General features: G+C 41.7%; 1 protein-coding gene and 13 non-coding genes across 14 annotated transcripts; 3 read left to right on the forward strand and 11 right to left on the reverse strand.

The window, feature by feature from the left end:
* Window positions 1-12,145: 12,145 nt before the first annotated feature.
* On the reverse strand, window positions 12,146-12,227 carry trnal-uag (transfer RNA leucine (anticodon UAG)). The gene has a single exon. It is a non-coding gene; the product is annotated as a tRNA-Leu (tRNA).
* A 6,588-nt stretch (window positions 12,228-18,815) lies between these two features.
* LOC138242685 (histone H4-like) lies at window positions 18,816-19,127 on the forward strand. The gene has a single exon (XM_069198241.1). The coding sequence runs from the start codon at window positions 18,816-18,818 to the stop codon at window positions 19,125-19,127; it is 312 nt and encodes a 103-aa protein (XP_069054342.1).
* Window positions 19,128-19,406: 279 nt separating this feature from the next.
* Window positions 19,407-19,462, reverse strand: LOC138243810 (U7 small nuclear RNA). Its single transcript, XR_011192428.1, has one exon. It is a non-coding gene; the product is annotated as a U7 small nuclear RNA (small nuclear RNA).
* A 6,519-nt stretch (window positions 19,463-25,981) lies between these two features.
* On the forward strand, window positions 25,982-26,053 carry trnad-guc (transfer RNA aspartic acid (anticodon GUC)). The gene has a single exon. It is a non-coding gene; the product is annotated as a tRNA-Asp (tRNA).
* A 621-nt stretch (window positions 26,054-26,674) lies between these two features.
* trnav-cac (transfer RNA valine (anticodon CAC)) lies at window positions 26,675-26,747 on the reverse strand. The gene has a single exon. It is a non-coding gene; the product is annotated as a tRNA-Val (tRNA).
* A 694-nt stretch (window positions 26,748-27,441) lies between these two features.
* On the forward strand, window positions 27,442-27,513 carry trnah-gug (transfer RNA histidin (anticodon GUG)). Its single transcript has one exon. It is a non-coding gene; the product is annotated as a tRNA-His (tRNA).
* A 574-nt stretch (window positions 27,514-28,087) lies between these two features.
* trnav-aac (transfer RNA valine (anticodon AAC)) lies at window positions 28,088-28,160 on the reverse strand. The gene has a single exon. It is a non-coding gene; the product is annotated as a tRNA-Val (tRNA).
* A 109-nt stretch (window positions 28,161-28,269) lies between these two features.
* trnaf-gaa (transfer RNA phenylalanine (anticodon GAA)) lies at window positions 28,270-28,342 on the reverse strand. Its single transcript has one exon. It is a non-coding gene; the product is annotated as a tRNA-Phe (tRNA).
* An 18,409-nt stretch (window positions 28,343-46,751) lies between these two features.
* On the reverse strand, window positions 46,752-46,825 carry trnat-agu (transfer RNA threonine (anticodon AGU)). Its single transcript has one exon. It is a non-coding gene; the product is annotated as a tRNA-Thr (tRNA).
* A 1,533-nt stretch (window positions 46,826-48,358) lies between these two features.
* trnar-ccu (transfer RNA arginine (anticodon CCU)) lies at window positions 48,359-48,430 on the reverse strand. Its single transcript has one exon. It is a non-coding gene; the product is annotated as a tRNA-Arg (tRNA).
* Window positions 48,431-52,120: 3,690 nt separating this feature from the next.
* On the reverse strand, window positions 52,121-52,192 carry trnaw-cca (transfer RNA tryptophan (anticodon CCA)). The gene has a single exon. It is a non-coding gene; the product is annotated as a tRNA-Trp (tRNA).
* Window positions 52,193-53,633: 1,441 nt separating this feature from the next.
* trnan-guu (transfer RNA asparagine (anticodon GUU)) lies at window positions 53,634-53,707 on the reverse strand. The gene has a single exon. It is a non-coding gene; the product is annotated as a tRNA-Asn (tRNA).
* A 1,643-nt stretch (window positions 53,708-55,350) lies between these two features.
* Window positions 55,351-55,422, reverse strand: trnaw-cca (transfer RNA tryptophan (anticodon CCA)). The gene has a single exon. It is a non-coding gene; the product is annotated as a tRNA-Trp (tRNA).
* Window positions 55,423-56,863: 1,441 nt separating this feature from the next.
* Window positions 56,864-56,937, reverse strand: trnan-guu (transfer RNA asparagine (anticodon GUU)). The gene has a single exon. It is a non-coding gene; the product is annotated as a tRNA-Asn (tRNA).
* Window positions 56,938-72,089: the final 15,152 nt, after the last annotated feature.

Below are 72,089 nucleotides of genomic sequence, written 5' to 3' on the forward strand. Positions count from 1 at the left end.
TTCATTGCTGAAGCAGGACGGAGGCTAACGGACATGTCAGAACAGTGAGGTTCAACGATCTCTCCAAAATATTGTGGTTGTAGTGGAAGAAATATGGTTTAAATTGTACCTTGGTATTTCAAACTCTCTCTAGAATGTTATCCATTTCTATTTTATTTTGACAGGAACTGTTAAAAGGCTAATGACACTAGATGAAAAGAGAAGAAAGAAAACACAACGTTTCACCCGTGGAGCCTTCTTCAGGTGTGAGGGTTCCACGGCTGAAATGTTGTGTTTTCTTTCTTTTCTTTTAAGCATGGAATAGACCTATTACTTGTTCCTTTGCAGCCTACACATGCTGACACAGCTCCCCACCTGAACTGCTAATGATACTAGATGCCCGGTAGTTTGTGGTACTTTGTTATTGTCTTATATTTGCTCAAACTGCATATGTGTGATTGCATATTTTTGGGTATTTTTATATGTCAATATTTAATTCACTGACATTCCTGTATGCTTGGAAGGAATGCAGATTGGATTTGACACAGGACGTCTGCTCATATATGTTGATCTTTGTTGGGCTGGAAAAACAATGATAAAAAGTGAATGAAAAAAGATCTCTCCAACATTTCCCTTCTCTTGGCCATGGTTACACTGCCCTTTCTTTCCATCTTTTGTCCTTCTACAAAGATTCCTGGGCTCTTTATCCATCATAATATCAGAAGCCAAAAATAACCATCTAATGTGTAAACAGCATTTGTAATGTTGGTAGCTGGAAGAGGTTAAGTATGTTTGCAAGACCTAGTTGATTACACCACAGACTTACTTTGTTGCTGTCCGTTTTTTTTTTCTATTTTAAAGACTGTGCTGGACTGTACCACTATCATAGAAGATTTTTTTCAGGACACATCACAGTTCCATAGTAGAATTTATCAATAGTAGAATTCCATAGGACATTATTTATCAACATCTAACATTACCCAGTGTGAGACTCTGCCAGTAAACCTCAGAGCATTGAGTTCTCCACTGGTGAAGATGGCTTTCTGAAGTCATGAAATCCACTGCTGGGATGCCTGAGAGACAGTGATTGAATCCTGTCTGGAATTAGGCTCTCTGTTAGTGTTGATCTGTGGGAATTATGTGGTAAAAAGGGAAAACTCCTTTACTTTAGTCACTTTGAAAGTTCAAATGTACAGATCTTCAGAAACCCCAGTCTGAAGGATGAAGCAGGTTCTGCTCAAGGAGTTGCCTACGTTTTGCTCCATTCACTCCAAGCAGATAGTCCAACATTTGCCTTCTCTTGGCCATGATTACACTGCTCTTTCTTTCCGTCTTTTGTCCTTCTACAAAGATTCCAGGACTCTTAATCCACCATAATATCAGAAGCCAAAATTAACCTTCTAACATGTACAAATCATTTGCAATGAAAAGAGGTGGAAGGGTTTAAGAATGTTTGTAAGACCTGGTTGATTACCACACATAGACATACTTTGTTGTCAGTTTTTTTTCTCTTCGAAAGGCTATAGGAGGGGCGTGATGGACTGTACCACTATCATAGAAGATGTTTTTCTTCTAAGGACACTTCTGTAGCGGCAAGGCTTATTTAAAATACAGGAATTAAGTTTGCTGCTCCCTTGCCAGTCCCTCTCTCCCTCATCTCAGTGCAGCTGGATACAGAGAGGCCATTCCATCTGGTTCACATTTAAGGTGTTTTTCTAGCTGATAGAGTTTCCTGATAAGGAACACCTCCCAAGGCTGAGATTCACCAGCCACCCTAATAAATGGTCATCTCTGGCGCCTTACTGTCTGGGAGATTCCATGGGAGAGTCTCATCCCAAGGTTTACAAGGTCAGAGGTCATTGTTACTCATCCTCCACCTCAATCAGCCAATCAGGAACTGGTAGGACAGGGTAACCCCACGTGTGTCTCGAATGCCCGCGGAACTTTAAGCCACTGTACTACCGTAGTTCCTCCAGATAAAACAGGCAGCACAATGCCCAGAAGGTGTCCCTCCAGGATGTTCTCAGACTCAGCTCGGACAATCACGTGACGGCCAGTGCGTCCGAGTGCCAGGACTTAACTTTGTTCTAAGAGTCGAGAACGGAGGTTGCCCGTGCATAACAAAAAGATCTGCCCAAGGTTAGCCCAGCTGACAGCCTCGTGAACCACCGGTACTCCACCGCCAAAGCTCGCCTGATCAGCGAGTGAACTACGGTTGGAACTGTCGACAGCTGAATCTCAGGATTTAGGACTAGCGCTACATCGGGAACGAACTGGTCTTCTTCCCATCTAAAGAGTGTGACTTGCTTGGACCTGCAGTCACTTTCCATGTGCACAAGCTCTGCTAGTTTCAGCCAACACTAACTAGCCAGTCTTCAAAGAGCATTAGCAGCGCATCGCAGCAGGAATCTCTCCCTCCTCTCCTTCTCGCCAGCCGCACCGGCCACTGCCTGGCACCAAGCCAGAGAGTGCCGATTGCACACAGCAACAGCCTGCCACTGCTTCTTTGTGTCCGCGGGAGATCTGAATCCACACAGATCGGATGAGTATTCAACATTCTGCATTACAGCTCGAGAATTCCATTGTTACCTCAACCACAATTGATATCAATCTAATACCTATGAGTGATGTACTTGCTTTTGAGTATCTAGTGTAGAAGTTGTAATCCCAGTTCATTTACGAAACAGTCTAAATTAATGGTATACTGAATGTATGTCCCTCTTGGTTTGGAACTCTTCGTGATTTAATATATACCTTTTGTATTCTGCTAACCCACACTCTTAAGATCTGTTATGTTTATATGCACATTTTATGTATTAATAAGTGTATTAGTATCTGTGTGTGTGCGTTAATGAGTTAACCCGCAAGGTCGGTTTTCTAATAGCCATCAAAGAATCATTTTGTGACTTACTGCTACAATTAATAATTGTCCCAGTAAATACACAAAACCCCTACACACGCATGGAAACCAATATTTACCTGCTAATCCAGAATGCAGCAGAGAACAGTTGGACAGAAGGTTAGTATCTGTCGATACTGCATCACAAAAGTCAGTCTCTTCCCCCTCATTATGCAGGCTGACTTGTTCACGATGAACTGTCCTCCAGTGACAGTCAGCTGCAATCACTGACTCAGACATGGTGTTGATACACTGACGGCACTTTGGCTGATTTGGTTAACATGCTTTCCTCTTAAACAGGAGATGCTTAAATCCCAGCAGTGCTTTTCTTCCTGTCTTGTCTTACAAAATGTATCACTATGGATGATTACGTACAGCTTGATTTTGTTTAACGCAAGTTTTCATTTTCTTTCTGGAACAACGTGCTTTTCATGAAATTCATACAGCTTGTGAAAGATGAAATACAAATCTTGCCTTGTATATCACAGGCTGGTAAGAAAAAAGCATTATTTTCTTTTTTTTAAGCTTGCAAATGGAGAAAAGGGACACACGTGAGTCTCTGTTAATTAAAAGGTTAGTGGTTTGAGCCCACCCAGAAATGCACTTCTCATTATTGCAATGTAAACCTCATCTCTACTTATTTGGATTTCTTAGCAAAACCTTAACCCACTTGATATTTGCAAGAAATGTGAATGTTTTTGTTAAACAATTAAGTATGTAAGTCAATATCACTGGGAATGGCCAATAATGACCAACATTCAAGGACATCATATTCAGCCAAGGACTTTGATCTTCGAACGGCTAGCAGAAGAATTCATTTATGCTCTCGATGCATCCTTAGTTAGAATATTTAAAATTACGACACAGATTTGTTGGAGAACTTGACAAGCAAAAAAGACAGTTGGACAGCATGATTTTGCTAGGACTGTACATTTGTATTTTAATACTTTTGTATATTTATCTTAATTGTAATATACATGTAACCATAAATGCTGTTCTATGTAAATACATTTTGTTGTATTTTATCATATTTTAGCTGAGGGCACAAGGGGGTCTATTATACCTTCCGAAACTTCCAAGACAACTATAACAGAGGCTCATATTTTAATATAATTTGCTTTAAAAGAAAATCACAATTTGTACGATATCAACCCTCAATATCGACATTCAAATGAAGGATTTAAAGAAGCAACAGCGATAGGAGAGTACATTGATTTTGGACCAATGTTTGAATCTGAACAATCCTTCCTCCTGGAAAGAAGAAAAAACAGGTATGTTTTGAGTCTCATGATGATGCTCTTCTGGATTAAAAAAAAAACAGTGCAAATTTGTTTCGGATGTATTTTGGATAAAATTATAACTGTCATCGAAGAGAAATTTGATCAGTTGAATGCAGTCGAAACTTTTGACATTTTATATGATGACAGGACGTACATTTAGGACTCAGTACCGATAACGCTGCTGATATTGATGGAGTAGAAATTAAGTGTATTGGCAATTTTATCTGAGGCAAGAAGTACTAGAACACCTCCTATAAAAATGTTAGGATTCAGAGCAAGAAATATTTTTCCACCTCACCCAATGATATTGCATTAAGAGGCTGAATCTGGCCTCTTATTCGCCAGCTTCTTCTTCTGCCCTAAATGCTGCTGCTGTGATGTTATGCCGCCTTTCACCTGTAGGTGGCTCTTTACAGTAATTTTTAAAAGTACTAATCAGGATGGATTACTGTATTTATCCTCAGTAAATGGGAATATGTAAGTAGTGACTATCCAAATAACATTTTTGTGTGAAACACATTTCAGAAAATTGTAAACCAATTTTCAAAACTCACAATAACACAAAAACAATAAGTAAATAAGACAAAGGCAAAACATAAGTTCACAGGCATTTTCTGCATATTTACCACGACCTTACCTTCTGATCATCAAAAGTCTTAAAATCTTGCATTTTACAAGAACTTTTTAATATAAATGGGACATTTAGAACATGGCATATGAGAATATATGGTTAACCGAGGATGAGCAATGGGTGATGGCACTTTCTCCTTCTTGCTATAAACCTACCCCCGGTTATAAAAACATCTAAAAATTCTGACACTGAGGTGTGAGAGACAATGGAACAGACTATCAAAATCCTGAACTTTAGGAAATTTTACTGTGCCATTTTTTTAAATATGACCCTGTGAACATGGCATGTCCCTCCTTCCTCATTACCAAAACATCTCAATGTTCCAACACTATGTACATTGGTAATTACAACACTTCACTGTTGCATTTCTGAGTTGTGACATTGTGAACATGGCATGTTAAAGTATATAGAAAATCTAGATCAGAACAGGCTAAATGGAATTCATAGTGATGTATCATTTTCTTACTTTCTAAATGAAAAAATAAATTCAGTGATTATGACACTTCAGTATGACATAAAATATGCTTCAATGACAGAATAAATACTCATGGAAAAAATACCCACAGTGGACATTCATAGTTGTGATTATAGGAATGTTAAATATCAGGTGAGTAGCTGCGTCAGCATGCGTAGGCTGCAAAGGAACAAGTAAAGGGTTATTCGATGCTGAAAAGAGAAGAAAGGAAACACAACGTGTTGGCCGTGGAGCCTTCTTCAGGTGTTAGAAAGACAGGGCAGTATGCAAAGATAATTTTCTTTTTATCTTTGCTTACTGCAGTTTATCTTTGATGACAACATCAAAGACATTAAGGAATTCTTACGACTAACAGCTCCACATCAACTTCCTTTTATAACTAACCTCATCAGATCTCTCAACTGCACTCTTCTAGTTTCTCACTTCAGAGAAGGATAAAAAACTCAATCATCCTCTACAGAGAAAAACCATCAACACCCCTACCACCTCCACCAATCCTAACTTTGTTGTTACTATACCCTCTGACCTTTCCCTTTCACCCCTTTGCATCCTCAGCTAACATATTTTAATATTACAACACAATTACAATAGATTGTACAGTATTTACAGTTTAAAATTAAGGTAAATATGTCCAAATATCAACATCCAACTGCACAGTGCTAACAAAACAATGCTTGTCAAGTTCTCAAACAAATCTGCATTGTATTTTTAAAATATTCCAGCAGAGGATGTGACGGGAGTATAAATGACGATTCAACGATCATTTTTCTTGGGTGAATATGGTTTTCTGGGGAGTTGCGATGTTGGGCATTATTGGACATTTTTGACAAGTGTTGAACAGTCACATTTCCTACAAATATTAAATTGGCTATGGTTTAGCTGAGAAATCCAATCGACCTACAGTATGTAAAACAATGTTTACATCGCAGAAGAAAGCCGTCCCTGGGGGGACTTGAACCACCAACCTTTCAGTTAATAGCCAAACGCGATAACCGATTGTTCCACAGAGTCTTTCCTCAGCTCAAAAAAAAAAATCTCTTACCGTTTATTTTGCCAGCCGGTAATATTTCTTCTGCACTGATAACCAAGAACTGAATTTCATGTTTCGCAAGCTGTGTGAATTTCATCAAAAACAAGTTTTCCAGAAGGGAAAAGAACACATGCATTTAACGAAATCAAGCCCTTTGGGAGTGCCCAAAATGGTACGTTCTGTACTACAAGATAAGAAGAAATACACGGCTGGGATTTGAACCGCGGTTCTTTTGTTTAATAAAGAGGCACTTTAACCAAGTGAGCTACGGTGACAGGACCACCATCACCTTTTACAGCCACTTGGACACACCGCTCTGAGACATCTGTGTTCAGAAAGCGCTGAACCTGCTCTCAGAGCAAATTGCCTCTTTTACATACAGTAGCAGCCCCGACACTGAGAAACGAAGAGAACTGGCTTTTATCTGGCATTTTTCATGTCCAATGCGTCTGACATCTCCCAAGGGCGACAGAGTTCTTTTGCAACACTATTTCTTCTTCTTTTTTATTTCTGTACGCTTTGATAAAAAAAACGAGAAATCGTGCAAGGGAAAAAATGTATTTGTTTCATAGAGAAAACGTACACCAGGAAATGTTGTGTTGAGAAGAGGTGATTTAACATGATACGTAACCTAATTTATCGGAGTAAATGCTCACCCAGCAAGGTCTGGAGAAGTTGGAGAGTCTGGTGGATGTGTTAATTATACGGTGTTGTGGAAGAAAACAGTCTTTCTTTGAATTCTCAATCAATCGGAATTCCAGTGCGAAACAAACCCTTTGTCTGATTTAAAGAAATAATATTTTAAAAATCATAAAAAATCGGAAAACACATGTTTCTCACTTTGAAATTTTAGACGGGGCGGTATATTACTAGTAGCGACGCTGAGCACACTATGGGGGAATTCCGGTTATGTGAAATACCAGCAGTTTAATAAATAACGCATCTGATTTTGAATCATAAGATTGTAGGTTCGACTTCTACCTGGCTCGTGTAAATTTTATTCAAGCTCCTCAGTAATAGATGTCTATTATGTAATGAACCGCACCTAAAAGCAAACATTGGGTCTGTTTCCTTTGTTTTCCAGCATGAAATAGCAAATCGTTACAAAAAGTACCTGCTAATGTCCAATAGCGGGTTTTTTTTTTCAAATTACATTTTCAGGCTTCAGACACTTTTTAATAAAACAAAAGTGTCCGGAAACTCCCTAACTTTCAGGTTTGCTTGAACCTGTATTAAAAGAAGTTATTTGAAACTTCCGGGATTCCATTCTCTGATGTAGCTGTCTCTAAAGACGGATGTGATGTTTCGCAGATGTGAACTGTGCCTTCTCTCTTGTGTTCAAGGGTATTCGCTGTGTGAGATCCTAACTGTATGTCCAGTAGGGCTCTATTTTGTTTAGATTATCTATGTGGTGTACAGATAGAACTCAACTACATGGTGTGAATTCCGTGTTTAGGACGAGCAGAACCTGAAAAACGAAAAGCAGACCTCAATGTGATTTGAACATGCAGCCTTCTGATCTGGAGTCAGATATGCTACCTTTGCGCCACGGCTATCAGCACCTTTGAATTTCCCAAAGGAGACAAATCGACTTCACACAAAAAAATCTCCTGTGAAGAGCGCCGCTCTTCCGAAGAGAGTCTCTTCATCCCAGACCACATTTTATTCTTCCTGCGCAGCTCTTGTGCAGGTGTTGTTCTCAATTACAGATCCAGGAACACTGATTTTTTTCCCCTATTTTTTTAACTTAAGTACCCCATGGTTCAACGGTAGCACGTCTGACTCTAAATCCCCAAGTTCATTTTCAAAGTATATCGGAGTCAACTGATACTGATCAGGTTCTGCTGCTACTGAACCCGCAGTCTTCACCTTAAAGTTCAATTCCCCAAGCCTTTTGACCTTATATGTCCATCCCTTCTCGTCAAAACTCGTATTTTCACAGAGTACCCTTCAGAAATCGCAGTTTAGAATGAAAAAACTCCAGTAGATCTCGGCCGCTGTTGGTGATTTTCCTTTAAAAATAAATGAATCTCTGGAAATTTTACGGAGTGTATCACTTTCACTGAGACCGAGAAGTGTTAAGCTGTACATGAGTCTTTGTGGTTCGGTTGTTAACCAAAAAGGTGGTGGTTTGAGCCCTCCCAGGGACACTATGAGCCTTTTAATGTACACACCCGTCTCACTTTATCTCCACGGCCGGTCTTGTACCGCAATCAAATACAGAGCCCGTAGGAGGCAGTAAGCTCGCATATATAGCTCACTGTGTATATAATGAAGAAGTAGAGGTTAGTTTCTCATCTGCGCGTTACAGAGCCTTACGCAACTCGTACTGTACCAATAGCTAGGGTTTGATCCCTGCACGGGCTATTAGTTGAAAAGTCATTGTAAATGACGTGTAAGAGATTTATAGATACTGTAGATCAGTGTCGAATACGCAGCCTACGTACTACGATACAGTGCATGCTAATACTTCAGTGGACACAAGAGATACTCTGTAATTCTATACCACTCTATAGGAATGCGTGCTATGGATGCAAGTGACCAATTGTATTTAAAAAAAGCTATTGTATCTCCAGCAAATAGGGAGAAAGGAGAATGTGCGTGATTTTGGAACAATGCCAACATTGTAAACACAGGAATGCATAGAAATACGTGCTACGAACGCAGGCAATCTTGTGAGCACACGAAAGCGTGATAACAGAAAAATATTTAAGAACTGTTCGAATTTGAGAAAAATACACCAAGCGTCTCTGTGTTTCGCTCCCATGCGCATGAAATAAAAACTTTAAATAAATACGGAAATAAAAACAGAAACGCGGGAAAATGCAAGCTTGCGGATTGCTAAAGCAGGTAAGCTACACTATTTTTGAAGAACCTTATTTACCGTTGGCAAAAGAGCTGACACGTATTATGTGTGGAGAAAAAGCTGCTAAACAGCTCGACCTGCTGCCCCCCTCCCCCTGAAAGACACAGTCATTCAAAGAATTATTGAAATGAAGGATTATATCAAAAGTACACTGATAGAGCGCGTTAAGATGAGCAGATGTTTTTCACTGCAATTAGATGAGTCTGTAGTCGATTTGGCCAATTTGCTCGTTTACGTTAGATACGAGTTTGAGGGTATGTCCCATGAAGACTTTCTGTTCTGTAAACCGCTACCAACAGGAACTACAGGAGAGCACATATTTCAGCTTCTGAATGAATTTTTCGAAGAGAATGGCCTCGACTTGATAAAATGCGTCTGAGTTTGTACAGACAGTGCTAGAGCAATGACAAGCCGACATAACGGTGCAGTTGCACGAATTAGAGAGGTTGCTCCAGAAATTAATGTACGCATTACAACATCCACCGCAAGACCTTTGCCGTCAAGAAAATGCCTGACGATTTAATATCTGTTAGACTCTGTTGTGAATTGTATCAAGGCTCTAAAAATTAATTCACATCTCCTTTGCTCAACTAAATAGGCTCACCCCTCTCACTGAAATGGTGCTTTTTTATTAGTTGTTGTTAATGTTTTTTTTCTGTAAAATACTTTGAGAAGCCACCTTTAAAGGCGCTATATCAAATAAAGTTCATTATTATAATATTTATTTCTGGGGTTCCTATGAGATGATGACTTGTAGGTGGTACTTGGATGCTTTGGTTGGATTAGGGGTGGTACTTGGTCCAAAAAGTTTGAGAACCACTGCTGTAGATACTTTATTGATCCCATGAGGGAAATTAATAAAGCTTATCCAGCTAGCTTTTATGTTTCACACTAAATTGCGATCTTGAAACCAAAATAATTTGAAATATGGAACACAACCGTTGTTCTCCAAGAAGGAAAGCTGTTTAACACTGACGTCACTCCTTTTTATTTAACCCAGATTGTGAAGACAACTCCACCCTATCAAAGGTAATTGTTGCACAAAAGTTGGAAAGCACACTCTGAATCCATCTGTACTGTATATTTGATTTCCGCGATCCGTTCAAGGCTGCTTGGTGCTTCACAAGCAAGTCATTTCAGGGAAGAAACTCAGTTTAGAGAACTACTGGTGCATTTTCACTCATTGAATTTGATCTTTGTACTCTCTTTTCATTCTCAGCTATAATATTTCAAAATTACAGTTCGGATTTGTTGGAAAACTTCACAGGCATTATTAAGTTAGGACTGTACAATTGTATTTTAATATCTTGGTATATTTACCTTCATTTTAATATGGATGTAACCATAAATGTTGTACTTTTGTCGTACATTTTAACTGAGGACGCACGACGACTATTATACCTTGTGATACATGCAAGACATCTGTAAACGAAGATGTAATTACAGTCAAATTGGCAATTAACAGAAAACCACAATTATATAATATTATTTCTCTATGTCGATGATCAGTTGAAGGATTTGAAGAAACTATATATTATTCCTCGATATCGATGATCAGTTGAAGGATTTGAAGAAACAGCAGCGATAGCAGGTGATTTTGGTTTTGAACCCATCTTTACACCTCAATAATCCATTTGTCCTCGAAAAAAGAAAAGACAGGCATGTTTTGAGTCTCATAATGATCATCTTCTCGATCCAAAGAAACATATAAATTTGATTCCTTCCGTAGTATTTGGGATTTTCTTACGAAGATCTCACGAAGTATTGCCAGGATCTATATTTAGCGTTCGGTAGTGATAACACTGCTGATATTGATTGAGTAGAAATCTATGATGTATTGACAGCTTTATCTGAAGCAAGAAGTCCTAGAACGCTGCCTATGAAGTGTTAGGATTCATACAAAGATATACGTTTTGTTTTCAACCCAAAATGCTGCTATTGCATTACACACTATATGAACATTACCAGTTTTGGTAGCTTCTCTGCATGATTTTTCAAAACTGAAACTAATTACAAAATTATTTAAGATCAACCATGACAAAAAATTATAAATCAGGACTAATATTAATATCAACTGATGTTACTACAGAAAAAAAGATTTAACTGAAATATTAATAAGACTATTTGTGATTATGTCACTTCTGTGCTTCAGCAAGGTCAATATAAGACTCTGAAAGTAGTAAAGCAAAACTGAACTCAAAATCATATTAGGAATTCTGAGCGATATCTCCATACAGGTAATCCAACAGAACGTTGAAATATTTGAATATCATCTCTCTGTATATTGCGGTGCTTTTAACCTAGAGTAAAACTATTGGATTGAAGGAATGCTAACCGCTGGGTTAAAATGTATAGTTGTTATTTGGAGAAATCTGTAAACTTGTGATCTTATATGTTTTAAAAGACAGCACAGGAAAAAACAGTGCTGAGACGGAGCACTGATGACCTATCTGAGCTAATCGATAAAACCCATCCAGTGGATACTCTAGCAGAACGTCAAAGAATATTCACCTTTGTATCCAAAGAAACCACAGGAACAACATCAGGTAGCACAATCAATTCCCCTTTTAAATCTTTCCTGTAAGGTATGCTATGTGAATTCATGAAGTTAATCCTCTGATCTCTTTTGAGCACGAACAAAGTATTTTTGATGGAGCGCTCTGTTCAAAGATAAGCTATTACCCCTGCCAACGATTCGGCGTGAAGAATTAAAAGTTTCACAGACAAAAGCAGCTCACCACCACAGCCAATATTGAATGTACTGTACTTGCCGGTACACTATCATGTGCACTGCCTCAAAAGTGATCTTGGCAGATGTTGTTCCCTACATAAAGCTGAACATGCCAAAGAGAATTTTTGTTGAGAAAACAAAATATTTTTTCTGCCTTGATGTTAAGCCTGTCTTTTAGAAAGTCTAAACACCTCCTGCAGCCTAACAAAAAGCACTTTTACTGATCGTTTTGCAGGTCTTAAAACACTAACATTTGGCAGTGGTGGGATTCGAACCCACGCCCCCAGAGAGACTGGAGCCTAAATCCAGCGCCTTAGACCGCTCGGCCACACTACCTTCCTCCATGTCTGTCTTCCTCACATTCCTGGCTTGGACTGGGGGGCTTCAGCTCTTGTCGTCCGATCTAATGATATCATGACATGTGGAAGTGACTGCAACTTCATCTTCCGAGATGCTTTCAATAGCACAAACGCTACTTTCACCGGCACAAACATAGCAATAACGAAAGAGGTGGGTTTCATCCTTTGTGCTGTTTGTAGGGGCGCAACTCTACGTCGATCTACTGACTTGAAGAGCAAAAATCAAAATCCTCTGCTATTACTGTTGCTTTTTTCATAGTTTCTTTAAATCCTTCATTTGAACATAGATTTTGAAGGATATTGATGATAATACCACTTAAATTGTGGTTTTCTTGTGATCGCCAATTTTTTTCAAATACCAGCCTTTTTTACAGTTCCTTGCGTGTTTCACAAGGTATAATAGCCCCCCTCGCATCCTCAGCTAACATATTTTAAAATTACAATAGATTAAGCATGCATGTTTACATTTATATTAAAATTTAAGTAAATATACCAGAATACATACAGTGCTAACCCAATAATTCTTGTCAGGTTCTCCAACAAATCTGCGTTGTTATTTTAACATGTTTCAGCTGAGGGTGCAACAGGAGTATAAATGAATTTTCCCGCCAGCCGTTCAAAGACCAAATTCCATGAGTGAACATTATTTTCTCAGAAGTTGCCGGTATTGGACTTTGCCGGTGGTAATGAATTATATCCACAACTGTTGTAGTAGTTCCTTCTTGAAATTCGACACGTGCAAAGCACTCGTAATATCATAGGTGTTAAAGTTCGCTGAGTCTATTCGAGTCATGGTGTGTATCCCTGCCTATCATTGGGAGACGGTTAGCTTTTTTACACTCAGATTCCAATCTTCAATGCTTTGTGTGAGAGCTTACATAACTTTCATTTTCTCACATTTTCTGACGACTGTTCCAAAGGGGCACCCTGTCAATTCCGAATACTTTTCAAAAATCTGCCTGCATGTTTGATTATTGTCATTTCATTTCGAAAAAGTTCAATATTGATCATAACTAAAGAAAATAATGATCACGAACAAAAAAGGGATAAAGATGCGAGTCGATCTTGAATCACAGCTGGGTGACACGGTCTTCTGTTCTGATATGGTTGTACGAGAAACAGGAGGAATCGCCAATCTCCTATAGAACATGAGTTGAATCAGGAGTGAGACATTTCGTATACTCGTGCATATGTCAACGCCTGACCTACATCGTAAAACTAACATTAAGTTGTCAGAGACATTCATTTATATACAAACAAGAGACAGACCAAGTAATAATTCTACATTAGTTCAGGTGGGTAAACCTGAACTAACTAATAAACCTATTAATAATTCTACATTAACGTGTCCTACACTGATCAGACTAATTGACATGGTCTGATTCAGAGCCTGTGCAGTTCGTGCTAATTACAACAAGGACAGTTCTGAACCCTCATCACCGAACTGAGCACAAGTTCAGCTGTTCTCCAGTTTTGTTACGCATGGTTTTTCATTGCAATTGAGTTCAGAGCTGGAGCTGAACTCCAGACAGTACAGTGTTTTGGGTAAGTTGTCGAAATTCGCATGAGACTGCAGACAACTTACCTAAAGTGTGTTCTATAGCTTTCAGGTGGAGTTCATTTATATAAAAGAATGTAAGTGGTATAAACGAAACAAGCCAGACGGCAGTCCAACCTACAGTATAATTTTCTGATGGAAGTCCTGACGCGTTATTCATTACGCCACTGACCCTGCTATTGTAGTGCTAAAATAAAACACGTTTTCTACATTTATATCTGTTTAAAAATCACTATCTAAAAAAGACAAAGGGTTTGTGTGTCGCGCTAAAATTCCGCTTCATTTCGAATGCAAATAAAAACCATTTTGTTCCAAGAAATCATAAATTTGACACATCCTTCATACTACTAATAAGTATACGAATAAATACTCGGAAGAAACCGCTCAGGTATTAGAGAGATTTAAAATCGGATCGGAGGATTTAGAGTCCAGACTGCAAACCAACAGCTGACACAGGTCTTTTATAGAACCGTTTTGATTTCCTCTACTTTGTCCCCGTGACGTCATTGTCCTGCTCACAGCCGAGCCCGACACACATCTGGTTTCTGTCGCTGGGCGCATACCCTGCGGTACATGCGGGTCCTAATACCCCAGTACAATGACGGGGACACTAAACTGTAAACAGGTGCCGTCCTTCGGCTGAGACGTAAAACCGAGGTCCTGTGATCATTCAGGAGAATGGTGGTGGTGGAGGGGAGTCCCCATTACCTGTAAAGCGCATTGAGTGGAGTATCCAGAACAGCGCTATATAAGTGTAAGCAATAATGATGATGATTATTATTATTATTATAATGTAAAATGCAATAAAAAAAATCAAACTTTGATTCAAAATAGATTAATGTAAAAACTGATAAAGCTAATGCTTTTTTCAGGGCTATATCTACGTTTTTTTTTAAAAGCGAAGTCTGTCGCGATTGTGAGAGTTAGAGAATGTGTTCCGGCGGGTGCCTTCATATCATGAGCGTCAGTCTCGCCCGTAGCTGCGAGAAGGTTAAAAGCGCACAAGTGATCTGTAGACGATGTTCGGGGAAGAAATAATTCTGTTTTCAGCACAGGGAGTGAGAATGAGCTCAGCCCGGATCCCAGCAGAATCCATCCTGGTTTGGTTACTGTTAGACTGTGCGTCTGAGGCTCTTTGGATCGCAACGTAAAAAAAAACAATTGCTCACATCGTGTGACTTCCACGACAGGAAGGAAAGATATCACTTTAAAAAATCAGAACTGAAGATTTGGATCCTGGGCCTCAACTTAAAAATAAACAGAGTTTAACGACAGGAAATTCCCAGTGGGCATTGATTCGTCGAATATACGTATATTTACGGCGAAATTACGTCTATACGTATATATACGTCGCCTAGACGTATAATCAACGTTGAATTGCAACCGTAAAATCGACGACATGAATAAACGCATATATAACGTCGAAAACACATCTAACACAGTGCCTGAGGCTTTTTATTGTAAATTACGAAGTAAATTATTTTGGCAGTAATTAATTTACACGTGTATAATACATATAGTAAATATAATAAATTAATTACTGCCAAAATAATTTACTTCATGCACTGTGCAGAGTGCCATATACTCCTAGTTGCGGCACACACGATACATACAGTAAAAAGCCTCAGGCACTGTGTTAGATGTGTTTTCGACGTTATATATGCGTTTATTCATGTCGTCGATTTTACGGTTGCAATTCGACGTTGATTATACGTCGAGGCGATGTATATATACGTATAGACGTAATTTCGCCGTAAATATACGTATATTCGACGAATCAATGCCCACAGCTTGGCATACAAGGGTTTTGCTGAGGGGGTCTTGCCACCTGCCTGAAAAAAAAACAGTAAAATGTTTGAGTGCCTATAGAGTTTCTATTTTTATTTTCTTGACAAAAGTTGATACCATTTCCTGGACACCCCGTCCCCCATCAGTGCGCGGTGCCCGGGGAAAAATCTGTAGGGGGGCGTCTGAAATTCTGAGGGGGGAGTGATATTTCGGTTGAAACGGAGCTGTACGGTGCAGCTACCCAAATGAAATCTCGCAGCTATGCCATTGATTAGTGCTTCATGATAGAAGATAACGACTAGCAATCTGGTATTTGCGATGAAGTTCAGTTTCACATTTTTCGTCACTCTCACGGTTTGTATTGCCTGGAGCGAAAAGTACCATAAGCGTTCATTTTTGCAGCTACATGGACGTTCTGAATCGTTAATAAAAAAATGTTGTAAAACCAACAGAAAGCACAGACTGCTATAACTAGTCCTAGTTATATAACGATTTTAAGTATAATGATAAACTACTGCAAGGAATCGGTCTACCTGAGCAAACAGGATCGTAATGTTGACACTCAATAACGACACTGATATGTGCAGTTCCTGGACGGATAGCCCTCCTGCCCATCAAACAGACTGAATGACTGTTCGTGTCATTTAGTGTTGTCTGACCGTTGACAAAGTACAGCTATTTTTAGGGCACAAATTAAGTTAGGTAAATCTTTTTGCCCAAAACTGAAGGGGCGACATTCCCCCCTCCCCCCGTGTTGCCAGGCCTGTCCCCATCCTATTCCATAATGTCATTATATATAATACCATACAACAGTGACCGATCCTTACTAACTGCATGCGTTAAAATTGCACATCAGCTCATAGCAGGGGGCACATAGCCGCGATGTATTATCAATGTTAAATTTCAACCATAATATCGACAACATTGATAAACGCATACGAAAATATCGAACCCAGCATATTTTCCGGTTATATACCACAATGCATTGCTAGTATTCGTTGGTCACCATTTTGGACACGTTTTTCAAATGTAGAAGTATATTTGCAAATATCTCAGCAATCCTCTTTTGACGAGTAAGTATGAACAATAATAATACTATCTGAATACATACAGATCTTTCTTAATATTATTTTGATTAAAATAGTACGTGAATAAGCAAAAAAATGGCACATAAAATAGTGTGAATGGGGAAGATGACACAAAATCGTTTTGCCGTTTCTCTTATTCTTATTCTATGTTGTACTTTCAAACTTTGGGTAATTAGGACAGACTTTATTGCTCAACTGCTATGATGCAAGCCAAATTTTATACATTTATTTCAGCTTTGAGCTTAGTAAACCGTTCATTTTTTAGATTATACTAAAGAAGATATTAATCATCATTTATTTGGGAAGTAATATTATATAATTTTCTCCTAGCTGCGGTGCTGAAGTCCCACCCTACATCAACAGAAAAAGAAATAAAGGAGCACGCAATGTGTTACTTGAAGAATGCATATGCAAGGCAGGGGGCCAGGAGATCTGGACTCTGAAAATAATAGGTTTTTGGTTCTAACTGTTAGGACAATTAGACAGGGTTTGCAAATAGTGGACAAAAATCGTCTTAACTTCCATTGTAATATTTTTTTTCTTGGAAATATAGAAGTTGTACATTTTAAAATGTATATTTGAATCAAAATGTGGTTTTGAGTTAGTGTGTTAATGTAATTAGTTTTGTGTTTGTCATTACTATACTGTATATTGCCATGTTACCAGAATTTGTAGCTGAAGTTTAAGACTAGTTGTGTTTTTTATGATTATTGCCCATATGTTGATTGTTGATTGATTGTATACAATGTATAATTTGAAATACGTATGTTTCAGGTGTGAATGTGTATTTTCAGAATAAATTTCTAAACCTAATCATTGGCTTGGTTTACTTGTTTCTACACCTATAAAATCTATCTTTGATGTATAATAGACCTCTAATGTTATCCGTATAATAGACCTCTAACCATATACGTATAATAGACGTCTAAAGTTATCCGTATAATAGACCTCTAACCATATACGTATAATAGACGTCTAAAGTTATACGTATAATAGACCTCTAACCATATACGTATAATAGACGTCTAAAGTTATACGTATAATAGACCTCTAACCATATACGTATAATAGTCCTCTAAAGTTATCCGTATAATAGACCTCTAAAATTATCCGTATAATAGACCTCTAAAGTTATCCGGAACTCCAACCATATATGTATAATAGTCCTCTAAATTTATCCGTATAATAGAACTCCAACCATTTATGTATAATGAACGTCTAAACATAGACGTTTAATCGACGTATAACTTTAGACGTATATTAGAATTTCATTCTAGACGAATTGTAGACCACATTTAGACGTCTAAGTTATACGTTTAATAGACGTATATTATACGTCTTTTGCCCACTGGGTTGATTCCAGTTGTCAGATCACGTATACGCATACCTTAGCTTTGTGCAACAACCTGAAACTTTCAGGTACCATAAATAATATAATTGCTAAACATATGCCATTCTAATTTGCAAGCGACCAGAATATAGAATACGAATTTTTGTATAAAAATGCATTAAGTCCTGTTCTACACCTGCATGCTTTGGAAGCGCTGGCCTAGCTGTATCAAAATATCAGATTGTGTTTCTGCAACATTTCGTGCATAGTACGCCATTTTATCTAAAACAGTCACAACGAGTCTCGAGAGGAGGATCACCATGAGACACAAAACAAACAGTTTCTTTCTGTCTTTATTAGAAAGTAGCGTTTGTGCTACATTAATAATATTTTCAAATAAATAAAGAAGTTGTAAATTTTAAAAATTTATATTTGAATCGAAATGTGGTTTTGAGTTAAATATTAGCGTGTTCATGTAATTAGTTTGTGTTTGTCATTAATATATATATATATTGCCATGTTACTAGAATTTGTAACTGAAGTTTACTAGTTGTGTTTTTTATAATGATTAGACATTTGAATACAATATTGTATATAATGTATAATTTGAACTACATATTGTTAAGGTGTGAATAATTGTATATTTTAATAATACATTTCTAAAACAAATCATTGGCTTTATTTACTAGTTTCCACACCTATAAAAATCTTTCTTTGATGTATAATAGAAATCAAAGAAAGATGTCTATTATACATCAAAGATGAGCAGTGTGTGTCGTGTTCACAGCTGATAACTAGAAGATGTCTGGAAGAGGCAAAGGCGGAAAGGGACTCGGGAAAGGAGGCGCTAAGCGTCACCATAAGGTTCTCCGTGACAACATCCAGGGAATCACCAAACCCGCCATCCGCCGCCTGGCTCGCCGTGGGGGAGTGAAGCGGATCTCCGGGCTGATCTACGAGGAGACCCACGGGGTGCTGAAGGTGTTCCTGGAGAACGTCATCCGCGACGCCGTCACCTACACCGAGCATGCCAAGAGGAAGACCGTCAGCGCCATGGACGTGGTGTACGTGCTGAAGCGCCAGGGCCGCACCCTGTACGGCTTCGGAGGCTAAACAGGAGCGGAGCTTCACTACCGGACCCCGACGTATAAACCCAAGTGACCCAGTGACATTTGTCACTGCTGAGGTTGCTTTATGGGTCTATTTTCTATACTGTGCTGATCAATTGGAAATCAAATTGCAAAAAAGACCCGTTCCCACACCTAAGGTCAAATATTAGGAATCAAAACTGCTCAAGATTTCCAAGTGCAAGATCTTTTTATTCATAAAAGACCCTATTTATGTAGTATGAGAAATATTAATATTAATACAGAATCTTTTTTCACCAAATAAATGGGCTTCCTGACTTCAGAAAGCCTTCTAGACAAATACTAAAAGAGCAAAAATTCAATTTGGTAAATTAAATGAAAACAAATACCCTACCAAACAGGCAGTACAGGCCATTCAGGATGATAATACAAAACCATTTATAATTCAACAAATAAAACCTGTCAACTGGTAATCACCACTTATCATAACAAATAAGTAGCAATACACAGTAGGGGACTCTTGGGTGCAAGTTAAATCCATGCAAGAAGGGGGTTTAGTGTTATATTTCCAAATCAGATATGCAAATGAGAGATCTGGCCCAGCCAATCTCAAAGCTCCCTTGGTCTGGAATGGAGCTGCTCCCCTCTTCTAGTTATTCACACTGGAGTTAGGTTACATATTAGCACATTTCATCTAACAGTTGCTGCAGAAACAAAAACGTAAACAAATGACCTGGCATATGACCACACCTATTAGAATGTAGTTCAACAGATAACTTGTAAACCTTGTCATGAGATTTTTTTTGTTCTACAAAATATACTTTATTCCGCAAAAAAAAACATCTCAAAAGGAACATCTCACACATATTAACACTCCATGTAATAAAAAACAACGGTGGAACGGAGATTGATTGCATTGGTGAAGGAGGTGTCCCTCGGCACCACATCCGTCGCACTTTTTGGCTGCCCGGCAGGTTTTTGCCAGGTGCCCCTCTTTGTTACAGTTGTGACATCTGACGATGTCACACGTGTTCTCCTTGTGGCCGGACTGTCTGCACTTCTTGCAGAAATCCGGCATCCTGGGGTAGTAAAGGTACCCCCTGTCGGCTCCAATGTTGAAGCGGGCCGGGGGGTGCTGGAAACCGTCGACGCCCTCTAGGTCCTCTTCAGGAGGACTCGGTACTGGCGTTTGCCGTACCAGACGCCGCAACTGTCCCTGATCTCCATCGGTTTGCCCACCACAGTTACATACCTCCCTAGGAACGCTGTTACCAGTTCCATTGGTACGTAGGGGTTGTATGTGAGGACTGTGATGGTCCTCTGGTTTGTCTTCCTCATAGGCTCCGGCCTGAAATCAGAGAAACGGGGGTGCTTACCTTTTTCTCTGATCATTTTCGTTGCCTTTTCATATGAGGTGACCGTGGCCATGTAGGCCTCCATGTATCTCTCTGCCTTGTTGTCTTGCAGGCAGTAGAGATCTCCGGCCACCAACTGCAGGATCCCTCTCAGGAAGGTAATGAAAAAGGATTTCGCAGTTGGCATCGTCTCTGTTTTCTTGGTCCAGTGGAACCGGATCAGTGTCTTCTTGTCTGCCATCTGGAAAGGAGAAAAAAGAAAAAAGGAGAGAAAGAGAGAGAGCAAGGTCCTGTGGAGAGGAGGGTTTAGCTGCTAAAGGAGCAGCGAGTGAGCCCTGGACTTTGTCCTTGTGGGCAAAGCCCAGCTGGGTGCAGGCGCAGGAGGAGAGAGAGAGAGGGAGCGGATAGTGCTTCCGAGTCTCGAGGAAGAAAGTAAGCACCGCGGGCAGGCCACAAGTACCTACTCCCAGCCAAGAAGCCAAGGAGGCAGAGAGAGAGAGGGAGCGGATAGCGCTTCCGAGTCTCGAGGAAGAAAGCAAGCACCGCGGGCAGGCCAAGAGTAGCTACTCCCAGCCAAGAGGCCAAGGAGGTGGAGCAAGAGAAAGGGGGAGGGGAGAGGAGAGAGCAGAGAGAGAGAACGTTGCTGCCGGATCCCACCCAGCTCAGCTGCTGCTTGGCCTTAACCCCCTAGGCTCAACCTAGGGCGATACCAGCTCAAGCACTCTTCAGGATCTTCGATCGCCTTCTAGAACTTTGGAACTGTGGGCATGCCACTTGAACTTGATCTTAGCCAAAAGGCCGATAAAATTGGATTCCAGCTCACTGGCCCTGCAAAACTTAGTTCAAGACTTTAAACTCTCAGACACATATAGATTTTTATATCCCACAATAGCAGGATATACACGGTCAGGGAGGAATAGCAGCTCCAGAATTGACTATTGCTTTGTCTCAGAGAGCGTGAAAGTTGTTGGGGTCACTCTTCAGCCTGTCTTCTTCTCAGATCATCAGGCTTTAGGGTGTAGAGTGGAACTCCAGGGCGGGACTGTCTTTGGCCCAGGCCTCTGGAAACTCAACACAAAGCTGCTAGAGAACGAGGGGGTAGTATCCCGCTACAAGGAGAAACTATCACAGTGGCTGTCCTTGCAGTGTCTGTACAGGTCAGTAGGAGAGTGGTGGGAGGAGGTGAAGGTGAGGACAAAGGCCTTTTTCATGGCTGAGGGAAGGAAGGCTGCTGCCAGACGGAGAAGAGTGCTAGCCAGGAAACAGAGGCAGCTGCAGCGTCTCTACACGAGACAGTGGCTTCGATGTGCTCGAGGATATCACCCTTTTAAAAAAGGATGTCCGGAGCATAGCGGAAGAAAGTAGTCGAGGAGTGCTGTTAAGAATCAGAGTGCAGTTCTTGGAAGAAAATGAGAAGTGTACTCGCTTTTTTTTCAGGAAAGTGGTAGGCTCCAAGTCTGTCATGGAAAGTGTAGTTGATGAGGAGGGAAGAGAGAGTACAGAGCTGAGTGCTATCCTCTCCTGCATTGAGGCCTTCTTGTCATGGACGTCCAAAGGGACTAACCGTGGGGAGCAGGAGGGTGGAAAAAGACCCATATGCGTAGCGGCAAGACGGGAAAAAGGCCCGGGCTCATTAGTGCAAAGAGTTCAGGAATGCCGTATAGAAACCTGTGCCCTCAGGGAGCGGACGTGGGGTGCCCTGGTGCTAGGCGGGTCTCAGGACATTCGAACGTCAGTGCTGAGCGAGGACAGAGTGCAAGACCCGGAAATACAGTGCCTTGCGAAAGTATTCGGCCCCCTTGAACTTTTCAACCTTTTGCCACATTTCAGGCTTCAAACATAAAGATATAATTTTTTTATTTTATGTGAAGAATCACCAACAAGTGGGACACAATTGTGAAGTGGAACGAAATCTATTGGATTTTTGAAACTTTTTTAACTAATAAAAAAATGAAAAGTGGGGCGTGCAAAATTATTCGGCCCCCTTGCGTTAATACTTTGTAGAGCCACCTTTTGCTGCGATTACAGCTGCAAGTCGCTTGGGGTATGTCTCTATCAGTTTTGCGCATCGAGAGACTGAAATACTTGCCCATTCTTCCTTGCAAAACAGCTCGAGCTCAGTGAGGTTGGATGGAGAGCGTTTGTGAACAGCAGTTTTCAGCTCTTTCCACAGATTCTCGATTGGATTCAGGTCTGGACTTTGACTTGGCCATTCAAACACCTGGATACGTTTATTTGTGAACCATTCCTTTGTAGATTTTGCTGTATGTTTGGGATCATTGTCTTGTTGGAAGATAAATCTCCGTCCCAGTTTCAGGTCTTTTGCAGACTCCAACAGGTTTTCATCCAGAATGGTCCTGTATTTGGCTGCATCCATCTTCCCCTCAATTTTAACCATCTTCCCTGTCCCTGCTGAAGAAAAGCAGGCCCAAACCATGATGCTGCCACCACCATGTTTGACAGTGGGGATGGTGTGTTGAGGGTGATGAGCTGTGTTGCTTTTACGCCAAACATATCGTTTTGCATTGTGGCCAAAAAGTTCGATTTTGGTTTCATCTGACCAGAGCACCTTCTTCCACATGTTTGGGGTGTCTCCCAGGTGGCTTGTGGCAAACTTTAGACGAGACTTTTTATGGATATCTTTGAGAAATGGCTTTCTTCTTGCCACTCTTCCATAAAGGCCAGATTTGTGCAGTGTAAGACTGATTGTTGTCCTATGGACAGACTCTCCCACCTCAGCTGTAGTTCTCTGCAGTTCATCCAGAGTGATCATGGGCCTCTTGGCTGCATAACTGATCAGTCTTCTCCTTGTCTGAGCTGAAAGTTTAGAGGGACGGCCAGGTCTTGGTAGATTTGCAGTGGTCTGATACTCCTTCCATTTCAAGATGATCGCTTGCACAGTGCTCCTTGGGATGTTTGAAGCTTGGGAAATCTTTTTGTATCCAAATCCGGCTTTAAACTTCTCCACAACAGTATTACGGACCTGCCTGGTGTGTTCCTTGGTCTTCATGATGCTCTCTGCGCTTTCAACAGAACCTTGAGACTATCACAGAGCAGGTGCATTTATACAGAGACTTGATTACACACAGGTGGATTCTATTTATCACCATCAGTCATTTAGGACAACATTGGATCATTCAGAGATCCTCGCTGAACTTCTGGAGTGAGTTTGCTGCACTGAAAGTAAAGGGGCCGAATAATTTTGCACGCCCCACTTTTCATTTTTTTATTAGTTAAAAAAGTTTCAAAAATCCAATAGATTTCGTTCCACTTCACAATTGTGTTCCACTTGTTGGTGATTCTTCACATAAAATAAAAAATTTATATCTTTATGTTTGAAGCCTGAAATGTGGCAAAAGGTTGAAAAGTTCAAGGGGGCCGAATACTTTCGCAAGGCACTGTATATAGCCCAAGGGAAAGAGAGGGACAGGAAGGACAGCAGACCAGAAACTAGGGACAGGACAGAGAAGGACCGCCCTCTGGCTGCAGAGGGCGTGACACTTCTACTCAAGACTGTACAGCTCTACAGAGGTAAAGGATGAAGAAATTAATTTTTTTACCTCAAAGCTAGAAAAAGTTTTGAGTGAAGAAGATAGGGAAGTACTTGAGGGGGATTTGACAGTAGAAGAGCTGAGAGGCTATGGAGAGCTTACAGAAGGGGAAAACGGGTGCTGACAGGCTCCCTAAAGGGGCGTCTGCTTTTACTACTTGCACGAATGAAGGCAAAAAAAAGCCAATCGATGTGAACGAACGGCGCTTTACAGAGGAGTACTGCCTGACTGGATCGTTGATGAACGACAGAGGCCACTCCGACCTCTTCTCGGTTTTCTTCAATGACTTACTAAGGATCTTCTTCACATTCGCCCATGCAGGGGAAGCCAGTTACACCAAAGCAAACGCAGGAAAGTGCATTTCAAACAGAGACCAGGAGGGACTTGCTTACACCAAGAGTGGTCGGAGAATGGAACAATGCGCCCAGCCCTGTTGCTGGAGCCGATTCTTGATGAGATCTTGGGCTCACTAAGAAGCCCCCTCTGGATGCTAATCTTTCTGTTGTTCTTGCAGTTCCTGCGCTGCTTTTGAGCCGACAGAGCTCGTCCTGGTCTGTCGGCACAGCACAATTGCAAATGATCGGCGCAGCGTACAGAATGAACGTGCGTTTGGTAAAAGATTGCATGAAGGCACCGGAAATACAGTGGGAACAAATGACCGGTCGCTCAATACCTCTGTGAAGTACAGGAGCGTGCAAAACGAGGCTGTTTCCACTCGGTCTCGAACCGGGGACTTTTCGTGTGTTAGGCGAACCTGATAGCCGCTACACTACGGAAACCTGCAGGGACTGTTGCTGGTGTCTCACTTGCGTTTCGGGCTGAGAAAGGGAAGCGTCACTTTAGGAAGGGGGTGCTGGAGAGAGGAACAAAGGGCGCGATGAAACAAAATGCCGAAACCCAGGATCTTTAGATCTTCAGTCTAACGCTCTCCCAGCTGAGCTATTTCGGCGGTGCAGAGAGCACACAGCCATCTGCTCCAGCCTTCCTGTGTTGCAGCATGAGCGCACCAAGAGGAGCGGGAGAGTGTTGCAGGAACGACATTCAGAAGGAAAGCCACCCAGCTGCGCCCTCTGAGCTCTGTCCAGCGCATCTTCCTCGCATGGACTCCTACCTGCGACGGGCAGGAAACAATTAGCAAGAACAGAACAACACCCCATGGGTGTCTCATGACCACACCTTAGGTTTTGACACGTGCAGGTGTGAGGGGTTGCCGGGCTACTTTGGAGCAGAGCTTGGGCGGAGGGGGGGCGGGAAAGCAGACAAAGAGGTGACACCTCAAGGTCTGCACGATCACAGCTCTCCACCGCCCCAGGCTTCCGCTCGATAAGCTACTGGACACACCCGCCCCTCCTCACACAGACCGTGGAAAAGCCCCCGAGTGGGAGGGCTCGCTCTTCCTCCCAGGAGCTCTTGGACACGACGCCCAGACAGGGCGCGGGGAGCCGCCGCCTGCAAACACGGCTCCAGGCAGGACTCCACTCCGCAGGAGCCGCAGAGCAGAGGAGATGAGGGCAGCTTAGCTCCTGTGCAGAGACCTGAGCTGTTGTTGCTGTGGATGCTGTCTTTTCTGCACTCGGGGTAGGAGTGAATGTTGAGTTGCACTTAGAAATGAAGCAGAGCACTTCAACGGCACGGGTGTGTGTGTGTGTGCGCCCTGGTGATTCTGGGAGACAGATCGAACCTGGGCTAAAAGAGAGGGGGCTTAGCCCTCTTCCATTTGCTAGTTCAAAGTTGTACAACCCCTTTGTATCTGCTAGGCGGCGCAGTCGTCGTGCACAAAGAACACTTTGAAAAGCGTCAAAGGCAAGTCATTCCGAGTTGGTCGTTTGTGTTTTCCGTTCAGACGCGAAATGCTGACATGATCTCTCGGCTCCTCGGTTGTCATTTCTGCTCCGTAAAGGGATCACAGCACGCGTCGGCTTCCAGCATGCTGGGTCGGGACATGATGCCGGGGGTTGGAGAGAGCAATGTCTTCCTCGTTAGTATAGTGGCAAGTATCCCCGCCTGTCACGCGGGAGACCGGGGTTCGATTCCCCGACGGGGAGTAGCTTTTCTTTCACCTCCTTAGAGAAATGACTGCCTTTCACTTCTCTGTTTTCTTTCACAGCGTCGTGCACCTTTTCATTGCTCTCGCTTTCAGAGCCTCCGCACGGCAGTCGACTCGACATCAGGAAGCACATTGAAGTGAAAGCAGGAAGCGCTGCGACATGCACTGTGCAGATCCCGCCACACTAAGAGGTGAGTGGGTCTGTTCGATGCACAAAGAACGCTTTGAGAAGCGTCAAAGGCAAGTCATTCCGAGTTGGTCGTTTGTGTTTTCCGTTCAGACGCGAAATGCTGAAATGATCTCTCGGCTCCTCGGTTGTCATTTCTGCTCCGTAAAGGAATCACAGCACGCGTCGGCTTCCAGCACGGTGGGTCGGGACACGATGCCGGGGGTCGGAGAGAGCGATGTCTTCCTCGTTAGTATAGGACCTGTCACCTGTCCCCACCTGTCACGCGGGAGACTGGGGTGCATCAGGACGCGCCTTGAAGTGAAAGCAGGATGCGCTGTGACATGCACTGTGCAGATCCCGCCACACTAAGAGGTGGGTCCAGTGGGTCTGTTCGATCACAGCGCTAGGCGAATCCCCAATCCCCTTTTGTGCCTGGCGACAAAAGATGTCTGTTTCCGCCCGGTTTCGAACCGGGGACCTTTCGCGTGTGAGGCGAACGTGATAACCACTACACTACGGAAACGGTGGTAAGACGTGCCCAGCGGCCCAGCCCTGAGCTTCGCCAATGCGATTCAGCTGCTTCCAGTGCCTTTATTGGAGTGCGCTGATGGACCGTGCTCTCTCTCCAGAGACCAGCACGCCTGTCATGGACGGAGCAGGAAAGGCGGCGCCACATTCTACAGCCCTCTCCACGCAATCGACGAAATCGGGCTACTGAAGTGGAGAAAATCGCCTCTCCAGAAAGTGCAAATATCATCTTGGAGACTCTAAATCCTATTGCCGAAGGTCAGCCCTGTCTACCAGAGTAACCCTCCCACAGCGATGATCAGCTCGTCTCACACGCGAGAAGTTTCGGTTGGAAACAAGCGCCCCCTCTTCTCGCACGTTTTGCACGTTCGAGTAGTTTTAATGCGGCTCTTTCGTACACGGTGCTGATCTTTTGGAAAGCAGGAGGCAAAACCGAGTCGAACCGCCTGGGTGAAAACCAGGAACCCTAACCGCTAGACTATATGGCAGCGAACAACCATGCTGTTCCCGGCATCATGCAAGCAAACTACATAAATATGAGAAAACACGCAAGAGAGTTGTCACTCAGAGTGTCGAAGGGTCGATGTATACTGGGGCTCAGTTGAAATGCAACGTCAGGACTTTTCCGAATTATGTCACACGAAGAGAGCACAGCCCTTTCCGCCCTGCCGCGTGTGTCTCGGTAACTCGCTGTGATCGTATAGTGGTCAGTACTTTGCGTTGTGGCCGCAACAACCCCGGTTCGAATCCGGGTCACGGCAGAATAGGGGCGTCCGCTTTTACTACTCGCACGAATGAAGGCAAAAAAAAGCCAATCGACGTGAACGAACGGCGCTTTACAGAGGAGTACTGCCTGACTGGATCGTTGATGAACGACAGAGGCCACTCCGACCTCTTCTCGGTTTTCTTCAATGACTTACTAAGGATCTTCTTCACATTCGCCCATGCAGGGGAAGCCAGTTACACCAAAGCAAACGCAGGAAAGTGCATTTCAAGCAGAGACCAGGAGGGACTTGTTTACACCGAGAGCGGGCGGAGAATGGAACAATGCGCCCAGCCCTGTTGCTGGAGCCGATTCTTGATGAGCTCTTGGGCTCACTAAGAGGCCCCCGCTGGATGCTAATCTTTCTGTTGTTCTTGCAGGTCCTGCGCTGCTTTTGAGCCGACAGAGCTCGTCCTGGTCTGTCGGCACAGCCCAATTGCAAATGATCGGCTCCGCGTACAGAAGGAACGTGCGTTTGGTACAAGAGTGCACGAAGGCACCGGAAATACATTGGGAACAAATGACCGGTCGCTCAAGACCTCTGTGAAGTACAGGAGCGTGCAAAACGAGGCTGTTTCCACCCGGTCTCGAACCGGGGACCTTTCGCGTGTTAGGCGAACGTGATAGCCGCTACACTACGGAAACCTGCAGGGACCGCTGCTGGTGTCTCGCTTGCGTTTCGGGCTGAGAAAGGGACGCGTCACTTTAAGCAGGTGGCGCTGGAGAGAGGAACAAAGGGCGCGATGAAACAAAATGCCGAAACCCGGGATCGAACCAGGGACCTTTAGATCTTCAGTCTAACGCTCTCCCAACTGAGCTATTTCGGCAGTGCGCTAAGCCCACAGCCACCTGCTCCAGCCTTCCTGTGTTGTGGCATGAGCGCACCAAGAGTAGCGGGAGAGTGTTGCAGGAACGTCACTCAGAAGGAAAGCCACCCAGCTGCGCCCTCTGAGCTCTGTCCAGCGCATCTTCCTCGCATGGACTCCTGCCTGCGACGGGCAGGAAACAATTAGCAAGAACAGAACGACACCCCATGGGTGTCTCATGACCGCACCTTAGGTTGTGACACGTGCAGGTGTGAGGGGTTGCCGGGCTACTTTGGAGCAGAGCTTGGGCGGAGGGGGGGCGGGAAAGCAGACAAAGAGGTGACACCTCAAGGTCTGCACAATCACAGCTCTCCGCCGCCCCAGGCTTCCGCTCGATAAGCTACTGGACACACCCGCCCCTCCTCACACAGACCGTGGAAAAGCCCCCGAGTGGGAGGGCTCTCTCTTCCTCCCAGGAGCTCTTGGACACGACGCACAGACAGAGCGCGGGGAGCCGCCGCCTGCAAACACGGCTCCAGGCAGGACTCCACTCCACAGGAGCCGCAGAGCAGAGCAGAGGAGATGGGGGCAGCTTAGCTCCTGTGCAGAGACCTGAGCTGTTGTTGCTGTGGATGCTGTCTTTTCTGTTCTCGGGGTAGGACATCAGGAAGCACATTGAAGCGCTGCGACATGCACTGTACAGATCCCGCCACTACTGGGCCCGATTTCCCCGGATCGAAACCGGGCGGAAACAGGCCCGTTTCGTTTGTTGCCACACACAATGTTTGGGGATTCACCTAGCGCTGTGATCGAACAGACCCACTCACCTCTTAGTGTGGCGGGATCTGCACAGTGGATGTCGCAGCGCATCTTGCTTTCACTTCATTGCATGTCCTGATGTACCCTGGTCTCCCGTGTGACAGGTGGGGATACTTGCCACTATACTAACGAGGAAGACATCGCTCTCTGCTTAGTGTGTAAAACACTTACTTGCAGCATTGTGGGTGCTGTTGTTTAAATGCTATTGGTTTGTGAACAGAATACCCCTATCCCAGTACATTGTGCCACATTAAATAAATACACGAGAAAAAGAGATTCAGAACGCAAAGCTGTGTCAGTGTTCTGTGTAAAAAATCGGTTTGAACATCATGGGAGCTGTGTTTAATAAGCTGCTGAGTAAAGAATATTTTAATCTTCCTGCTGTCAGTACTATTGTGCATATAGTTGACTCTTACCTGAATGAAAACAGGACGTAAAGGAAAGGTTTCAGAATTCAGATTAAGCTTTATTCCCGTGTTTACAGTCTGGGTAATTGGAGACTGCGCTGTTATGCTTCCTATGGTCATATACGGGTTTTTCGCATGAAGCCGTATTGAACAGTATTTCTCGGAGGTTTAAAAAAAAGATAATTAGCTCACTGATACTTTGATGTAGAGGCTGTGGAAATATCCACGTCGTGGTCTTTAAAATGCATTTGGTTTGAAAGCGTTCTGTGCTTCCGTTGCCAAGATATGGACAAAAGAATATTCGTGCTTGGTCCAAAAAATGTAATATAAACGAAAAAGTAAAGGCTGAGAAAGCATTCACAATGTATTTTATGCACAAAGCAAGTATTCTTGCGATTCTAAGAGGTTTCGTGAAAACGCTACAGGCGTGGCAAAATCGTTTTCGAACTCAAGCTAACTTTACCCCGGTGTTTTACGCTGCTCTTTTCTACACTGAACTGATCATTTGGACACCGTAAGACAAGAGAGACACATTTCTATGTAATCAGGAAACCAGGAATCCTAACCGTTAGCCCGTTAGTGCCACAGAAAAAAAAACGTTTCAGCAAGATAAAATTGCAGGATAAACACATTTTTTCTTTTTCGTAGCGCTTGTGTTTTGTTTGATTTAGCGAATTTTATACACTTTATGTCTGACACATGACTTAAAAGGCTGGTAGAGTATATTTAATACAAGAGCGCTGAACAACAATTTTTATCTACCGTATTGTCATGTTTTTTTAAAAAAAGCAAGTTAAATGCATATATAGTAAATGTTTTTTTTCATATAATAGTGTTTATGGTCTGATAAACGTAATTCATTATTTAACGGACATTTGGTATAATTCAAAAAAATTCACATTCACGAATGTAAACATTTTTTACAATAACGTGTTCTATTGTGATCTTGCGCCCCATGCAGCAATATCACCAGACAGTTTAATGGTCTGTCGTCCTTTTACAGTTCTGGGTTTTATTCTGTCTTCAGATGCACCAGATGTATTTTTAAAATATGTAAATAACAATTCTGGTGCTGCGAGGCATTCTGATTAATTCAGATTCACTATTCACGTGTGTTATAGATATCATATAATGTTTTTGTATCCACGCAAAACCTCGCATGAAGTTGATAAACTTTGCTTGTAACATATTTAACAAGGTACAGTGCCAAACAATTAAAATACATCAGAAAAGTACCCAAACTCATCTAATTTATGTATTTGAAACGAACGGATGGGAGACTTTAATATGGCTTTCTGGAAATTCACTTTTAGGAGTTATCGGAAGTCTGGACCCAGACATACAGTGAGGGAGGAGTGCTTTGACTTCCTGCTTTCAGCTCGTGCATTGTTTCTACTTGTGACCACCAACAGAGAGAGCTTTACCGGTTCACAGAAACGTCCCAGGAGTTTTCTGGGTTAAGATGGAAGAATAAATTTAATAAATGGAGATGTTATTGCCGCTGGGGAGTATGAAGGCGGTTTAGCGAGGCGGTGGCGTGTGGAGGGAGGAGACGCGCATTCCGCATGGGCAGCGCAGAGCAATGAGTCCTGTCCTATATAACCGCTGAGCCCGGACACCCACAGCCTCTCCAGCCAGTGCTGGTGTTTTTTTTTTAAATAATACTTCAGAAGGTGCAGAAACGGACTCTTTTGCTCAGTTGAGGCTATAGGAATCTGTGTTTCTTTTCAGGCTGTCAGGAATAGTGCTTATTATATTTTTTTTCTCAGACTAAACAGTATCATTGGGCTGAATTTCAGTTAAACGCCTAGTTTAGGAAGATCAAGAATGAGTTAGGGAAGACAGAGGTGGAGACTAATGGAAGTTATGAAAGCCATTAATGGGTTGTCTCTGCTTGAGCTTGATTTACACCTTCATAGTGCAAAGTCTAGGGGTTAATTGCAACAAACTGAAAGTGAAGTACTAACAGGCGTTCAACCCGTGTTTAGTACGCAGCTGTGGTCTGAAGTTGTGCTCCACCTTAAGTCCAATTGCAACGAACGTTGCTGCTGTGCTTAGTCCAGCACCGTACTAAACCTGTTCTCAATTGCAACGAACACAGAGTAATAGTTGTTGCCCTCTAGAAGTGACTAAACTAGTGAATTATTTTAAACCACCTCTTAATATGGCTTGAGCAACTTAGTACCGTACTTGGTGTAACGAAGAATCGCATTAGAAGGCTCCAGAATATAGGGGAAATAATATCGTTACCACGTACTGAATTTATGCGTCCGTCGCTTGGAAACATGGTAATATTTAATTAAAATTGCTTAACACTCATACCACATTAATCAACTTCGTTATTAATAAATGTGGGTATTTACAAAAGTGACACTTACTTATTATGTTGAATGTTAATCATTACTAGTAGCTGTGAAGTTTAAGGTGCTAGGGAGTGAAGAGAACAGAACTTAAGCTATTATTTATATAAATGTAGCGTGAGGCTTTTATGTGTTCTATAAAATCGAGGAGTCAACTGGATAGATTTGTTAAATATTTTAGTGATGGGTCTCCGTATTTGTGGTTATCGGAGGAAAGCAGGGATGAGGAGGAAATAGGTGGCACCCAAGTATGTTAAAGGAAAAAACTCGGCATCTTAAGTGATTTATGATGGTTTACAGTCCCTTTTCTGTCCTGTGGCTGTGATCCAATGACTCGTTCAATGTGGCTTCTTGTGTTTTTATGACTCCTGTTATAGTGCTGGTATTGTAATGTAGTTGGATAGTGCAAAGGTGTCAGAAGATACCGTTATAAAGGATAGGCACGACTTGGCAAAACAACACGCCAGCAAGCACTTCCCCACTTTGAAAGGAAGATGCTGGAACTGATTCTGAGAAGGTCAGACGAACAATAATTGTTGTATATATTTGCTCAGGTAGTTTTATAAGTTTAATTTTCAGTTAAGTTCTGTTAAAAATAAATGAATGTCAAATCAATACAGTAGTGTCCTGTCTCAAGCCCACAGCTGCAGTTCTCATTTGTTTTGTGACTTATTGCAATTGAGTATCCCTCATTTGGTGAATTGTAGCCTCAATGCAATTCTTACATTTAAAAACTATATTTAAACTAAATTTCCTGACTAATTTTAAACAAGAGACAAAGTAATTAGCATGGCCTATGAATTAACCTACTAATCAGATGAAATGTTCTGATGCACAGTCCCCTGCAATTCGGGCTAAATAGTACAACAACAATGCTGAGCCCTGTGAACTGGATTAAGCACAAGATGAGCTGAGCTCCAACTTTGTTCCAAATGTTTATTAAGCACAAGTTGAGCTGAACTGAAAGGAAGACATTGGAACTGACTAAAAAATAACTTAATTTGAAATGTACGCTCCTACTGATACAGGAGAGAGAGAAAATCAAAGTTCTGAAAAGTAAGCACAAGGCACACCCTGCTAAAGAAATGTATTGCCTTAAAAAAAAAAAATGCTTAGGTCAGAGGAACAATTGTTTTTTTTTTGCACAAGTTTAATTTCCAGTTCTGTTAAAAATTAAACTTAACTTTACTGGTTATTAGTCGATGTGTTTTGTAATGATTTAGCTATAACGATGTGTCCACTTATTCATCTGGAGTGTTAAACAAAATTAATGCTGCAATAATACAGTAGTGTTTAATTTCAAATGCACAGCTGCGGTTCTCATTTGTTTCATGACTAATTACAATTGGGTATCTCATTTAATAATGACGTAGCCTCATCAGGTGAATTGTAGCCTAAATGCAATTCTTAAATTAAAAACTAACTGATTTGTCAGGAAATTTAGCTTGAATATAAAGAAGAAACAGAAAAGTAATTGTATATTAATGTGGCCTATGTATTATCCTACTAATCAGAAGTGTTCTGATGTACAGTCCTCTCTAGTTCGGGCTAATTAGTATAACAAGGCCGAGCCCTTGGAACCGGATTAAGCACAAGTTAAGCTGAGCTCCATCTTTGTTCCACATGTTTTTGCTGCAATTGAACTCGGAGCGGGAGATGATCTCCAGAATGTACCGTACTAACTTAGTACGCGGCTGTGTTTTAACTTGGGAAGTCCATTGCAATTGACCCTGTGGGTTTATATACATGGGTTTCTCTGCATACACTACCATAAAGGAGGAATGGTGAGTTGGAGGGAGGGCACCAGCTTGGTTTATCAAGAATACACCAAACTGAGTAGAACTACAGATCCAACCATTCAAAATGTGCAGTAAATAGCAGTGCTTGTTCTGCAAAGAACTGTAGGATACCGCATGATGTATCAAAGTAGGGTGAAATATCTTGTAAAACCGCCAGGCGGAGCTATGAAAGCTTAATGTCTCATGTGCAGCATTTGCGCTGTTGCTAGAAAATGTTTGGTTTTGAATCCCTGTCAATACTGAGGGACAATCTTTTGTCAATTACAGAATTTAACAGTCTAAACGGTACATACAATTTAATAATTTTAAGCTTTGTATAACATTGATAAAAATTAAACTGATTAAAAAGTACACTGAAGTGTTATAGAGGACACGCGTTGTGTATTCTCTTACATTTAAAAAAAACATGCATTTTAATGTGATATGAAAGATTAATAAAAAATAATATTGGATAGGCTGTAAGCTCAAAATATTACCATAGTCCACTTTCTTTCTAAACATCTGCATCAATTTGTCTCATTCACCCATGATTACTTAAACATTTTGCCTGCCCTTTTCAGCTTTAGCTTTGTTTGAACCCAGCTCCTGGCATGAGTTTTCCTTTAACAAAAACATTTCTTTGAAAAACTAAAATAGTAAATTATATTGATTTGTTGCTATTTCTAAATATCACAACATGTTCAAAGTTAAGTGATTTATTAATAACTAATAATTTCAAACTGCTTGTATTCTAAAATTGTATTTTGTTTGGTGGTGATTTGTCACTGTTTTCACAAACTTCAATTTATTAAACATCTGAGATATGGTGTTCCAGACCTCTGTTTACTTTCTGAAACTCCATCGATATTTTCTGTTTTCACACAGATAAGAATAAACTGCACGTGCAAATCTTTTCACAAGTGTAAAGATGTTCTGTGCTCAATAGCTCTTTAACACAGTACGCATTATGCCATATCTTTAAGCATCAGTTGAAGCATTCTGAAGTCTGACAATCGTAAAAAGTTACCAAATAATTTTGGTGAAACTGTTACCTGTCCTGGATAAAGCGATTAGAAAAAAGTTGGATTTACACTTGTAAGAAACTTTCTGATTTTAATGGGATATGGAAGATATTAATAATAAATGATTGGATGGTCTAAATGGAAGATGTATAGAGGAGACATGTTGAGTCTTTTCTTTTCAGCTTGAAATTAACTTTTGCCTACTATGTATATTCCATTGCAGCCATTTTAATGCAACGCAGCTCCATACTTCTCACAAAGTCTAGGCTAGGTGTTACACCCCACTGTGTTTATGTAGATTAGACAGTTCTACTTGGGGAGGGGAAGGAACTTTCAGTTTTCTGGTGTCATTGTTGGCCTTTAACATAAAGCAACCAACAATCAAATGTCCTGTTTTTTCTTAAGTTGAACAAAGATGTGCCACGTGCATACAGTGTCATGTTGTATGCTTTTAATGCTAATACAGTACAGCTTGTGGGAAATACATTTGTCTTGTATCAAAGTTTAACTTACCCTACACCCTACATTACAAACTGAGTGAATTCAACAGAATCGACGGCTAAAAGCAACATGTCAAAATGTTCCCAAAATAACAAAAAGTGAACGAGTTGAGGATTCGATAATAGAGTAATCATAACAATAACTCCCGAGTTGTTTAATGCAATCCAAACGAAAGAAGGACACTTAAATAAACATGAAAAGACTATTTTTTCATTGACGAAAAGTAATGTCGCACTCTCTCTTGTTTAATCTGATTGTTTTATTGCTGCACAGACTAAAACCAGAGAGAAATAGCACCTCTTTCTTTGAAGCATTTTGTTTATCCTATCATGTATCGGTTTCCAATCATACAAAGTAAGTTCTGAGAATCTCCAATTCACCATACCTATGTTTCCCTGGAGAATGCAAAGCCCTTTTGCCTCTGGACCAGTCAAAATTTATGGATGTGGTTCACCCCCAGTCCCAAAATTGCGAAACGGAAGAGCAGCGTAGCGGTCGGCTCTGGCTGTCCCCTCTGTGCCGACACACTGCACATTCAATCCCTCCTTCTCTTGACTGATGGGCAAAAGGTGGACATCTGGGAGAACTGTACGTGGCATCTGTGAGTTCTGCTGTGTAGATGGTGCTTCCTGAGGGGAGAGAGACAGTGGGGACGGCACCAGCCAATTCATTAGTGGTGGTGAGCAGAGAGGACAGGATGGAGGGTCCTGAGGGGGTGTGCTCTGCTGGGGGTGGAGGGTTGTATGGAGATACGCATTGCATCAGGTACAGCAACCTGTGTGGCAGGGAGGGGCACTTTTCAGGAGATGAAGGTCTGTTTGGAGACGGCTGACACCCTAGTGTTTGACTGCTGGAACATACAGATGCAGCCATTCAAAATGCGCGGGCGATACCGCATTATTTTCTGGTACGCTGTACGCAGTCTACCGCGAGTTACCGGTAAATACTGCTAGTTACCGTAAATTCACCTATAATACAGCAAGCAAAATAATAGTATCCAGAATTTCGGCAAGGTGGAGCTAATAAAGCTCAACCTCTCATGTTTGAGCTGTGGCCATCAAAGTCTTTAACGAAGATATTACTAATAGTAGTAATAATGAATGACCTTGGACAAGCTGTAAGTGTAAACTCAAAGTATTGCCCTGGTCCACATTCTTTTTTTTATTGACCGTCTTTGTAAAAGTAACACCACAGCATTTCGCAATCACGCATTTGTTTCCAATCATGCAAAGTACAGTAATTTTTGAGAATCGATCCACCATGCTTTTCACATGCTCATAAAAGAGATTGATTTAGGAACATAAACATATTACCGTATGCAAACTGTACTGTATACAGTATGTATATGTATATTTAATGTCTTAAATATGTGCCCGTTTAAGTATTGAATATTTATATGGAATTTTACCACTGAAGGGAAATCTTAGTGCCTGAGCATAAAAAGAATAGGAGCATACTGCAACGCGTGTGAAGGCCATAAACGATATTAATTTTGGAACTTAAACATACAGTATATGGCTGGTCTCGGTACTTTAAAGAAAACATACACACCAGTATTCCATTTCTCCCTAAACATTTTAACACACTTTAACTAACGTGATACCGGAGTCAACAAGCATACTTTTAGAATTTGATTAAAAGGGAATATAATATGGAATCGCGTATCTCAAGAAATTAATAACGATATGATTATAGTCGTGTACTGCGACAGGGCTGTGTAGGGCTGTTTCGCCTCTCTCTTCATGCGACTTCCCTTGTAGCCCATTGGTCTACGTGCCCGATTACCAACTCACGGGTTGTGTGTTCAAATCCAGCTGGTGCTGGACTTTTCTTTTAACAAACATTTCTTCGAAAAAATAGAATAGCAATATTATGGACAATCAATTGACTTTTATATTTCAAAATATCACAACATGATCGATTCTAAGTCATTTTTGATAACAATGAATAGTCACCTTCTTCCCTTCTGACAACGGTCCCTGCTTCTGCTTCCTGCTTCTATTGTGTGTGTGTGTAATAGAGTACATTTTTATAGAGAAATGGAGGCTGGACAGTATGCGTTACAATATACACATTTATATTGATTTAAATCGTGTTTTGATTTAAATCGCAAACGCATGTTTAATTATATGTGTTTTTTTAAATCATAATCAGGCTAATGCAACATAAATTGATACAGTATCTTTGTCTTCTAAGTATCTTAATAAACTTTCAGCATAGCTTTCTACCCGTTTAGATTTATTTTTCTTGGGATTTTGGGATCAAACGTGGAAGGATTAGATTGTAATAGTTTTTATTTTTCAAATACGTTTTAGAAAAGTGTAATCTATACCTGCCCAGACTGTACGCCTTCCTAAACCCCGCTCTGACCACTTTCACTCCTGTCCTGCTCTTCCCCGCGCACCCCAGCCGGGCACTCTTCGGCCTCTGCCCGGGACGAATGTATATTTTGATCTTTACACCCGGAGTGGCACCGAGGGAGCGTCTGCATTTATAACTTAGTTTTTAAAATTAGTCAAGCAATATGAAGCATCTCCTTTTACTTTTAAGTCCCTTAAATACATTGAGCACAGCTTTCTCACTACTTAAGATTACTTTTTGATACCATCCTTACACAAAGCAGGAACTTTCCGATGACATACAGTACAAGTGGAAAGATTACAGATTTTAATCGTCTTTAATTTTGTTACGTTATACGTTTTAGGAACATTTAATCTAAACAAACACCACAAAACTATTCTCGATTGTATTTCTGAATGTTATGTCACATCTACAGTAGTTCACTGCTTTAAATACATCGAATTAAGAAAGTTAGATGTAGCACTTTAGATCTTTTTTCTGAACCAGGGAAAATCTGATCATGTTTCTCTATAACAATAATAAAAAACATTATTTTACATATCACCTTTAAAAGTGGCATCTCAAAGCAAAAACGTAGATGGGAAAAACAGTTAAAAGGGACAAAAGTAAATACCAGACAAACGCAAACGCGTTTTTAATAAAAATGCTTTTATTCATTCAGCAGAGAGTGAGAGGGACATCCAGCAGAGAGAGACACACACACACACAGGTTTCCATTGACAAAAGTAATTGTTTTTTTACATTCCTCTTGTCTAACAGGAATGTTGTGTTTGTGGACAGACTGTTAGACGAGAGGAAAAGAGCACCTCCTTCTACGAAGCATTTCGTTGATCCGATCACGAATTATTTTCCAGTCGCACAAAGTAAGGGTTGAGAATCTCCGATTCACCATGCTACTAATGGTTTCCTAATGGTTTCCTAAGGCTACTAAGGCAAGGCACTTTTGCCTCTGGACCCATCAAAATTTACAGACGTGGTCCACCCCCAGTAAATTTCAAAAGTCACAAGATTTCGAAACATGAGGGTGGCGTAGCGGTCGGCTCTTGTTTTCCCGTCTATGCCGATGCACTGCAAGTACAACCCTCCCTCCATCTCCTGAGTGATGGGTAGCAGTTGGACATCTGGGAGAATTATTTTTCCCACTGGCGTCTGTGACTTCTGCTGTGCTTCCTGGGGGGAGATAGACGACGGGGACAGCATCAACCAATTCCCATGCGGTGGTGAACGGAGAGGCCGGGATGGAGTGTACTGAGGCGGTGTGTGCTCTGCGGGGGGCAGAGCTTCCGCCAGGCATTGCAACCTGCGCGGCGGGGAGAGGCACTTTTCGAGAGACAGCTGCTCAACTGTTTGACTGCTGGAACATACTGTCTCCTTCCTCTGCATTTTCAGGAGTGTCTCTAGCCTCCCAGTCCTCCCCAGTAATGCGTCGTACTGCTCCCGCTGCTGCCAAAATGTCTCCACACAGGTGCTGCTTCTACAGGTTGGCACCCTGGCCAGTGGCCGAGAGCAGAGACCCACGGCCTGTGGCAAAATAACATAATTCATGTAAGAAATAAAGTCACACAGTAGTATTCATCAGTCGCGGAACAGAAGTCAAAATAAACTTTTCTTTTTTTCCGTCTTACCGCTTTCTTTTTTACTGTCCTGGTGGTAGATCGTTTCGCCCGTGCGGTGTTTTCTTGAAGAACAGGCTACAAAGAAATAATTATAATTGAATTTAAAATTCAAAACGGCAATAATACCTTGTAATATACGCTGTAATAACGTATTTCAGATGAAGTCTGCTGTATTTGCTTACCCTTCGCTCTTTGGAAGCTGGGGCGGCAGAAGCACCCCGTCTCTTCCCGTAAAAGGTCTTGGTCTCCATATTGTACTATGGTCGCTGTAGTGCAGGTTCGCAGTTTTTTTTGTGATGGGAGCTCACCCAATCCCTTTGTGTATTTATGCTATATTCACATGTACGGCTAGAATGTTCATTGGCTTCCAATGAAAGGTGGGTGCCTCTTGCCGAAGTCTGGAGACATTAGAGGCTTGCCACACCCGGACTGTTAAACCAACGCATTAGCACGTCAAAGCCCATTGAGGAGCCGGGCGCAATAATTGTTTTGTCCCTTGATTTACTGATCTGCATTAATTATGGAAATCGAGTTCCTGCTCTTTGCAGACGACCTGGTCCCGCTGTCGCCCACAGAACAGAGGCTGCGCCAGAACCTGGCGCTGCTGGAGCAGCACTGTCAGACCTGGGCGCCGACAGTCAATCTGGACAAGACCAGAGTTATGGTTTTCCAGAAAAAAAGCCAGACCTCAGGGAAACAGGTACAAATTCACACTTAACAACACATTAACACCAAACAATTGGAGAGACGGGGGGTAGGGGGACAGAGATACTGTAGACAGGACTCAAGGCAAATAAGATACTTATGGGTAGGCAGGCATTCACGACAGCAACATACGAAACATTTGCACGTACTGTATAGTTAAGTTATTACTTGGTTTTGAAATACAATATTGTTGTTGCTGCTGTTCTGGTTGTTTTTATCCCGTAAAGCGTTTTGAGAAGCCACCTTTAAAGGCGATATATACTGTAAAACCGCTGATTCTTATGGAATGTGTTCCGCAGGAGATTCAAATTTTTATTTATTTATTTTTTAATCGCGTATCTAAGAAATCTCAGTATAACTTTGTTCATGAACAGTGGCATGTTACATTATCATTAGTTTTTTTTAACAAGACTCGCCAGCTAATGTGAATCGAAACCTGTCTTGCTAGCTTTTAAAGGGAAGAAGGTGACTATTCATTGTTATCAAAAATGACATAGAATCGATCATGTTGCGATATTTTGAAATATAAAAGTCAATTGATTGTCCATAATATCGCTATTCTATTTTTTCGAAGAAATGTTTGTTAAAAGAAAATTTAACTGAGTTTTTATGTCCGTTGCAGTTCTTTTGCAACATGAATATAATTATATCGTTATTAATTTCTTGAGATAGGCGATTCCATATTATATTCCCTTTTAATCAAATTCTAAAAGTATGCTTGTTGACTCCGGTATCACGTTAGTTAAAGACTTCGATGCTTAAAATGTTTAGGGAGAAATGGAATACTGGTGTGTATGTTTTCTTTAAAGTACCGAGACCAGCCATATACTGTATGTTTAAGTTCCAAAATTAATATCGTTTATGGACTTCACACGCGTTGCAGTATGCTCCTATTCTTTTTATGCTCAGGCACTAAGATTTCCCTTCTGCTTTGTGTAAGGATGGTATCAAAAGCAATCTTAAGTGGTGAGAAAACTGTGCTCAATGTATTTAAGGGACTTAAAAGTAAAAGGAGATGCTTCATATTGCTTGACTAATTTTAAAAACTAAGTTATAAATGCAGACGCTCCCTCGGTGCGCTGCTCTGGTACGCCGGCTCTTACACAGTGCCTGTCGGCAGTAAGCGTTACAATATACATACCCAACACTGCTTGTACCCATCTATCATGCAAATAAAACACCTTGAATTGAATTGAATTGAGGGGAGAGGGAGGGAATACTAAAGCCAATACTGGCTCAATACCCTCAGTGGGCTTTGACGTGCTAATGCGTTGGTTTAACAGTCCGGGTGTGGCAGGCTTCCAATGTCAACTCGACTCGATTGGAAGACAATGAACATATTTTAGCCCTAAATGAATTAATAGCAAACATGGTTTACATAAAATACATTTTTCCAAGAAAGTTTATAATAATACGAGCTTAAAACGCTATATAAAATAAAGTTTATTTAGAGATGAATGATCAGTGTCGCAGTTTAAATATTTTTTGTAGGAGGGCTTGGACAGATTCCAAGTGCATTTTTGCAATTTACGTTGCATTGTCCAATGTTCTGTTGTAATACAGGCTAGAATACAGTTACAGTAGTCTAAGCTCTATCAGCCTATTTAAAATAATTTTTTTGAATCCCCGGCGGAACACACTCCATAGGAATCAGCGCTTTTATATAGTTGTAGATTATGCCGGTTCAGGGACGCCAAATATGTAATCATAGTGGCTCTCTGAAGGCACCAGTTCTGTAGGGTTTGGGCATTTACTGAGACAATTATTAATTGTAGCAGTAAATCACAAAGTTGATTCTTTTGATGGCTTTAGAATCCAACCATGCGACATAACTCAAACAACGCGCACACACAGGTACTAATACACGAGGATACATTTATTAATACATAGAATATGCATAAAAACCTAACAGATCTTATCGAGAGGGTTATCAGAATACAAACGTTATATATTCAATCAGTTACAAAGAGTTACACATATCAAGAGGACATACGTTCAGTATATCATTCATTAAGACCGTTTCGTAAAGTGAACTTGGTTACAACTTCTACATTAGATACTCAAACAAGTACATAACTCTTAGGAATTAAATTGATATCAACTGGTTGGGATAACAATTGAATTCTCGAGCTGTAATGCATTGAAGTTGAATACTCATCCAATCTTTGGGGATTCAGATCTCCTGCGGGCACAAAGGAACAGTTGCAGGCTGTTGCTGTCCAATCCGCGCTCTCTGGCTCCGTGCCAGGCTGTGATGTGCGGCTTGCGACGGTGCGCTGCTGATGCTCACTGTTGGCTTTAACTAGCAAAGTTTGTGCACAGGAGAAAAGACGACTGTGGGTCCCAGCAAGTCAGGAAGAGGACCGGTTCGTTCCTGATGAAGAGATTGTTCTGAATAGTGATTCAGCTGTCCACAGTTCCGACCTGTTCACGAGGCCTGCTGCTGGTTACTCTCTGGCAACCTCCACTCTAGACTCTTAGAACAAAGGAAAGTTCTGGCACTCGGACACACTGGCCGTTCCGTGGTTGTCCGGGCTGAGTCTCAGGATGGTCAGGAGGCGCGCTGCGAGAATGTCCTGCCCTTGGTATTCTCCTTTGAATTCCCGTTAGAATTGTTGAATCTGAGTCTGAATCTGAATCTGAATCTTGTTGAATCTCTGTGTTGCCTGTTTTTACCTGGAGGAACTTCAGCTCATTGATTGGCTGAAAGTTCCATGGGCATCAGAGTCCCACGTGGGTTACTCGGCCCTACCAGTCCCTGATTGGTTGATCAAGGTGAGATATGAGTCACTTAGTCCTGACACTTAGGAATGCAATCCAGATGTCCAACTGGCACTCCCTAGACAGATAGGCGCCAATGGGTGACCATTGATCATGATAGCCAGGCTTAGCTAAGTGCATCCCCCTTTGGGAGCTGTCCTTGGACCTTAAATCACCTTGCATGAATGGTTTCTCTGTGGCTGCACCACAGAGATGAACAGAGAAATGAGGCCAAATTTGGGAAAGCTCAGAAACACTTAATTCTGTCTTATTATTAAGCCTCGCCGCTACATAGTATATCGCCTTTAAACACATATATTTAAACACGCGTTTACGATTTAAATCAAAACGCGATTCAAATCAATATAAATGTATATTTTGTAACGCATAGGTGACTATTCATTGTTATTAAAAAGACTTAAATTCGATCATGCCGTGATATTTTGAAATATAAATTTGTTTGGTGTGAGTGAGGTTTTATTTAATCTCTGACCAAGGGAAACGTTTCATTTTTTCAAAGAAATGTTTGTTATAAAATAAAGTCATAGTTCCATGGGATACAATCACAGACCATGTGACATGGGAGTCAGGAAACTAACACACAGCGCCACCGGATTTAATAACACAACAAAAACGCTATAAAATAATGTGACTAGGCACAGAAAAAGTTTACAGCACAGTACAATAATAAATGCTGACCATGACTTTAGAAGCATAAATTACCTTACACTCAATTTAAACACAAGCTGTCTTTCTGTTTGAACCTCTAAGCTGGTTCATACAGAAAATGTAGAAATGCATTAGCCTGATTATGATTAAAAAACACATAATTAAACACGCGTTTGCGATTTAAATCAGAACACGATTTAAATCAATATAAATGTTTATATTGTAACGCATACTGTCCAGCCTCCAATTCTCTATAAAAATTTACTCTGTTGCACACACACACACAATAGAAGCAGGAACCGTTGTCAGAAGGGAAGAAGGTGACTATTCATTGTTATCAAAAATGACTTAGAATCGATCATGTTGCGATATTTTGAAATATAAAAGTCAATTGATTGTCCATAATATCGCTATTCTATTTTTTCGAAGAAATGTTTGTTAAAAGAAAGGTCCAGCACCAGCTGGATTCAAACACACAACTTGTGCTTTGTTAGTCACACACATAGACCAGTAGGCTACAAGACAACTCGCATGAACAGGGAGGCGAAACAGCCTTACACAGCCCTGTCGCAGTACACGAATATAATCATACCGTTATTAAATTCTTTAGATACGCGATTCCATATTATATTCCCTTTTAATCAAATTCTAAAAGTATGCTTGTTGACTCCGGTATCATGTTAGTTAAAGACTTAAAATGTTTAGGGAGAAATGGAATACTGGTGTGTATTTTTTTCTTTAAAGTACCAAGACCAGCTATATACTGTATGTTTATGTTCCAAAATTAATATCGTTTATGGCCTTCACACGCGTTGCAGTATGCTCCTATTCTTTTTATGCTCAGCTAATAAGATTTCCCTTCAGTGGTAAAATTAGATATGAATATTCAATACTTAAACGGGCACAGTTAAGACATTAAATATACATATACATACTGTATACAGTACAGTTTTCATACAGTAATATGTTTATGTTCCTAAATCAATCTTTTTTATGAGCATGTGAAAGGCATGGTGAATCACTGTACTTTGCATGATTGGAAACAAATGTGTGATTGCGAAATCCTGTGGTGTTACTTTTACAAAGACGGTCAATGAAAAAAAGAATGTTGACCAGGGCAATACTTTGAGTTTACACTTACAGCTTGTCCAAGGTCATTCATTATTAATACTATTAGTAATATCTTCGTTAAAGACTGGCCACAGCTCAAACATGAGAGGTTGAGCTTTATTAGCTCCACCTTGCGGAAATTCCGGATACTATTATTTTGCTTGTCGTATTATAGGAGAATTTACGGTAACTCGCGGTATTTACCGGTAGCTTGCGGTAGACTGCGTACAGCGTACCGGAAATTAATGCGGTATCGCCCGCGCATTTTGAATGGCTGCATCTGTATGTTTTGAGTGTCACCATGATCCTCTTCTCAATCCAAACGAAAGGTTTTATGTGATCCTGATCCCATTAGAAAACGAGTCAATTTCCGCCTGCACTGATATCCCTTTAAATGTTTTATAAGAACTCTGGACGTTTATAGAGTAGAAGCCTGGTCCATTTCTTCTACTAAACGAGACTATGGATGTGAGTATTTGGATGTCGAACTGGGATTTAAATAAAGAGGAACACTACACTAGACTGGGCTAAACTGGGCGTGTGATTAAACGTTTATTTTCCGACCTCTCGATAGCTCAGTTGCTAGCTCTTAAGACTGTAGAAAAAGCAGCGAGTATTTCTTATGTCCCTGGTCTGAATCCAGTTTGAAGGATGGTGTTTTCTTGTTCCTTAATCAAAAAGTGAAAATTGCGAATTTGTCTTTCACTTTGACGTTCACCCGAAAGCTCAGTATACAAAGGAGAGGCTCCTTTTCTGAATAATTCCTCACGTCTGATTGTTTTGCTTAGACCTTTAAAATGTACACTGTGGACTGTTTGCTCTTCCTAACACAATTAAAAAGCCGCCGACAAACTTACCGATCGGGAGTTTAGTTCAGTGATAGCCCGCACTTAAGACGCTCCGTTTTCTATTGCCGGCGTCTCTGGATTCTTTTTAAACGCGATATCTTTTATTCTTCGTGTGTGAATTTCGGGGAGACTCATAAAACCTTTGTCAATTTAAAAGAGACATTATTTTAATCCAGACATAATGAAAGACTTAGTAATTAGACACACGTACAAAAACACGTGAATCTAATTGAGAAAATGTTGACCGGAGCGATGTATTACTAATAGCGGCTCTGAGCTCAATGTGGTGCTGTATGGAAATGCTATAGGAATGCCAGTGGCGCAATGGATAACGTGTCTGACTACGGATCCGAAGACCTTAGATTTCTACTCTTTTCTGGTTTAAACCAAGCTACTCAACACTGGTACCGTAGTGTGTGCGGTCATACACAACCTTACTATCGACTGGGTGAATCTTCTGTTCCATCTCCGATTCTTTCCGCACATTCCTGCTATTTCAACACCGTTATTGTAGGATAACAGCCAAAGACACGAGAAGATATACTATTCCGAATAAATGTCTTAAAAAAATCACGTTGAAAAAGGTGACAATAAGTTTTTGTTTCTTTAACGTAACCTTACATTTGCCTGTAAAGTTCACATTATTTCCTGAAGCCGCAAATCCCCAATATTTCTGCTGTCTCCTGAGAAACACAAGCGTAGAGCCAAATCATATTAAAGTACACAACACATCTATTAATTTAACACCCAGATGTGACAGAACACATGTAAGACTTACACACAGCTTTTAATATGCTCTAGTGAATTTGCAGGTGTCCTGGGGAGGGAAGAGAACTGATATTAAGGAAATACATATTTAAAGGGGATGCAAGTCTTAAATGTGTTTTGTCACATCTGGGTGTTAACTGAATAGTTTTTTTGGTATTATTTATTGTGTTTTGACTCTTTACTTGTGTTTCTCGGGAGACAGCAGAAAAATTGATGTTTACATTTCTATTCACAATCCCGGTGATATTGACTTAGGTACTCCACTATTTACTTGTAGTTTGACTCGTGTCAAAAGTTGAAAATCTCTGCAAACATCAAGATGGCTAAGGACGTGGAAAGAACTCAATCACATTTAGAGAAGGTAATGTTTAGATCAGATTAATTCGAAGTGTGTCTCTGGGTGCGTTTGATCTACCAACGTTGTGTTTAACTGAAGCACACCCCGACTGAGTGTGCCATAGAAACTGACAGATGTCATATTTTTCTACATTCACAGATTTTTGGCTAAAGTAAAAAAAAATCGTTGTCATTTTCTTGCCAGATGGCAGTAATTCTTTTGCACTGATAAGAAAGATGAGGATTTTATCTTTCGCAATGTGTGGATTTCTTGAAAAACAAGTGCCAAAAACGAAATGAACACTTCATTTAAACATAATGCAGAAGCATATTGTCTGTAACAATAAACGGTGGGCAAAGACAGGAAGTAAGGCACTGCTGGGATTTGAACCCAGGATCTCCTGTTTACTAGACAGGCGCTTTAACCAACTAAGCCACAGTGCCGGCAAAGCACTGCCCTTTTTCAGCCAGTTGGACACACTGCTCTGTTATGTCTTCGTTCGGTGTGCGGTGAGCCTGCTCACTGAGCAAGTTGAGAAAGGATGTGAAATGGCTTTTATCCGCCAATTTCATTAACAGGGAGCTCAATATGCTTTTGATTATCTACAGGGTGTCTAGTGCAACACAGGCGATGGACTGCTGGGATTTGGAGCCAGGATTTCCCGTTAAGTAGACAGGTGCTTTAACCAACTAAGCCACGGCGCCGGCAGAATTCTCCTCTTTTACTGCCGCTTGGACACACCACTCTGAGACACCTGCGTTCAGTAAGCTGAGTCGGCTGGCTGAGCATGTTGCCTCCTTTACATTCGGGCCCCGACACTAAGGGAAACGTACAGAAATGGCTTTTATCGGGCACTTTTCATGTCCAATGCTCTTGACATCTCCCAAGGATGACAGAGTTCATTTACGACACTTTTCCTTTCTTTCTTCTTTCTGTACTCTTTGATGAAACAAAACGAGAAATCATGTAAGGGAAAATGTCTTTTTTTCATGGAGAAAACATGCACCAGGAAATGTTGTGTTTAGAAGAAGTGAGTTAACATGAAAAGTGACCTAATTTACCGGAGCAAATGCTCACCTAGCAAGATCTGCTTTACTACAAGAGAGAAGTAGAGTGAAAGACATGAATTTTTCACGCCGCTGTGGAACAAAATGCTTTTTTCTTGGAATTCTAAATCAATTAGAAATTCAGAGCGACAAATAAAGGCTTTGTCTGCTTAAAAGTGATGATTTTTTAAAACTGATAAAAATGTAGAAAACACGTTTCTCATTTAGAAATTTAAGATGGGGGTGGGGTATTACTAGTAGCGGCGCTGAACTCACCGTGGTGCAATTCATTTACGTGACGGGCTAGTGGTTTAATGGATAACGCGTCTGATTTCGGTTTATTAGATTGTCGATTCGACTTCTACCGGGGTTGTGTGATTTAAATCAGGCTCCTCAGAAATAGATGTCCGTTATGTAAATGAACCGCACCTGAAAGCAAACGGTGGGTCTGGGTTCCTTTCTTTCCTGCATGAAATAGCAAATCGTTACAAAAACAAAACACCAACTAATGTCCAATAGCGTTAGTCATTTAAGTAAACATGAATATACTGTAAGGTCTTGGTACATGGGAGTTGATTTCAACCACAATTAAAAAAGGGCAAATTATAATTACAGGCTTCAGACACTTTTTCATACAAAAGTGACCAAACACTCCCTAACTTTCAGGTTTGCTTGAACCTGTAACAGAAAGAAGGTCTGAAACTTCTATTCTCTGATGTTACTGTCTCTAAAGTCGGACGTGATGTTTCGCACATGTGCAGTGTGCCTTTTCTCTTGTCGTGTTCAAGATGATTTGCTGCATACGCTCCTGACTGGGTGTTCTGTACTGCACTGTTATTTCATTCAGATTATTTATGTGGTGCAGATAAAACCCAACTGCGTGGTGTAATTTCCAGGTTCGGTACCAGCAGCACCTGCAAACACATCAGCTGACCTCGACATGATTTGAACACACAACCTTCTGATCAGGAGTCAGACGCGCTACCGTTGCACCACGAGGTCACTCGCCACATGTGCTTTTAATTCCCCCAAAGAGAACAATCAGCGTCCCTGAAAAATATTTTTTTCATTCTCTCCTGTGAGGAGCGCCGCTCTTCCAACGAGGGTCTCTTCTTCCCAGACCACAGATTATTCTTTCCGCCCGGCTCTCTCACAGAGAGCAGACACACCGTCTCCACTGATGCGTTTACTACATCTATAGATCTGACCCCCTACAGCCCCGATATTCCTGGACAGGATATTTACCACCAGCCTGGTGAACTTCTCATCTTGACCTCTCCCAGGAGAGAGCACAATTAACACAGAATCCTCTCTCCATTAAGCAAATAACACAAAACACTGTTTACCTGTCAAGACAGAAAACCAGGCTGCTCCAGGTGAGGCTTAAACTCACAACCTCGGCATGACTCCACTGATGATGTCATTTTACATGGCCTGAACCAGGAAAGAGTTTGGAAGTCAAGAAGTTATAGTGTTGTTTTAATACTTGCCTACTCTTTTTTCAGTCAAATCTTTTATTTGGGAGTACTTTCAATTGATGTTGATCCTTGTCCCGATGCACGATTCTGGGCCATGGTGTGTCTTGAATAATGTTCTCATAGGCTTCAGTTTGGAAAAGTGCGGTCTTCAGAAGCTACCGAAACCGCTAAAGGTTACATAACACTTAATGCAAAAGCAACGTTCGGGTTTGAAAAAGAATATTACTTGCTATGAATACAAACACTGTTACAGGAGGCGTGTTAGGGATATTTTAGCTTAGATCATCAATTCATCTTACATTTCTTCTCCATCTATATCAACAGCGTCATCGCTACTGAGCGCTAAAGGCAGGTCCTGGCAATACAATCTTCTTTAGAAAACATTTTTAAAACTATTTCCACTACCATACATAAAGTAAAAGATACCGATTGCACGCAACTAATAAAATCTCTTATCCAGGGACGTTGTAGCTAGATGCAAATTCCAATCGAAAATGTATCAGCTTTAAAATTTTCTTTTGGATCCACAGGACTATCAGCATGAGACTCAAAATATACCTGTGTTTGATTGTACAGCATAGATTGTACAGCATGTATGTTTACATTTATGTTAAAATTAAGGTAAATATATCAAAATATCAACATCCAACTTCTCAGTGCTAACGTACTGTAACAGTGCTTGTCAAATTCTCAAACAAATCTGCGTTGTATTTCTAAACTCTTTTAGCAGAGGACGCAACAGGAGTATAAATGATATCTCCCACCAGCCATTCAAAGATACTTTTCCAAGGGTGAATATGGATTTCTGGGGAGTTGCGGTGTTGATCACTATTGGACTTCCCCGGTCTCAAGTGTTGTTGTTGGACACGGGCAAAAGACTCGCATTTTCTGCAAATATAAAGAGGGTTAAGGTTTCGGCTTTAGCGGAGACAGTGTTTACATTGACAATAATAAGAAGATCGTCCCTGGGTGTGTTTGAACCACCAGCCTTTCAGTTAACAGCCAAACGTGCTCACCGATTGCGCCACAGAGACTGATGAGAGAGGCTTTTCTCCATTCGCACCTTTCCGGTCAAAAAATAAACATTGCTTGCATTTTCTTCCCAGTCGGCAATATTCCTACTGCTCTGATAGCCAAGAATTACATTTCATTATTCACAAGCTGTATGAATTTCTTGAAAAACAAGTTGTTGCAGAAAGGAAATGTATTCATTCATGCTTTAAACTAAATCAAGCCCTATGCGGTTGTCCAAGATGGTAGTTTCTGCACAAAAAGACAGGAAGAAAGGCACAGCTGGGATGTGGAGCCCGGATCTCCAGTTAACGAGACAGGTACTTAAACCGACTCAGCTACGGTGCCGGCAGAATTCTCCTCTTTTATAGCTGCTTGGACACACTGCTCTGAGCCATCTGCGTTCACGAAGCCCTGAGTCTGCCGGCTGAGCAAGCTGCCTCCTTTACACGGAACAGGAGCCCTGACCGTAAGAGAAATGAAGAGAAATGGCTTTTATTGGGCACTTTTCATGTCCAATGCGCTTGACATCTCCCAAGGGGGACAGAGTTCATTAACGACACTTTTCCTTTCTTTCTTCTTTCTGTACACTTTGATGAAACAAAACGAGAAATCATGTAAGGGAAAACATGCACATGCACATGTCTTTTTTTCATGGAGAAAACATGCACCGGGAAATGTTGTGTTAAGAAGAAGTGAGTTAACATGAAAAGTGACCTAATTTACCGGAGCAAATGCTCACCAAGCAAGATCTGCTTTACTACTAGAGAGAAGTAGAGTGAAAGACGTGATCATTTCACGCCGCTGTGGAACGAAACGCTTTTGTCTTGGAATTCTAAATCAATTAGAAATTCAGAGCGACACATAAAGGCTTTGTCTGCTTAAAGTGATGATTTTTTAAAACTAAAAAAAAATGTAGAAAACACGTTTCTCACTTAGAAATTTAAGATGGGGGTGGGGTATTACTAGTAGCGGCACTGAACTCACCATGGTGCAATTAATTTACGTGACGGGCCAGTGGTTTAATGGATAACGCGTCTGATTTCGGTTTATAAGATTGTCGATTCGACTTCTACCGGGGTTGTGTGATTCAAATCAGGCTCCTCAGAAATAGATGTCTGTTATGTAAATGAAGCCCACCTGAAAGCAAACGTTGGGTCTGGGTTCCTTTCTTTCCTGCATGAAATAGCAAATCGTTACAACAAAAAAAAACACCAACTAATGTCCAATAGTCCAATAGATAGATAGATACTTTATTGATCCCGTGAGGGAAATTGCAGTGCAACAGCAGCTTGACACACACAACACAGCCACAGTGTAACGAATTATATACTAATAGTACAATACATACAATACAAGAGTTACTCACAGTCCAGACACACAAGAGGAAACTAGAACAGAACAGTACACAGAAAATCGTATCACACGTATGAATATAAATATAGATGTAGAATAGATAAATATAGATGATATAAATATAAATATAAATGTATTGCACAGGTCCCTGGCATATATTGCACAAAAGTGGTTGTAAACGGGAAAAAGAAAAAGAAAAAGAAAGAGAACAGATGTAGCAGTAGATGTGTATATGCGTTTAGTCCAGAAACAGGTCACTGTCGCTGTTGCCTCTGCCAAGACGCAAGGTGGATGCGTTGTAGAGTCTTATGGCAGACGGCAAGAATGACCTCCTGTAGCGCTCCCTGTCGCACCGTGGATGAATCAGTCTATTGCTGAACGTGCTCTTCATTCCTGCAAGCCTGTCATAGAGGGGATGGGAGAAGTTGTCAATAGTTAGTCATTTAAGTAAACATGAATATACTGTAAGGTCTTGGTACATGGGAGTGGATTTCAACCACAATTAAAAGAAGGGTAAATTATAATTACAGGCTTCAGACACTTTTTCATACAAAAGTGACCAAACACTCCCTAACTTTCAGGTTTGCTTGAACCTGTAACAGAAAAGCGGTTTGAAACTTCCATTCTCTGATGTCACTGTCTCTAAAGTCGGATGTGATGTTTCACGGATGTGCAGTGTGCCTTTTCTCTTGTCGTGTTCAAGATGAAATGCTGCATAAGATCCTGACTAGGTGCTCTGTACTGTTCTGTTACTTCATTCGGATTACCTAGGTGGTGTACAGCTAAAACCCGACTGCATGGTGTAAATTCCAGGTTCGGCACCAGCAGCACCTGCAAACACATCAGCTGACCTCGACGTGATTTGCACACGCAACCTTCTGATCTGGAGTCAGACGCGCTACCGTTGCGCCACGAGGTCACTTGCGACAAGTGCTTTTAATTCACCCAAAGAGAAAAATCAGCGTCCCTGAAAAAGATTGTTTTCATTCTCTCCTGTGAGGAGCGCCGCTCTTCCAACGAGGGTCTCTTCTTCCCAGACCACAGATTATTCTTCCCGCCCGGCTCTCTCACGGAGAGCAGACACACCGTCTCCACTAATGTGTTTACTACATCTATAGATCTGACCCCCTACAGCCCCGATATTCCTGGACAGGATATTTACCACCAGCCTGGTGAACTTCTCATCTTGACCTCTCCCAGGAGGAGCACAATTAACACAGAATCCTCTCTCCATTTAGCAAATAACACAAAACACTGTTTACCTGTCAAGACAGAAAACCAGGCTCCTCCAGGTGAGGCTTAAACTCACAACCTCGGCATGAGTCCACTGAATATGTCATTTTACATGGCCTGAACCAGGAAAGAGATTGGAAGTCAAGAAGTTATGGTTTTGTTTTAATACTTGCCTACTCTTTTAATTTTTCGGTCAAATCTTTTATTTGGGAGTACTTTCAATGGATGTTAATCTTTGTCCCGATGCACGATTCTGGGCCATGGTGTGTCTTGAATAATGTTCTTATAGGCTTCAGTTTGGAAACGTGCGCTCTTCAGAAGCTACCGAAACCGCTAATGGTTACATAACACTTAATGCAAAAGCAACGTTCGGGTTTGAAACAAAAATATTACTTGCTATGAATACAAACACTGTTACAGCAGGCGTGTTAGGGCTATTTTAGCTTAGATCATCAATTCATCTTACATTTCTTCTCCATCTATATCAACAGCGTCATCGCTACTGAGCGCTAAAGGCAGGTCCTGGCAATACAATCTTCTTTAGAAAACATTTTTAAAACTATTTCCACTACCATACATAATGTAAAAGATACCGATTGCACGCACCTAATAAAATCTCTTATCCAGGGACGTTGTAGCTAGATGCAAATTCCAATCGAAAATGTATCAGCTTTAACATTTTCTTTTGGATCCACAGGACGATCAGCATGAGACTCAAAATATACCTGTGTTTGATTGTACAGCATAGATTGTACAGCATGTATGTTTACATTTATGTTAAAATTAAGGTAAATATATCAAAATATCAACATCCAACTTCACAGTGCTAACGTACTGTAACAGTGCTTGTCAAATTCTCAAACAAATCTGCGTTGTATTTCTAAACTCTTTTAGCAGAGGACGCAACAGGAGTATAAATGATATCTCCCGCCAGCCATTCAAAGATACTTTTCCAAGGGTGAATATGGATTTCTGGGGAGTTGCGGTGTTGATCACTATTGGACTTCCCCGGTCTCAAGTGTTGTTGTTGGACACGGGCAAAAGACCCGCATTTTCTGCAAATATAAAGAGGGTTTAGGTTTCGGCTTCAGCGGAGACAGTGTTTACATTGACAATAATAAGAAGATCGTCCCTGGGTGGGTTTGAACCACCAACCTTTCAGTTAACAGCCGAACGCGCTCGCCGATTGCGCCACAGAGACTGATGAGAGAGGCTTTTCTCCATTCGCACCTTTCCGGTCAAAAAATAAACATTGCTTGCATTTTCTTGCCAGTCGGCAATATTCCTACTGCTCTGATAGCCAAGAATTACATTTCATTTTTCACAAGCTGTATGAATTTCTTGAAAAACAAGTTGTTGCAGAAAGGAAATGTATTCATTCATGCTTTAAACTAAATCAAGCCCTATGCGGTTGTCCAAGATGGTAGTTTCTGCACAAAAAGACAGGAAGAAAGGCACAGCTGGGATGTGGAGCTCGGATCTCTAGTTAACGAGACAGGTACTTAAACCGACTCAGCTACGGTGCCGGCAGAATTCTCCTCTTTTATAGCCGCTTGGACACACCGCTCTGAGCCATCTGCGTTCACGAAGCCCTGAGTCTGCCGGCTGAGCAAGCTGCCTCCTTTACACGGAACAGGAGCCCTGACCGTAAGAGAAATGAAGAGAAATGGCTTTTATTGGGCACTTTTCATGTCCAATGCGCTTGACATCTCCCAAGGGGGACAGAGTTCATTAATGACACTTTTCCTTTCTTTCTTCTTTCTATACACTTTGATGAAACAACACGAGAAATCATGTAAGGGAAAACATGTAAGGGAAAACATGCACATGCACATGTCTTTTTTTCATGGAGAAAACATGCACCGGGAAATGTTGTGTTTAGAAGAAGTGAGTTAACATGAAAAGTGACCTAATTTACCGGAGCAAATGCTCACCAAGCAAGATCTGCTTTACTACTAGAGAGAAGTAGAGTGAAAGACGTGATCATTTCACGCCGCTGTGGAACGAAACGCTTTTGTCTTGGAATTCTAAATCAATTAGAAATTCAGAGCGACACATAAAGGCTTTGTCTGCTTAAAAGTGATGATTTTTTAAAACTAAAAAAAAATGTAGAAAACACGCTTCTCACTTAGAAATTTAAGATGGGGGTGGGGTATTACTAGTAGCGGCACTGAACTCACCATGGTGCAATTAATTTACGTGACGGGCTAGTGGTTTAATGGATAACGTGTCTGATTTCGGTTTATAAGATTGTCGATTCGACTTCAACCGGGGTTGTGTGATTCAAATCAGGCTCCTCAAAAATAGATGTCCGTTATGTAAATGAACCCCAAGTGAAAGCAAACGTTGGGTCTGGGTTCCTTTCTTTCCTGCATGAAATAGCAAATCGTTACAAAAAAAAAAACACCAACTAATGTCCAATAGTCCAATAGTTAGTCATTTAAGTAAACATGAATATACTGTAAGGTCTTGGTACATGGGAGTGGATTTCAACCACAATTAAAAGAAGGGCAAATTATAATTACAGGCTTCAGACACTTTTTCATACAAAAGTGACCAAACACTCCCTAACTTTCAGGTTTGCTTGAACCTGTAACAGAAAAGCGGTTTGAAACTTCCATTCTCTGATGTCACTGTCTCTAAAGTCGGATGTGATGTTTCGCGGATGTGCAGTGTGCCTTTTCTCTTGTCGTGTTCAAGATGAAATGCTGCATAAGCTCCTGACTGGGTGCTCTGTACTGTTCTGTTACTTCATTCGGATTACCTAGGTGGTGTACAGCTAAAACCCGACTGCATGGTGTAAATTCCGGGTTCGGCACCAGCAGCACCTGCAAACACATCAGCTGACCTCGACGTGATTTGAACACGCAACCTTCTGATTTGGAGTCAGACGCGCTACCGTTGCGCCACGAGGTCACTTGCGACAAGTGCTTTTAATTCCCCCAAAGAGAAAAATCAGCGTCCCTGAAAAAGATTGTTTTCATTCTCTCCTGTGAGGAGCGCCGCTCTTCCAACGAGGGTCTCTTCTTCCCAGACCACAGATTATTCTTCCCGCCCGGCTCTCTCACGGAGAGCAGACACACCGTCTCCACTAATGTGTTTACTACATCTATAGATCTGACCCCCTACAGCCCCGATATTCCTGGACAGGATATTTACCACCAGCCTGGTGAACTTCTCATCTTGACCTCTCCCAGGAGGAGCACAATTAACACAGAATCCTCTCTCCATTTAGCAAATAACACAAAACACTGTTTACCTGTCAAGACAGAAAACCAGGCTCCTCCAGGTGAGGCTTAAACTCACAACCTCGGCATGAGTCCACTGAATATGTCATTTTACATGGCCTGAACCAGGAAAGAGATTGGAAGTCAAGAAGTTATGGTTTTGTTTTAATACTTGCCTACTCTTTTAATTTTTCGGTCAAATCTTTTATTTGGGAGTACTTTCAATGGATGTTAATCTTTGTCCCGATGCACGATTCTGGGCCATGGTGTGTCTTGAATAATGTTCTTATAGGCTTCAGTTTGGAAACGTGCGCTCTTCAGAAGCTACCGAAACCGCTAATGGTTACATAACACTTAATGCAAAAGCAACGTTCGGGTTTGAAACAAAAATATTACTTGCTATGAATACAAACACTGTTACAGCAGGCGTGTTAGGGCTATTTTAGCTTAGATCATCAATTCATCTTACATTTCTTCTCCATCTATATCAACAGCGTCATCGCTACTGAGCGCTAAAGGCAGGTCCTGGCAATACAATCTTCTTTAGAAAACATTTTTAAAACTATTTCCACTACCATACATAATGTAAAAGATACCGATTGCACGCACCTAATAAAATCTCTTATCCAGGGACGTTGTAGCTAGATGCAAATTCCAATCGAAAATGTATCAGCTTTAACATTTTCTTTTGGATCCACAGGACGATCAGCATGACACTCAAAATATACCTGTGTTTGATTGTACAGCATAGATTGTACAGCATGTATGTTTACATTTATGTTAAAATTAAGGTAAATATATCAAAATATCAACATCCAACTTCACAGTGCTAACGTACTGTAACAGTGCTTGTCAAATTCTCAAACAAATCTGCGTTGTATTTCTAAACTCTTTTAGCAGAGGACGCAACAGGAGTATAAATGATATCTCCCGCCAGCCATTCAAAGATACTTTTCCAAGGGTGAATATGGATTTCTGGGGAGTTGCGGTGTTGATCACTATTGGACTTCCCCGGTCTCAAGTGTTGTTGTTGGACACGGGCAAAAGACCCGCATTTTCTGCAAATATAAAGAGGGTTTAGGTTTCGGCTTCAGCGGAGACAGTGTTTACATTGACAATAATAAGAAGATCGTCCCTGGGTGGGTTTGAACCACCAACCTTTCAGTTAACAGCCGAACGCGCTCGCCGATTGCGCCACAGAGACTGATGAGAGAGGCTTTTCTCCATTCGCACCTTTCCGGTCAAAAAATAAACATTGCTTGCATTTTCTTGCCAGTCGGCAATATTCCTACTGCTCTGATAGCCAAGAATTACATTTCATTTTTCACAAGCTGTATGAATTTCTTGAAAAACAAGTTGTTGCAGAAAGGAAATGTATTCATTCATGCTTTAAACTAAATCAAGCCCTATGCGGTTGTCCAAGATGGTAGTTTCTGCACAAAAAGACAGGAAGAAAGGCACAGCTGGGATGTGGAGCCCGGATCTCCAGTTAACGAGACAGGTACTTAAACCGACTCAGCTACGGTGCCGGCAGAATTCTCCTCTTTTATAGCTGCTTGGACACACTGCTCTGAGCCATCTGCGTTCACGAAGCCCTGAGTCTGCCGGCTGAGCAAGCTGCCTCCTTTACACGGAACAGGAGCCCTGACCGTAAGAGAAATGAAGAGAAATGGCTTTTATTGGGCACTTTTCATGTCCAATGCGCTTGACATCTCCCAAGGGGGACAGAGTTCATTAACGACACTTTTCCTTTCTTTCTTCTTTCTGTACACTTTGATGAAACAAAACGAGAAATCATGTAAGGGAAAACATGCACATGCACATGTCTTTTTTTCATGGAGAAAACATGCACCGGGAAATGTTGTGTTAAGAAGAAGTGAGTTAACATGAAAAGTGACCTAATTTACCGGAGCAAATGCTCACCAAGCAAGATCTGCTTTACTACTAGAGAGAAGTAGAGTGAAAGACGTGATCATTTCACGCCGCTGTGGAACGAAACGCTTTTGTCTTGGAATTCTAAATCAATTAGAAATTCAGAGCGACACATAAAGGCTTTGTCTGCTTAAAGTGATGATTTTTTAAAACTAAAAAAAAATGTAGAAAACACGTTTCTCACTTAGAAATTTAAGATGGGGGTGGGGTATTACTAGTAGCGGCACTGAACTCACCATGGTGCAATTAATTTACGTGACGGGCTAGTGGTTTAATGGATAACGTGTCTGATTTCGGTTTATAAGATTGTCGATTCGACTTCAACCGGGGTTGTGTGATTCAAATCAGGCTCCTCAGAAATAGATGTCTGTTATGTAAATGAACCCCACCTGAAAGCAAACGTTGGGTCTGGGTTCCTTTCTTTCCTGTGTAGGGAAAACCGGTTCAGGGACGCCAAATATGTAATCATAGTGGCTCTCTGAAGGCACCAGTTCTGTAGGGTTTGGGCATTTACTGAGACAATTATTAATTGTAGCAGTAAATCACAAAGTTGATTCTTTTGATGGCTTTAGAATCCAACCATGCGATATAACTCAAACAACGCACACACACAGGTACTAATACACGAGGATACATTTATTAATACATAGAATATGCATATAAACCTAACAGATCTTATCGAGAGGGTTATCAGAATACAAAAGATATATATTCATTCAGTTACAAAGAGTTACATATATCAAGAGGACATACGTTCAGTATATCATTCATTAAGACCGTTTCGTAAAGTGAACTTGGTTACAACTTCTACATTAGATACTCAAACAAGTACATAACTCTTAGGAATTAAATTGATATCAACTGGTTGGGATAACAATTGAATTCTCGAGCTGTAATGCATTGAAGTTGAATACTCATCCAGTCTTTGGGGATTCAGATCTCCTGCGGGCACAAAGAAACAGTTGCAGGCTGTTGCTGTCCAATCCGCGCTCTCTGGCTCCGTGCCAGGCTGTGCTGTGCGGCTTGCGACGGTGCGCTGCTGATGCTCATTGTTGGCTTTAACTAGCAAAGTTTGTGCACAGGAGAAAAGATGACTGTGGGTCCCATCAAGTCAGGAAGAGGACCGGTTCGTTCCTGATGAAGAGCTAGTTCTGAATAGTAATTCAGCTGTCCACAGTTCCGACCTGTTCACGAGGCCTGCTGCTGGTTACTCTCTGGCAACCTCCACTCTATACTCTTAGAACAAAGGAAAGTTCTGGCACTCGGATACACTGGCCGTTCCGTGGTTGTCCGGGCTGTTTCAGGATGGTCAGGAGGCGCGCTACGAGAATGTCCTGCCCTTGGGAGCCTTCTGCTCCTGGGCCGTCCTGCCCTGGAATTCTCCTTTGAATTCCCTTTAGAACAGTCCACAGAATCCTCTCCAGAATCTTACTGAATCTTGTTGAATCTGAATCTGAATCTGAATCTCAATCTGAATCTTACAGGCTCTATGTGTTGCCTGTTTTTACCTGGAGGAACTTCAGCTCATTGATTGGCTGAAAGTTCCATGGGCATCAGAGTCCCACGTGGGTTACTCGGCCCTACCAGTCCCTGATTGGTTGATCAAGGTGAGATATGAGTCACTTAGTCCTGACACTTAGTAATGCAGTCCAGATGTCCAACTGGCACTCCCTAGACAGATAGGCGTCAATGGATGACCATTGATCATGATAGCCAGGCTTAGCTAAGTGCATCCCCCTTTGGGAGCTGTCCTTATCAAAAGAAAACATCTTGCATGAATGGTTTCTCTGTGGCTGCACCACAGAGATGAACAGAGAAATTGGGCCTCATTTGGGAAGCTCAGAAACACTTAATTCTGCCTTATTAATAAGCCTCGCCGCTACATATCCCCCCTTTTTGAAGGTCACGAGGTCCAGAGGCGTTGTTGCCTTCAAAACAAAACAGAGTTAAGTGATGTCCCTTGCCATTAGAACATTAACCTTAAATGTCTACATTACTCCTTGAGAATTCATACCGGAACCAGCATTGGGAACAAACAGGATGAATAACATCTGGAGTATGTATAAACACGGTAGGAGACATTATCTCAGTCTAGGAATTACACATCAGGAAGTTCACTGTCAATATCTGATACCTCTGTAGCAGATATTTGGGGAGAAGTCACTTCCTTTCTTTTGACATGCTACCTTTGACTCATTCGTGGTACCCGGAGTACATCTTGATGCGAGAGTACAGCATTCAGAGTACACTGTCAGTCATGATCTAGCTACCTGGCAGTAGTTTTACAACAACAACAGTTCCTGTTCCCAGCCCCCCGATAAACCACAACACCTGTGTTGGGTATCTGCTAGGGTGGTTTGGAGGTTTGTTCCATTAAAGCAAACTAACTACCCATACCTCTTCAGGGCTTACTGTTTCTTGGATTTCTATCCAATTCAATAGTGTGGCACCTGAAGGCATCCATGACCTCAAGTTTGGTCTTATGTTGTCTGGTTCCAGACCGTACAGTGTTAAGTTACCATGCTGTACTATGGCCTCCTCGGAAACTTACAGGAAAACTGTTTGATTAGGTAGCTGCATTGCGGTAGCTGTATCATGCCTGTCACAAGTCATAGTGTCAGTTAAATGTGGTGTGCTGACCAGCCATTTACTTCCCACCTGCTCTTCATGGGGTTCATTAACCTCCCTCTGCTCGTTAGCAGCTTTACACCCTTCATTGGTGAATCGTTTAGACACAGCCAATGGATAGCTTTGGTAGCCATACCCATCTCAAGATTTGGAACCGAATTCAATCTTGGATTGCCTTCTGGGTGAGCTATGAGCGATGGGGTTAATGTCACATACTCCTCTACTGAAAAGAGTGGAATCAAGTGGGTTGGGATTTGTGCCATGGTTAGACTGGCTACAGTGGCACTAAACTCCCTTAACAGGTCTTGTGTCAACATTCTGGCCTGTTGCACACAAGCATAAACCCACTGTATAACACCAACAATCATGTCCACTGGTTGGGGAATAAGGTTTAACCCTGTTGCATAGGAAATTGCCTGTAGGGTTTTCCCTAAGCTTTCCAACTTTTTCTGCTGTCGATACAGTCTGTCACTACCCTCTGGCATTTCTGACACCTGCCTTCTTGGGGCAGTCAGGGTGAGAGTGCCAGTAGCACACAAACCTACCAGAAATAGCAAATGTGCAACAGTGGCGGCAGCAATCAGTCCTCCCAAAAGTCTTTTCGGGTGGCTGATCCCAGTCATCTCCTTCTGAGTGACTGTTGCCTTTCTAAGCTGGCGCAGCATGTACATGGTGTCTTCCTCAGTATGCCCTGTGGCATCTTGGGCACCAACATCCTGGAAATCTGGGGAGATCTGACACAGCTGCTGATGCTGCTCCTCCTTTTCCAGGATCAGGATCTGCTTTTTCGATTTGTCCATGCCTGTGCTCTAAGAACCCTGCAGGGGGTGGTGCAGCGGTGGAGCATGCCTGACCCTCAGCTGAGTGGTCATCTGGAGCACCTGAGTGATCTGGGATTGTTACCCTATTCTAACTGTTCAGGTCCATGCACACTTCCTGATTGAGGAATCCTTCTATCGGCATGTTTACAATCGTTCGCTGGGGGTAGGTGTAGGACACCTGCTCGCTCCCCCCCTCCCTCGCTAGGGGTTCAGGGAGCTGCCCCAGCACTGGGATAGCTAGTTCACTGTCTTTGAAATCACTATCACTCACCAGGCCCATGTCAGTGCAGGCGGGGATTCTGACACCTCTCTTTGCGATGTCCTGCACTGGCAGGCGGGTGACTTTACCATCCAGTTCCAGTCTGGCTGAACCACTGTTGGTCAGACTCAGACTGACAAACTGAGCTGTTGGCTGTAAGAAAACCGGCTCCGCTTTCATTCCCTGTCCCTTCTGGGGGACTGGGTGTGTAGGCAACCCTGCCGTTGAGGCAGGAACAATCAGGTCAGTCTCACTCACTACCTGGAAGTTGTGAGAAATAATGTTACCTGACTGCAGGTTCCCTGGGTCACAGCAGAGGGAATCGGCATCTGGGATCAGGTGTGTCCACAGCGCAGTAGTCTCAGCGTCCAGCTGGACCTCCTGTCTAACCTGTAAATGTTGCACCAGGGGCACCTGGCGGTGGCCCTGTGACAGCTGCTCAAGCAGATCCTCACTAATAGAGGACCTCTCAGGGCTAAGGGTGAGGGCTTCATCACCAACCTGCTCTCCTGCCATCTGGATCCCTTCCACCACTGCAGGGTGGTGGTCCTGACCCCTCTTGGGTGCCAGGGTGCACAGGGAAAGCTCCTTTTCATCGCCAGGTGGGGAGATCTGCTCCTCTTTAGGGACTTAAAAGGTGTGTGCTTTACCTGGTGGATCAGGCGGCTGCTTGGAGCACCGCTCCTGTGGCATGGAGGCTGTTGGGACCTCAGCCGGGACACGACTTCCCGGTATATCCGGGGAACAAGGAATTATTTTTATTTCTTGTCCAGAGGGAACAGAAGGAATCTCCACATAGGCTTCTGTGTTCGGTGGGCACTGTGTGAGCACAGTCTGCCTCTTGGCCCCCCTTTCCTTCTGTACAGAAGGCTTAGGAGCCTTGACCTGTTTCCACACCTTGCCTTTCTGGTGATCCACCAAAGGTTCCTCTCTGAGTCGCATGCCCTTTTCTTTTTCTACCCGTTTGAGCTTGCCGTGTGACATCAAACACCTTTCAACCTCAGTGTCAATCAGTGTCTCACTGTGTAAGACATCTCCCATGGCAGCCTCGAGGTAAAAGCTTCCTGCTTTTCCTCTGTGTTTTACTGCCTGCTCTGTGACTTCAGGGGTGGAGTCAGCACTCACTTGGGAGTGGCTGAATTCATCCAGGCAGAAACCCTTCCGCTCAATCAGATAGACTGAGGGAGGGAGAGGGGGCAGGTCTCCGCCTCCTCCAGTGGAGAGTATCAGCTCATTCACGCTTCCGGCAGCCTTGGGGAGCGGTTGTCCCTGTCCTAATAAAGCTTGTTCAAGCCTGGCCAGGCGGGCGGCTACTGAATCCTTTTGTTCAGCCTTTTCTAGGCCTTTCCCTCCCCCGGTGTTCTCATGGCACTTAGGACGCTGGGTGCGGTCCTGTGTGAGTGCTTTGGAACGGGGCTTAGCCAGCTCAGGAGCCACCAGAAACACTTTCTCCTGTTCTGTGGCGTTTGGCAGGTACTGCAGGGTATACCTGAGGTCCTGAATATAACCCTCGATATTATTCTCTGACACTGCGGGGTCAAATCTCTCTATGTCCTTCGCTAGCTCTCTCAGAGAATGGAGGTTTATTTTTCTAGCTTCTCCGCTGATAGAGATATGGAAGGGATCGTGGTCAGACCTGCTGCTAGAGAGAATGCTTAATAGCGACTCGAATTCAGACCTTTTAGCAAACATCGTTAAACGTAAAGAGTATTACTTTTAAGTACGAAATCACAGTTTTACCTTAGAAAACCACAAGATCATATATGAATCAACCCGGTAGATCGCAAAAGATCACAAAACAATCAAGCACTGCTTAAAGAGCAAGGGGAACTTTTTTCCTTTCGGCTTTCAGCACACTGTATTGTCGTGTATGAAACCCGCGGCGTTTTAGATTGAATTATTCTGCTTGGTTGACTCATTTCAGTCTTACCAGCCCACCCAGGGACGCCAATAAAAATGTAGTGTGCTCTCTGAAGGCACCAGTTCTGTAGGGTTTGGGCATTTACTGGGACAATTATTAATTGTAGCAGTAAATCATAAAATGATTCTTTTGATGGCCTTAGAATCCAACCATGCGATATAACTCAAACAACGCACACACACAGGTACTAATACACGAGGATACATTTCTTAATACATAGAATATGCATGTAAACTTAACCGATCTTATCGTGAGGGTTATCAGAATACAAAAGATATATATTCATTCAGTTACAAAGAGTTACATATATCAAGAGGACATACGTTCAGTATATCATTCATTTAGACCGTTTCGTAATTGAACTTGGTTACAACTTCTACATTAGATACTCAAAACAAGTACATAACTCTTAGGAATCAAATTGATATCAACTGGTTGGGATAACAATTGAATTCTCAAGCTGTAGTGCATTGAAGTTGAATACTCATCCAGTCTCTGGGGATTCAGATCTCCTGCGGGCTCTCTGGCTCCGTGCCAGGCTGTGCTGTGCGGCTTGCGACGGTGCGCTGCTGATGCTCACTGACCGGCTAGTTAGTGTTGGCTTTAACTAGCAAAGTTTGCGCACAGGAGAAAAGATGACTGTGGGTCCCAGCAAGTCAGGAAGAGGACCGGTTCGTTCCTGATGAAGAGTTCTGAATAGTGATTCAGCTGTCCACAGTTCTGACCTGTTCACAAGGCTTGCTGCTGATGCTAACCTCGGGTGGATCCTCTGGTTACTCTCTGGCAACCTCCGCTCTAGACTCTTAGAACAAAGGAAAGTTCTGGCACTCGGACACACTGGCCGTTCCGTGGTTGTCTGGGCTGAGTCTCAGGATGGTCAGGAGGCGCACTGTGAGAATGTCCTGCCCTTGGGAGCCTTCTGCTCCTAAGGCCGTCCTACCCTGGAATTCTCCTTTGAATTCCCTTTCAGAAAGTCCACAGAAGTCTCCCAGGCCCTCTGTGTTGCCTGTTTTTACCTGGAGGAACTTCAGCTCGTTCATTGGCTGAAAGTTCCATGGGCATCAGAGTCCCACGTGGGTTACTCTGCCCTACCAGTCCCTGATTGGTTGATCAAGGTGAGTTATGAGTCACTTACTCCTGACACTTAGGAATGCAGTCCAGATGTCCATCTGGCACTCCCTAGACAGATAGGCGCCAATGGATGACCATTGATCATGATAGCCAGGCTTAGCTAAGTGCATCCCCCTTTGGGAGCTGTCCCTTATCAAAGGAAAACATCTTTAAATCAGCCTCTGTGGCTGCACCACAGAGATGAAGGGAGAGATGAGGCCTCATTTGGGAAAGCACAGCAACACTTAATTCTGTCTTATTAACAAGTATTGCCGCTACAGAAAATTAAAACTAAAACTATCAGTAGCGCTATCATCATTAATACTCACATGAACACTAGCATTAAAACTACCAGTTTTACTCTCATTAATATTAATATGAATACACTAGTATTAGTATTTGTTGCTACCCATTACGTCACATTGCTCTTTGATTTATAAACACAGGAAAAAATACATGTGAACTGTTACATACATTTATCAACTTGGAATATAATTTTTTAGCTCTAGGATACAGTTACCTATTTTTTTTCTACACTAAACGCACTATGGTAATTGATGGATACAGTCTTTATTGACTGTTTTCTAGATATTTAAAACAGGGTCAAAAACGGAAAAAGAATCAGTACTCACCAATCGGTGAAGTTAATCGTTTATTCTACGGTTCTTCAGTTGAATTAATTGGTTTTCGATGGATAAGTGATCAATAACTCTCCTCCATGCGTGCCCTTGCTCTCTGATCCAGGCGCTCAGGCTTGTGTCTATGACATCACAGTGCTCTTTCTGACAGAGCAGAGTGCATCTCCGCTGGAGGAAACTCCTGTCCAGAGCCCGGGCGGCTTTTCTTACAGATATAACATCCCCCCCAAAAAAGAACACACCGGGCTGTGAAGAGAAGCGAATCATAACAGTTGTAAAAGGAGAGCGACAAACCAAGGAATGAAATTCATTAAACAGGAAAAAAAAAGTTTACTTCGCAGATTAATGTGTTACAAGGTGTACCCGTGTGGAGCAGTAGAGAACAAGCATAAGTCCCTGTAATAAGTGCTTTTAAATGTTTTAAACGAATCATCAGAGTATAGAAGCCAGGAGGATCAGGAACCTGATCCTGGGGGTTAAAATGTGTTTCCTGGTTTTATTTCCAGCCTGCTCTCAGTTCCATAGGTAGTCTGATTATTTAAATTAACGGTATAACTGTTACAATAATTCATCTAATTGTAAATTTATAAGACTGTGAGACTGATATAATCCTCTTATATAATCCTCTCTGTTTCTGCCGCTGTCACTCTGCATTCAGTAGGGCTACAGGTTGATTTCACAATGCCACATTTAATTAAATACAGGAGAAACCGCAAGGAAGTGTGTACTGTGTTCTACGTTTAGGACTAGTTAGTGTGGTAGAATATGGAGATCATCTCCAGCTCTGAGCTCAACTGCAACAAGAAGTCGTGCTGAACAAAGTCAGAGCCCAGTTGAACGTGTGCTCAGTGTGGTGCTCAGGACTCAGGAGTATTGTTGTGGTTCTAATTTGCACGAACTGCAGGGGCTCTGAATAAGAACATTTCGATATATCTGTTCAGTAAATTAAAATGCAGGACACGTTAAAATAGGATTATTACTTTGTCTCTGTACCGTCTGTATATAACTGAATGTCCCTTACATTTTTAAGGACACATACCTACTAATGCGATACTCATCACAAATAGTCCCAAAACAAGCACGTCCGGCAGCTGCGGGGTTGAAGGTGAACATGTATTGTATTCTAATGGCTTCTATTTCCATTGATGAATGAGGCAGATTCACAAGGAGATCCTTCACACGATTAAGCGAACACATTGCCTTTTCTGTCTGATGTAGAGGCTACATTTGTGTCAGCAGTACTATACAGGTAAGTCGAATACACTTTCAGGGGCTGCATCTGTAGGGCTTCATCTAAGAGGATTGTTAGAGCACAGTTACATTCACCAACCCAACTTATTCTTTGATCATCTAAGAGGATTTTTTTTTTTACTTTCACACACGGTTACATTCGCCCACACAACATATAATCTCTGAATGTCCAATGGCTCAATAACCCTTTTTCCCCTGGGAACCACCAGTGTACAGTCCTATCCCATTAAAAAATATAACAGATATACTCAATTGATATATTCAATTAACAAATATAAAAAGATATAATGAACAAGAGAACTTGTTCATATAGATCCAGGTTTACACAATTAATTTCATGCATACTCGAAGTGCCTGATGTCTTGCTCTGCTGTTTTAAATATACCTCCAAAGCATTTAGTTGTGTTAACTACCAAATTATTTGAACTAATTTAATGTAACAGTATATTCAGGAAATTCAGAAGAAAGTCTTCAGACTTGTCGTGGCTGTTGAAGAAGCCACTTGTTGAATCTCACCCGGGATTTCTTGAGAGATCGTTCAGCGAGCGAGTCCTCCTTCTGCACTCTGCACTGAGCTGAAAGCTGCATCGTATAAAATATCCATGGTACAACTCGAGAAAAAACTGAAAGACTAAACAATGTCTTTTGATGATTACAAGAGATTCAAGAAACACAACCGTCCGCACCTGGGCTTGGATCCTGAACGCTTAAGTTAAAAGACAAAGCGAAGGATGCAAACTGTAAACTACCTTCACGTCTTACAGTTTATGAAATAAAACAATTTCTTACTTTCTATATAATTTCTTACTGCTGATAGACGATTTATTGCATTTTAACAAAATCACAATTAGTAACATTTTGGGTTAAACTATTATTCACATACTCTAGCGGAGAGAAACATTAGTGTCTTCAGGTGTGTGAGCCCATTTCTAAAAAAATAAAAAATAAAAGTTATATGAAATTAATTGTTCTACTTTTTAGGCTTGCATAGCCTTATAAATGTTTCGGTTAAATCTTTTTTTCTGTAGTAATTTCAGTTGATATTAATATTAGTCATGATTAAAATTTTTTGGACATGGTTCATCTTAAATAATTTTGTAACTAGTTTCAATTTTGGAAAATTACACCCAGAAGCTACCACAACTGGTAATGTTCATATAATGTGTAATGCAATAGCAGCATTTTGGGTGGGAAAACAAAAAGTATATCTTGGTATGAATCCCAACACTTCATAAGCGGCGTTCGAGGACTTCTCGCTTCAGTAAAGCTGTCAATACATCATAGATTTTTACTCAATCAATATCAGCAGTGTTATCGCTACCGAACGCTAAATATAGATCCTGGCAATACTTCGTGAGATCTTCGTAAGAAAATCCAAAATACTAAGGAAGCAATCAATTTATACGTTTCTTTTGGATCTAGAAGAGGATAATTATGAGACTCAAAACATGCCTATCTTTTCTTTTTTCAAGGACAAATAGATTTTTGAGGTGTAAAGTTGGGTTCAAAACCAAAATCATCTGCTATTGCTGATGTTTCTTTGATAGTTTCTTCAAATCCTTCAACTGATCATCGATATCGAGGAATAATATTATACAAATTGTGGTTTTCTGTTAATTGCCAATTTTATTGTAATTACATCTTCGTTTACAGATGTCTTTAATGTATCACAAGGTAAAATAGTCGCCGTGCACCCTCAGCTAAAATGTTTTAAAAAGTACGACAACGGTACAATATGCTTAACAACTTTTATGGTTATATCTATATTAAAATGAAGGTAAATATACCAAGATATTAAAACATAATTTTACAGTCCTAACCTAATAATGCTTGTGAAGTTTTCCAATAAATCTGAACTGTAATTTTGAGATCAAATTCAATGAGTGAAAATACACAAGTAGTTCACTAAACTGAGTTTCTTCCCTGAAATGATTTGTTTGCGAAGCACTAAGCAGCTTTGAACGGATCGCGGGAATCAAATATACAGATGGGTTCAGAGTGTGCTTTCCGACTTTTGTGTAACATTTTCCTTTGATAGGGCAGAGTTGTCTTCACAATCCGGGTTAAATAAAAAGGAGTGACATCAGTGTAAAACAGCATTCCTTCTTGGAGAACAACGGTTGTGTTCAATATTTCTAATTATTTTGGTTTCAAGATCGCAATTTAGTGTGAAACATAAAAGCCAGCTGGAAAAATCTGTTACACGTCATTTACAATGACCTTTCAACTTATAACCTGTGCAGGGATCAAACCCCAGCTGTTGGTACGAGTTGTGTAAGGCTCTGCAACATGCAGATAAGAAACTAACCTCCGATTCTTCATTATATACACAGTGAGCTATTTTTGCGAGCCTTCTACTCCCTACGGGCTCTGTATTTGATTGCGGTACAAGACCGGCCATGGAGAAATGAAGTGAGGAGGGTGTGTACATTAAAAGGCTCATAGCATCCCTGGGAGGGCTCAAACCACCACCCTTTTGGTTAACAACTGACTCACAAAGACTCATGTACAGCTTAACACTCCTCGGTCTCAGTAAAAGTGATACACTCCGTAAAATTTCCGAAGATTCAATTGTTTTTAAAGGAAAATCACAAACATCTACTGGAGTTTTTCATTCTATACAGCGATTTCTGAACGGTACCCTGTGAAAATACGAGTTTTGACGAGAATGGATGGACATATAATGTCAGCAGGCTTTGGGAATTTGACATTATGATTAAAGCTGTGGGTTCAGCAAAATCAGAACCTGATCAGTATCAGTTGACTCCGATATACTCTGAAAATTAACTTCAGGATTTAGAGTCAGACGTGTTACAGTTGCACCATGGGGTACTTAATTAAAGAAATAGAAAAAACAATCAGTGATCCTGGATCTGTTATCGAGAACAACACCTGCACAAGAGCTGCGCAGGAAAAATAAAACGTGGTCTGGGAAGAAGAAACTCTCTTCAGAAGAGCGGCGCTCCTCACAGGAGAAAAAAAAATCTTTTTTTTTTTTTTGTGAAGCTGATTTTTCTCCTTTGGGGAATTCAAATGAATAGCCAGCTGAGACCTTGTGGTGCAACGGTAGCGCATCTGACTCCTGATCAGAAGGCTGTGTTCAAGTCACACCGGAATCAGCTCATAGTTTTTCAGGTTCTGCTGGTCCTGAACACGGAATTCACACCATGCAGTTAAGATCTGTGTGTACACCACATAGATAATCTAAACAAAATAGAGCTCACACAGCGAATACCCTTGAACAAAAGAGAAAAGGCACAGTTCACATCTGCTAAACATCACGTCCGACTTCAGAGACAGCTACATCAGAGAATGAAATGGAATCCCGGAAGTTTTAGATAACTTCTTTTAATACAGGTTCAAGCAAACCTGCTAGGGAGTTTCAGGACACTTTTGTTTTATTAAAAAGTGTCTGAAGCCTGAAGTAAATGTAATTTAAAAAAAAACACTATTGGGCAGCTGGTGCTTTTTGTAACGATTTGCTATTTCATGCTGGAAAAAAAAGAACAGACCCAACGTTTGCTTTCAGGTGCAGTTCATTGCATAATAGACATCTATTACTGTGGGGCCTGAGTAAAGTTTACACGAGCCAGGTACAAGTCGAACCTACAATCTTATGATTCGAAATCACACTCATTATTTATTAAACCTCTGGTATATCACATAACCTGAATTGCGCCATAGTGTGCTGCGCTGCTACTAGTAATACACCGCCCCGTCTAAAATTTCAAAGTGAGAAACAGTTGTTTTCTACATTTTTATGAGTTTTAAAATATAATCTCTTTAAATCAGACAAAGCGTTTATGTCGCACTGAAATTCCGACTGATTTAGAATTCAAAAAAGACTGTTTTCTTCCAAAATGCCGAGAAATGATCAAATATTTCACTCTAGTAAAGCAGACCTCGACGGGTGAGCATTTGCTCCGGTAAGTTAGGTCACGTATCATGTTAAATCATTTCTTCTCAACACATTTCCTGGTTCACGTTTTCTCTATGAAAAAAAGGACATTTTTTCCCTTGCGCGATTTCTTGTTTTTTTTTATCAAAGCGTACAGAAATAAAAAAGAAGAAGAAATAGTGTCGCAAAAGAACTCTGTCGCCCTTGGGAGATGTCAAACGCATTGGACATGAAAATGCCAGATAAAAGCCAGTTCTCTTCGTTTCTCAGTGTCGGGGCTGCTATGTAAAAGAGGCAATTTGCTCTGAGAGCAGGCTCAGCGCTCACTGAACGCAGATGTCTCAGAGTGGTGTGTCCAAGTGGCTGTAAAAGGTGATGGGTACCCTGTCACCGTGCCTTACTTAGTTAAAGCACCTGTCTATTAAACAAAAGAATCTAGATTCAAATCCCAGCTGTGTCTTTCTTCTTATCTTTTGGTACAGAGCGTACCATTTCGGGCAATCACAAAGGGCTTGATTTCGTTAAATGCATGTGTTCAGTTCCTTTCTGTAAAACTTGTTTTTCAAGAAATTCACACAGCTTGCGAAAAAATGAAATTCAATTCTTGGTTATCAGTGCAGAAGAAATATTACCGGCTGGCAAAAAGTGACTTGGAAAGCAATCAGTGGAATTGTGTTTTGACAGTCTCTTGAGAACCTAAGCTAAGTTTTAGAGATACTTTGTCAGCTTGACATCAAGGCAGAAAACAAAAGCTTTACTGCGTCCTCTCAACCCAAATGCGCTTTGCAACCTTTAGCGTTATGCGGGGAACAACATCTGCTGAGATCACTTTCGAGTCAGTGCAAATCGTAGTGTTTTAATGTTCAGGTGGGTAGCTGCGTCAGCATGCGTAGGCTGCAAAGGAACAAGTAATAGGTTTATTCCATGCTGAAAAAAAGAAGAAAGAGAACACAACGTTTCGGCCGTGGAGCCTTCTTCAGGTGTGAGAGAGACAGGGCAGTAGGCAAAGGTAAAGTAGCGGGAGAACAAAGGTTGAGAGGGAGGAGGAGTGAGAGGCGGGAGCAGGGGACAGAAAGAGAGGCCAATCAAGAGGTGTGAAGTCAGAATGGGTGCAGAGAGGTGTGAAATGAAACTTCCAATGAATGGAGAAAATTTAAAAGAACAGTAATCTGTCGTTAAGGGAAGGGAGAATGTGTGATCCCAGCTGCAGAATAATTTTAGTTTCGGTGGTCTTTCTGATGTATGAGTTCGGAAAACCGTCTTTGAGAACACAGACGGAGAGATTAGAGTGGTCGTGGCCGTCAGAGGTGAAATGAGAAACAATGGGCTTGGAGAGATCTTTAATCTTCACAGCCCTGACGTGTTCTCTGAAGCGGTCTCCGAGTCTCCTTCCTGTTTCCCCAATGTAGATGGCTGGGCATTTACTGCAAGAGATACAGTAAATAAGGTTGCTGGAGGTACAAGATGCTGTCTGGGTGATCCGGAATTGTCCTGAGGGGCCTTGAATGAGTGTGGTGGTGGCTGTGTACTTGCAGGTGATACAGCGAGCTCTTTTGCAAGGGAAAGTGCCTGGTGTGGATGGTTGCTGAGGGCGGTCAAGGGAGCTGTGAACAAGGAGGTTACGCAGATTAGGTGGTCGGCGATATGAGATGATAGGGCGATCAGAAAAGAGGGCCCCAATGGAGGGATCATCCTGTAGGATGGAAAAATTCTGGTTAATGATCCTGGGGATAGGAAGTGTGTTAGGGTGGTAAGGAAGCACCAAAGGAATGCGGTTGTTACGGCGGGAGTTCCTGATCGGGTTGATGGTCCGGGGGGTGTTTTTGGCTCGGGCAAGGGCCCTGTCAATCACACTGCTGGGGTATCCTCTGTTGATGAAAAATGAGTACATTTCGAGG

Source organism: Lepisosteus oculatus, chromosome 14 (genome assembly GCF_040954835.1).
Source record: "Lepisosteus oculatus isolate fLepOcu1 chromosome 14, fLepOcu1.hap2, whole genome shotgun sequence".
In the NCBI taxonomy this organism is placed as follows: Eukaryota; Metazoa; Chordata; class Actinopteri; order Semionotiformes; family Lepisosteidae; genus Lepisosteus; species Lepisosteus oculatus.

Coding starts and splice junctions, on each gene's coding strand:
- LOC138242685 (XM_069198241.1), top strand. CDS start 18,816: ATGTCTGGAAGAGGCAAAGGCGGAAAGGGACTCGGGAAAGGAGGCGCT.